Genomic DNA, 72,089 nt, shown 5'->3' on the forward strand with positions numbered 1-72,089 from the left:
CCTATTAAGATCCACTTGCAAAAATCCTGACTTATCCATTCGAATGCCGTTATTATTTTCAACCCACTTGCAACCAAATATAGGAATCTGAAACTTCTCATAATCAAACACCCAAATACGCTCGATAACACCAAAATACGACAGATTTGCAAATTTGGGGTTTAAGTCCTTCACACTTGATATGTGCATTGCTTCAGCTACCACGGTGACACCACTATTCTGCATAGTACTTTTATCATCTTGTTCTTTGGTATAAAATGTGTATCCATTAATCGCGTATGCGCTATAAGAAAAAACATGGAAACTTGGACCATATGCTAAGCGTCTCAACCTTTCTGTTATTGAAGCGGGATCTGAATAATACTTTGAATAAATATGATCCTTAAACCAAGGTATAAAACATCGATTGTGCTCTCGTACTATCCAATTTTCATTTCTATTGGGATTTAAACCTCGGAGAACATCCTTGTGAATTTCAACATACGGCTCAACCTCATTCTCATTGTGCAGAACATACAAATGCACTTGATCCCGTTCGACCCTTGATACTGCCACGATTTTATTTCCAATTAGATTTTTTCCTTCTTTCTTTTCGACAAGCTGAGACTTGGGGAGTCCGATTGACTGAACATTAGACAAATATTCAGTACAAAACTCAATCGCTTCTTCAACAATGTATCTTTCAACCATACAACCTTCTGGTCGACTTCGGTTCTTCACGTACCCTTTTAATATTTTCATATAACGTTCAACAGGGTACATCCATCTCATATAAGCTGGTCCACACAATTGTATCTCTTTCACAAGATGAACAACTAGATGTACCATTATGTCAAAAAATGATGGAGGAAAAAACATTTCAAGCTCACACAAAGTAATAACGATTTCTTTTTGCAACATTGGTAAGATCGCAGGATTGATCACCTTACTGCAAATTGACTTGAAGAAAGAACACAACTTAGTTATAGAGCTTCTTACTTTTTCTGGAAGAATAGAACGTATACCTATTGGGAGAAAATGTTCCATTATAACATGGCAATCATGGGTCTTTAAACTCTTTAACTTGAGGTCTTTCATAGACACAAGTCTTCTAATATCTGAAGAGTACCCTTCTGGAACTTTAACTTCACTTAGAAACTTACACAATGTTTTTTTCTCCTTTCTAGATAGAGTATAAGCAGCAGGCGGTAGATATGTTCGTTTTCCTTTCTTCAAGGATCCTAATTCAGTTCTTATTCCCATCGCTATCAAGTCCTTTCTTGCCTTAAGGCCATCCTTAGACTTTCCTTGTATATTGAGTAACGTGCCAATAACACTTTCAAATACATTTTTTTCAATATGCATAACATCAAGAAAATGTCTCACATACAAGGACTTCCAATACGGCAATTCAAAAAAAACTGACCTCTTCTTCCACCCACTTTTGACAAGTGTGTGGGCAAAAGGCTTGCCAAACTGAGTATCCAAATCTTTCACCTTTTCAAAAATTTGATCACCCGTCAATATAGGTGGAGCTCTGCCTTGTTCTGTCTCTCTATTGAACGCCTTTCTCCATCCACGGTAGTGATGATTTGAATTTAAGAATCTCCGATGACCGAGAAAGACATTCTTCTAACCAAACTCCAAGCTCTTCCAATCTGTTTTATCTTCACAAATAGGACACGCACATTGACCTTTTATGCTATACCCTGATAGATTTCCGTATGCTGGAAAATCATTAATTGTGCCAAACAACATCGCCCTCAAGTTGAAACTTTCTTTCCTATATCCATCATAAACCTCCACACCGGTCTCCCACAAAATCTTTAAATCTTCGATTAAGGGCTTCAAGTACACGTCTATGTCATTCCCTGGTTGTTTAGGTCCAGAAATCAACATAGACAACATCATGTACTTACGCTTCATACATAGCCATGGAGGTAGGTTATAAATCATAATAATCACAGGCCATGTACTGTGTGAGATACTCTGGATACCGTGTGGGTTCATTCCATCAGTAGATAATGCCAAGCGAAGGTTTCTTGATTCTTCTCCAAATTCAGGATAATCATTATCAATTTTCAACCACTGTGGTGAATCTGCCGGATGTCGATACTTTCCATCTATAATTCTTTCATCTGCATGCCAGGTCAAGTGTCTTGAATCGGTTTCACTACGAAACATGCGTCTAAATCTCGGAATAACAGGAAAATACCACAAGACTTTTGCTGGAGACAACTTGTTCTTAAATCGCGAGACACCGCATTTAGGACACTCATTTAACGATGCATACTCATTTCGAAACAAAACGCAATCGTTTGGACATGCATGTATCTTATCATAGCTCATGCCAATAGAGCACAACATCTTTTTGGTCTCATATGTTCGATTGGGAAGAACATTATCCTCAGGAAGCATATCTTTCAAAAGGGCTAATAACTCTGTGAAACTTTTATCCGACCATCCATTGCCCGCCTTTAAGTTGTACAACTTTAATACCGCAGACAATCTTGTGAATTTAGTGCAACCATCATACAAAGGTTTCTCTGAATCACTTACCAACCTCTCAAACATTTCGGGACAATCCTTAAGATCTCCTTCAAGTGCTTCTGCAATCTCTTTAACTCGATCACAATCGTATGTATCTGCGCCACTATAGTTTGAGGCATAGGTCGTACTATCACCCGGTTCAACATTCTCGTTACTTTTCTCACCATGCAAATTCCAACATGTATAACTTCGATCAATTCCATGCCTCATTAGATGCGATGTCAACTGAACTGCGTCAACCCGTTTCCCATAACAACAACCCAAGCAAGGACATATCATTCTACTGGGGTCTTCGGCGTGCGCAACGACAAACTTAACGAATTCTGATACCCCATTCTCATACTCTCTCGACAATCGATTGGAAGACATCCATGTATTATCCATTACTAATTAGAATAAATAAAAAACAATTTCAGAAGAGTTCAAACACATTCGGACCTAGGTTTCTAATGATACTGGTGTTGACACAAAATCAGATGTTCATAGGTCGTATAACCCTAACTACTGGGTAATGTAGTCCCATTGCATGCGCTAAAACAAAGCTAAAACAAAGCAATAGTAAACGCGCAGCTAAAACAAAGCAATAGTAAAACAATAACATAAAACTGAAATTGGGCAAAGCTAAAACAAAGCAATAGTAAAAGTAATAATGTATGCATCGTGTACCTTTGATTGGTAGAAGAAGGAAACGCGCAATAATAATGTAGATCTAACAGAGGTGGAAGGAAAACGCCTTAGAACCCTAACGTGAAAAAGAACGAAAATAACAGAGAGTGAAATAACAAAACGCGCAGTATGTTATAATTTTAATGTTTACTAAAGGGGACCTTAGAGGGCGCTTGTGGAAAAAAAGCGCCCTCTAAAGGGGGCCTAAGAGGGCGCTTATGGAAGCGCTCTCTAAGGCTTTCCAGAAGCGCTTTATAAGTTGGAAATGCACATGGACTTATAACAGCGCTTTATTAAAAGCGCCCTCTAAGGTATCTCCTCCTTATTTTTTCGCTTCACCTTAGAGGGCGCTTTATTAAAAAAGCGTCGTCTAAAGGGGGCCTAAGAGGGCGCTTATGGAAGCGCTCTCTAAGGCTTTCCAGAAGCGCTTTATAAGCTGGAAATGCACATGGACTTATAACAGCGCTTTATTAAAAGCGCCCTCTAAGGGTAACCTTAGAGGGCGCTTTCTAAAAAGCGCCATGTATTGTTGTCCCTCTATCTCCTCCTTATTTTTTCGCTTCACCTTAGAGGGCGCTTTATTACAAAAGCGCCCTCTAAAGTGCGTTGTCTATTGCTCCTTATTTTTTCGCTTCACTTTAGAGAGCGCTTTTGTAATAAAGCGCCCTCTAAGATGCGCTGTCTATTCCAGTTTTTGGCGTAGTGATTCAACCCCGAGCCATCGTATCAGAGATTAGTAGCACCACATCATGAGTCCATCATCTTCAAACAATCACAATTCAATTTTATTTATGCTGAACCAATATTAACTTAGTTCAATTTTATGAGTTATAATAGTAACTACTCTATAATTCTTAATCTCATAATTTATTCAAAGTGTTTTATATTCGAGGAGAATAGGATAAATCAATTCTTTAAATTGATGTAATCGGTTGATTTATGATTTAAAATTTTAACAATATCATTTATTTATATTTATTTATTAATGTAAAAAATGTAAAAGAAAATCTTGGTTATAAAAAATATTTTATATTTAATTATAAAGGAAGTGATTACTAACTTTGCATGACTTTATTCCTCCCCGTGAATATAAATGACCTGGGTCCACTGAATTGAGATGTTACATTGTGGTTATTCTTTAATTTGAATGCTATTGTAAAAAGCATTAGGTCAACTTAAAAAGAATCCAATTGGAGTTAAGACTTTTTATCTTTTTGATCTTTTTGGTGCATGCTTATGCCATAACACGATGTGATTATCTTATTATCACTTTTAACAACATCCCACATGGGGTTGGAAAAGGAAAGGAAGAGTGAGTACTTTCGTGAGTCAAGACTTAGTGATGTTAAACTGTGTCCATACTATTTCTAAAAAGCTTCACTAATGCTATCTATTTTATATAAATTCAGATTATACTTTTTTGACAGTAAATAAAAAAAAGTTAAAAATATATATAAAAACAAATAAATGTAATTATGCACACGTCTAATAAGGACAATACACATAATGAAAGGGAAAAAATGTCACATCCTGCATTAAAAAATTTTGTATATCATTTTCAAATGAACACGCTTTAACAAGGGTAAATTACCTTTTTATTTTTGGGGTTTTAACTTAATAAAAATTTACACATTTATTATAAAATTTATGCATGCATTCAATAATTTATAACTCCACATGCATGTGACGTTAGCCGTATTTTAGATTAATTCATGAAACATATTAAACATTTAATTTTGATGAAAATTTAAAAAAACTCTTATTCTTTTAGATTTAGGATAATAAACATATTTACTGATAATTATTAAAATAATATATATATATATATATATATATATATATATATATATATATATATATATATATATATATATATAAAATTAATGAGTTTACTCTATTGGAATTCTTCATATTGGATTTTATTTGGGGTCGATATCGGGTAGAAACACATGTCTCTCAAGCCTTCTCTGGTGTAGACAGATTGTGATTTTTGAATTTGTATCATTAATGTCTTTCTTTTGAGGTCTCAAAATAAGTTCCTACTTGTCCCTTACCACCCTTCTTCCCTTGTCCTGAAGAGTGGTAGAGATTAGACTTCTTTTGCGTGTATTGCACTTCGATTCAGGGTATCAGTCCTATTTCTTGAGTTATATCTTGAGTTTTGATTGAGTATGCCTTAATCTGAGTTGTTTGTATCCTCTTATCATTTACTATGACACATTTTTTTATCATTTCTTTATTGCATGTAAGTTTGAGGTGCCTTTTTCCCTAGACGTTAGACCTAATTCTTGTGTCATGGTAAAATGTAGTTATCCATTTTTCCTAGGATCAAGTATCAATTAATCTCTCTCTCTCTATATATATATCAATTAATCTCTCTCTCTCTCTCTCTCTCTCTCTATATATATATATATATATATATATATATATATATATATATATATATATATATATATATATATATATATATATATATATATATATATATATATATATTATACTTCTGAAAATTGGAATCTCCCTTAGTTGCATCATATCTAACTCTTTGTTATTTAGGTGATTTCTTTTTTCAGGTGAATTCCTTATGCATTCTATAAATATGAACCTAAACATAAAATTTCTTTCATATTCTTTATAAGAAAGGGTGATTCCTCTAAAAGATTGGATGATCATAATTCTCTAAACATAAAATTAGGATTCTTGTTTTGGGGTGACAAAATTGTATTCTCTAAACTTCCTAGGCTAGATGGATAAGACTGATTGATTTAATATGATTTATTTCATATGTTTTATTTCATATGTTTTATTTGTGAAGGATATTTTAAGAAACTTTCAACATATGTTTTTTTTTGGGGAAAATCTCGCTAAACACACTTTCTTTTTTGGACAGGTGATTACGAGTGATTCTATGTGGTTTTTTCTTGACGAATTCATCAACCAAAATAAATGTCATTTGAGAATTAGTCTGAACAAAATGGAAATAGAGTATCGATCTATTTACTCATGTCTTGATGATTTGTGTCACTTTGACTCTCATATCTCATTTTACGAACTTGAGGAATGACCCATTGATCTTCTAGGTCCAATTGATTAGATTTGTGAAAAGTTTTATTTATGTCAATTTCATGAAATAACTTTTAAGTAGGGTTTGTCTTCTCTTATCTTGTTTAAGTGTCATTTGTTGTCGAGTCTGATGTTGGCTCCTTCAATGAGTTCCCCTTCTTTTTTTAGTTACATTCGATATTTCCAAAATATGTGTGATCATCTTTACATAAGGCTCGGGAACACCGTTTTTTATGTCATATTTCAAATCACAGGGGAATTCTTTAGGAACTGACATGGATTGCGTACCATGATTTTACGTATATAAGTCTCATTATGGTTTAAAAAGATCCATAGTCTTAATTTTAATCATAGTCATTCAAGCTGACAAATGTTAGAATATAATTTGTTCTGTTGAGCTTCTTTATATTAGACTGTGTTTGAAGTCGAGATCGTGTAGGAAAAATAATCAAATTTAATTAATAATTTGATGATTATAATTAATTAAAAGTATACATGTTTTACCTTGATGTTTTATATGAATTAAATTCTAAAATATTACTTAAATTTTTTACAATAAATTTTAATTTGTGCTTTAAAAAATGAACTCATTCATAATTTTAACATGTAATTAATTAAATATTGCATAGTTTACAAAAGAGTGGATGTTAGTGTATCAAAAATATATGCAATTATGCATGTTATATTTTATTGGTGTTGCTTGGCAGCTGGTTTTAAATTTGAAGTGGATGAGAGACAAAAGAGGATGTAATATTGAGCATTTGAATACAACATGCAGCATTAGCTGCAAAAGAAGAACAGTGAAAGGTGTGGAGTACGTAGAAAACAAGTAAAAAGATTGTAACAAAATCTACAACTGATCTTGTATGTCCGAGTTGTGGACAGATGGAGAGCAATGATTTGTTATGTTTCTGAAAATGAAAATGATGACTTATCAAATGAGACAAAACAAGAGTGGTGGATAGTAATATATTTGGATGATAAGATTGATAAGGTTGTTGATGTCCGTTAATATCCTATCTTTTCATCTTTTGTTAAACAACTTAAATCAAAATGTCAAGTTCTTCAACTACTCTTTCCTTCCAAAATAATTTATACAATTCATTTAGACTAATAAAAATGCAAAAATAATAGTGATAAAAAGATCGATATTAAAATACTAGTGTGTATTAATGTATTCAAGTTTATTAGTATAAATATAAAGTATATGCTGTTAAATCTAAAATGAAATATATAGTAATAAATAAATACTACTAATATAATTTGTTAGAGAATTTGAGAAAATGACAATTGCAACAATGAGCCAAGCACAATATTTCTTTTATCCCAACTTCAAAACAAATTCAGCACACATCTAAGGGAAAAAACTAAAAAACAAAAAAAATAAAGCAAATAATATATAATTTTGAATGGTTAAATGATATGTAATTTTGTATGTGTATTGTAAAACTATTTTTATTTTTATTTGTGACCAACAAAATGTGTTTGAATGTTCTACGATTACAAAAAAAAAAAACATCATCAACCCCAATATAAATATATATATATATATATATATATATATATATATATATATATATATATATATATATATATATATATATATATATATATATATATATATATATATATATATATATATAACATAATTATTATATTTGATGCGAGAATAATCACTCATACTTGAACACAATACTTTCTCTTTTACGTATGAGATTCTTACTGGACAAGTGACTCTAAACATCTTTATCGCATCTTATACTTGTATCGTTATGGAACAAGACTCCTAACTATAGATCTACGTAAAATGCACGTATAATTTTCAGTTGATTTTTTATGATGATAATTTATGACAACTGTCAAATAGGAAGTTGATTACAAATGAGCATGTAGTTCCTGATTATAGCATTTGATTGAGAAAATATATCTCAAACATCATCACTAAGATGATTCAAAGTTCTAATTTAAGTGTAAATCAATCGTTGAATCGAGCAGAGGAACTTGAAGTAATAAAGTTATGAAAGTGTGAAAGTTCGTTTAGTCTTACGATTAGCACTTTAGAATGATGTGTTTATTATAAAAAGGGACAATAGTAAGTCTTGAGGTACTAAGAAAATCACATACACACAAAATAATTTGCAAACCTCTTCAATTTTATTAAACTTCTTAAAACCCAATTTAGGAAATAATGGAATCGATTGAGAAGTGTTTCTAATCAATTAAGGAAGCTAAATCACTTTCTAATCAATTAAGACTTTGGTCCAATCGATTATAGCAAATAGATGCCTTCTATTTGATTACAAAAGTCATAAATCGATTAAAGTATATAGTCATTTAAGGGTTTCCTTTTTTAAATTAATATTGTCATTTTTGAGGTAGTTTAGTCTATTAAATCATTTATTGGGGTCATGGATTGTTTTTTTAGGCTAAAACTTTTCTATATAAAGGAGAACTCTCCTCGTTTCATTTGACACTAGATTTTTAAATAGAAACCCCTCGAATATTTTATACTTTCTTCTAAAATTTGATTTTCACTAGAATTATCATTGTGCAAAAAGATAAAAAAGTCTTTTGAGAGTTGAGTTATATTGGTGTTGTGCTTAATCTGTTTTATTCAAGAGTGTAATTTTTTGTGAGATATATTTGTAAAGGATTTGAAGGCTGCAAATTAAAGCTGACAAAATTTGGGTGAAGTTTCTTTAGTTAAGCATGTGTAAAAGCTTTGTTTATTGTTAGAAGATTTGTGGGTTGATCCTATGTAAAATCTCCAAGTGTTGTTAAAGGTTGTTTAGACTAATCTTGTAAAAGCTAATGTTTTAATTTAATGGAAATCTTAAGAGAAAATGAGTAGGATAAATGGTTAGGCCGAACATGTATAAATCTCTAGTACAATCTCTTTATCTCTTCTCTCTTTATTTTCTATTGTTTATTTTATTCCAACGAGTATCTTTCTTCTTTTTCTTCTTCTTTTTATCTTTTCATTTCTATCTCTTTTCTTATTTATATATACTAACATAAACATTTTTAAAAGTAATATTTTCATATTATTCTAGAATTTTAAATATCACATGCCAGACCCCTCCATATTATTGTGTTTGAAGTTATTTGGTTAACAAGTGGAACCATATCCTAATTCTTGTTATAAGACTTATCGTTCCAAGAGGTAGGAAAGACTTTAGATGATTCATTAAACATTTCTTCGTCCTTTAATGGAAAAGTATGCTTTGTGGAAAGAGAAAATGAAAATCTTCATAGAGAAGATAAATTATGATATTTGGAAGACAGTGAAAGATGGTCCATTTGTTTCCACACATCAAGTTAAGGGTGTTATAGAAAATAAAGATAGATAAATTTAAACCAAAGAAGAAAAGGAAAAATGCACCACGGTTTGAAAGAGAAAACTATTATCTCTATTACTCTTGGCACTGATAAGCTTTTGTGTGTTTCTCATTATGAGACTAGAAAAAAACGTGGGACACCCTTTAAGTTACATATGAAAGTACAATTGAGATATAAAAAAAAGGTTAGGATGAATCACACATGAGTACGAGCTCTTCATAATGAAACCTGAAGAAAACATTCGAGATATTAAAATATGATTCATTCACATTGTGAATCATATGAGAACTTTGGGTAAAGTATTTAAAAATAAGGATTTACTTATCACTACAATAAAAAACACATCTTACCTCGGACACAAAGTGGATTGTACATCGGTTACTCAGACGAGATAGCAAAGGGCGACATGAAAGTTTGTCACTTCACCCCTCAGTTTTAGAATAACTTAGGGGAAAAGCGTTGAACCTGTAGTGATTTCGATCCCCAGCAACTGCATATTCATTTTTTAAAAGGCGCCACTTTATCTCTCGATTATTTCTAGAACCGAGGATATATATATATATATATATATATATGTATATATATATATATATATATATATATATATATATATATATATATATATATATATATATATATATATATATATATATATATGGGTTAAACATGTTTCCAGACTTTCTAAATATAGGGATTTTTACTTTTATTCCCTCAAAAAATATTCGTTAAAGAATTATTTTCCTAATATTTTTTGTTCACACTTTTGGTCCATGACGTTATATTTGTCTAAAGGAAGGTGATGTGGTAGTACATGTGGAAATTTATGAGATGACTAGGCATACACATAGGAGTGTCAATGTGGTAAATAAGCTAATGTGGCATGCCATATAAAAATGTGTAGCTAATATGTAGCTAAAGTCGTAGTTAATCATTAGCAAATTCAAGTTTCCATTTTATTGCTACTGTATTTTTTCTCTTCATTTTATTGCAAACTTTCAATTTATATAAAATACTTTAGTGTTTACGGGATCTTGTGTGTTATGTAAACTTTTCAATTAATTGTACCAGGTTTCTTTTAACTTAAAGATAAAATATCATAGTTTCCATTTGATATCTTTATACCAATATTTTCAATACAATAACTAGTAACATTCTTGGAATAATCTGGGATAAAATATGGAGAGGTTGTGTTGTGTTATGTCTCTGTTTCATTTAGTTCATGTCACTTTCTCTCTAATGTTCCTGATGCGTTGGGATTGAATATGACATCCTAGTATTTGTTTTGCCTATGTGTACCTTTAAAATCTTATTACATTTATATATTTTACTTCTAGATATGCATACTTAGAGGGAACATGAGGCATTAATGAGTCTCTCTGACAAGCTGCACTGCAAAGATGACTAGCGATGTGACAACCAATCTTGAGAGTGAAGAATGGAAAGTTTCTAGTGTCACGGATCGAAACAAATCTCGTCACTCTATAATGTCGGATCAAGTTCTCCCCCCACATCCCGAAATCCAACCACTGAAAGAAATTGCAATCGACTACACCCTAGAACTCTGTTCATATTACCCCATTCCCAACACAATAACCCTAACCCATAACTACACGCTCGCACACACACACACACACGCACGCACGCGCACCCCCCTCCACACACACACACACACACACACACACACACATAAACACACACCTACACCCGCACACACAAACACACATACACACACACACGCATGCACATACACGCACACACACACATACACAAAAATACATATACACAGACGTACACATATACACAGACGCACACACACACACACAAAGACGCGCACACATACACAAACGCACGCACACACACACACACACAGACACATAGACGCACACACATACATACAGACATACACGCACATGTATATACATACATACACACAGACGCACACACACGCGCATGCAAGTACACGCACACACAGACGCACACACACACACACACATACATCCATATACACAAACACACCCACCCACCCACAAACGCATGCACACACATAAACACACACACATACGCATGCACAGACACACACACACACACACACACACACACACACACACACCACAGAAGTGGGTGCATTGGATGCCTTGGATGACTGCAAGGCAACACTAGAAGTATCCTTCAGAATCATTGCTTTCTGGGGCTCACTAAGAGGCACATTATCCAGAACCATTTCCATTTTCTTCTTCTTCTTCTTCTTCGGTGGTTCATAATTTCTTTCTCCCTTAGCCACTTTCTTCTTGCTGCTCTTCTTCCTCTTCCCATAAGCATCTAGGTAGTTTTCTAGAAGGTTGAAAGGATCAACCAATGGATCAACTCCTTCCTCAATGCAGCTAACAAGGTAGTATGCAAGAACATCTGGAGGATCAATCTGAGTGAAGATTGGGAAGTTTGCAACAAGAATTCATATTCCACAAATATCTTCCTTGGTAGGAAGGTAATCTGGTTTGACAACTCTGGAAACCGGACCCATGCTCTTCAGATTCTTTCCCTAGAAGACTTTTCTAGAATCTGTGACTAACTTAACAGTTAGTCCATTAACCAGAAGGTCTTCAATAAGAGCATTCTCCATCAGAATGTCTTAGATCAGTCTTCCATTGGAGATAAACTTTTTTTTTTTGGAAGAACTTTCAGTTCTGGTTTCTCTTAATGAATCCCTTAGAAACCTAAAAAGAACAGTTGGAAGCGCCAACTTGATCCCTTTCTCCAGAAAGAATAACATGAACTTCTGAGTTATGTTGATGTAGTCAGAAGAATGGGTGTTGGGTCTATGATGAATGCAACCCAGGATGATTTTAAACCATACCCTCAAAGTATCCGTTAAGTCTTTGGCACTAGGATTCTTTCCATCATGAAACTTTGTTCCTTATTTGAAGATTGTTGATGCTACCTTTGCATCTCTATGTGCCTCAGATTTGACGTTATAAAACTTCTTCCCACAACCATTGTGAGAAATGAAATCTGCGATGGACTTTTCTCTAACCATAATCTTCCTGTTCGTTATATAGGAAATGATTGTGTCTTTGTCCGCAACAACATGAATCTAGAACTATTTAACAAGAACTAGACAAACGGGTCCTTTTAGTGTTCCAAAGAATGTATTCCAGCCTTGAAATGCAAAAGTTCCAGTAAGATCAAAACCATTGTCCTAAAGGTTTTGAAAATCCACAAAAGTTTCACAAAGAACCATCTATTCATTCACCGGTGTGTTGAGGGTGAGTTTAGGAATCCCTTCCATTTGGGGTTGTCTCATTGCAGGATTGTTCTCATCGGTGATAGAGTGGGGAGGAGATTGATGTTATTGTTGTTGATTTTAAGCCATTGTAGGATGAACAGTTGCATATATATATATATATATATATATATATATATATATATATATATATATATATATATATATATAGATAGATAGATAGAGAGAGAGAGAGAGAGAGAGAGAGAGAGAGAGAGAGAGAGAGAGGTTGGCGGTTTGAAAGAGAAAAAAATGTGGGAATATTGTGAGTGTAGTGTGAAATGTGAGTGAAGTGGGTTTATATAATAATTTTATTAGTATTAAAAACAAGAGAGACGCCGTCATAGTGGGAAATGCAATGTGTCACGCCATCATCACGCATGCTCAGAAAGTGGGACAACTGTCACCATTAAGAACCACATGATATCAAACAAAATGACAACCATTAAATGGAATAACTTCACAGTTAAGAAGATAGATCGATAAGATTGCTTCTGATCATAACCTTTCTGATTCATGAAACTTCCCCACTTCATAAAGCTCATGTCTTAGAATCAAACAACACTAAATTCTCAGAACCTAATCAAGAGTTCTGGAAGCTTAACATTCTGATAACATCTTTTCATTATGGAAAAGAGTCCATATATAAATTTTTCATAATGAAAACGAATATATCCTTAGCAAGGGGTTTTATAAATATATCAGCCCATTGATGGTTTGTATCAACAAATTTTAAATGGAAAATACCCTTCTGAATATAGTCACGTGAAAAATGATGTTTAATCTCAATAAGTTTAGCTCTAGAATGCAAGATAGGATTCCTGGATAAACAAATAGCATAAGTATTATCATAGAGAATAAGAATGTTACTTTAAAAAATATGATAATCTTCCAGTTGACTATTCATCCAGAGTATCCGAGTGCGGCATCCAGAAGTTGAGATATACTCAACTTCAGCTGTTGAAAGCGTAATTGTTGACTGCCTCTTGCTAGACCACGAGATCAGACTGTCTCCCAGAAATTTACAACTTCCAAAAGTACTTTTCCTCTATATTTTGTCTCCAGCATAATCAGTGTCATAATAACCTACTAACTTGTACTCACTTGATTTTCTATAAAAAAAATCAAGGTTAGTAATACCTTTTAGATACCTAAAGATTCTCTTAACAACAGTTAAGTGAGTCCTCCTAGGGTCTGATTGGAAGCGAGCACACAAACAAACACTGAATAAAATATCAGGTCTAGAAGTAGTTAGATAAAGGAGATATCCTATCATACCTCTAAATAGCTTATGATTTACCTTATTGCTTACCTCTTTCTTACTCAAAATTCATGTAGGATGCATTGGAGTTTTTGCTTGCTTGCATTCTGACAAGTTAAACTTCTTCAGAAGTTCTCTTGTATACTTGCTTTGGTGGATGTATATTCCTTCTGTATGTTGATAAATTTGAATCCCCATAAAGAACCTAAGTTCTCCCATCAGACTCATTTCAAATTCAGCCTACATTAACTCAGAAAAATCCTTGCACAACGAAGCATTAGCAGAACCCAATATAATATCAACAACATAAATTTTCACAACCAGAATATCATTCTTAAAGGTTTTGCAAAAAAGCGTTCTGTTCACTTTTCCTTTGGTAAAATAATTTTCCAAAAGGAAGTTACTTAATCTTTCATACTAAGCTCTAGGAGCTTGTTTCAGGCCATATAACGACTTTTTAAGTTTGAAAACAAAATTTGAGTTTTGAGAACTTTCAAAACCAGAGGGTTGGTGCACATACACTTCTTCAGAAATGTACCTATTCAAGAATGCACTCTTAACATCCATCTGATATAGAATGATGTTATGATATACTACAAATGAACCTAAAAGACGAATAGACTCTAATCTAGCAACTGGTGCAAAGGTTTATGTATAATATAGACCTTCTTGCTTACTATAACATTGTGCTACTAGTCGATCCTTGTTTCTGACTACTTCACCTTTCTCATTGAGCTTGTTTCTGAACACCACCCTTTTCCAATGACATGGACATCCTTTGGTTTTTGAACAAGATCCTAAACGTTGTTTCTGGTGAATTAATCCAATTCCTCTTGCATATCTAGAATCCATTCATTATCTAAAAGAGCTTAATCAATAGATGTGGGCTCTATTAAAGATACCAAACCCAAAAAAGTTTCTTCAGAAGGTTTGAACGAAGATTGAGTTCTGACTGGTGCATATTTATCTCCCATAATGAGTTCTTTATAATGAGAAGTTCTTGGTGTACTCTTCTTCTGATGAGTTAGACCAACGATAACTTCTGGTTGAGTCGCTTTTGATTCTTTTGCTTTAACATCCTTAGCTTTTCCTTTTGAGTATTTATCTCCAAAATCTTTATCCTTGGATTCTGAAAATTTGATCTTCATATCTAGCTTTGACTTTTTAGGTCCACGCTTATCATTGAATCTAACATGAATTGATTCCTCGATAATTCGTGTCTAAGTGTTAAAGACTTTGTATCCTTTTGAGCGTTCAAAATATCCTAATAATAAGCACATGTGTGCCTCAGAATCAAATTTGCCAAGATTTTCTTTAGTGTTCAACATAAAGCAATCACACCCAAAAGGATGAAAATAAGAAATGTTTCGCTTTCTGTTCTTCCATAATTCATAAGGAGTCTTACCTAGAATAAGTCTAATAGAAATTTTATTATGAATATAACATGTTGTGTTAATTTCCTCTACCTAGAAATGATTAGCCATATCAGTTTCTTGGATCATGGTGCGAGCCATTTCTTGCAAAGTCATATTCTTCCTTTCTACAACCTCGTTTTGATGTGGAGTTCTAGGATAGAGAAATAATGGGAAATTCCATTTGTATCAAAAATATTTCAAAGTTCTTATTTTCAAATTCGCCACAATGATCACTTCTAACTTTGACTATTTCGCAATCTATCTCTGTTGGCACTTGTGAGCAGAAGGTAGAGAACACAAAATGTGGCTCATCCTTGTGTTTCAAGAACTTTACCCATGTCCAACGACTATAGTCATCAACAATGACCAATCTATACTTCTTACCACTGATAGAGGCAGTTTTCACTGGCCCAAACAAACCAATCTGCAGAAGCTCTAACGATCTAGAGGGAGAAACAACAGTTTTTGCTTTGAAAGAAGTTTTAGAAAACTTGCCTTTCTAACATGCTTCACAAAGAGCATTTGAAGCAAACTTCAGGTTGGGTAATCCTCTGACTAATCCAAGCCTATTTATATGAGAAATCCTTCTCATGCTAACATGGCCCAAACGTCTATACAGTACCTATTACTCCTCATTAACAAACATTAAGCATTTTACGTTTTGATCCTTAAGATCAAAAAGTATGATTTTATAAATGTTGTTCTTCCTCTTTCCATTAAAAAGAACCGTACCATCTTTCTGACTGACAATCTTATAGGACCTTTGATTAAAAATGATATCATAATCATTATCACTAAGCTGTCTGATAGACAATAAGTTATGCATCAATCCATCAACCAAAATAACTTTAGTAATAGAAGGGAAATTACCATTACCAATAGTTCCAGAGCCAATGATCTTCCGTTTTAGATTTCCTCAAAAACCAACGAAGCCTTCAGGCTAAAGTTCCAAATCTTGGAACATATTCCTTCTGTTCGTCATGTGTCGCAAGCATCCATTGTCCAAATACCATGACTGGTGTCTCAACTGAGCCGCTAAGGATGTCTATAACATAAATGATCTTATTGTAAGAACAAAAATAGTTCTACAACAGATTCCAGGATTTTGATGATAACAAAGGATGAAACCAAAAATGGCACTCTAACGAAAAATTTCTAAGTGTGCAGGACTCTGAACAAGAACAAAGGAAACTGATCGCTTTATCTGATACAGAATCAAATCAGATACAAAGTACCAGAAGATCAGAAGCATCTGAAGAGGAAACGCGCTCTAGAAGTTCTGACTCTGAGCAAAACAGCATAGCAGAATATCAGAAGCTCTCAACTTCCTCTTGAATCAACGCTGAGGATCTAATAGAACAGGACTATCAGAAACTCTAATGTCACATCTCAAAGATCTCAGATTAACAGAGTAACGCAGACTCTGACGAAACATTTCCTTATCCAGAAAGAGTAACAGAAACTACAACTTCAAATGGAAAGAAATTATATTTGGAAAGAAGTTATTCAGGGAGACAAACTTGTTTTGGCAAGAAACACAGAAGTTATGGCATTAAACTTTCATCAAAGACAAAATATCTGCCATCACCACAACGGTCCCTTCACCTCTATATAAAGGACGGCAAACTTCATTGAGAGATACACCTGAACACACAGAAATATTCCACTCTCTCTCTCTCTCAGTCCCTCACAAGCTTTTGCTCATAACGTGAAACCTTTTACTTGCTAAATTGCTGTAATATTTGCTTTATCCTAGAAGCACTCTAAATTACAAACTCTGTTTTGCCTAAATTGTTTTTGATTGTTCCTCAAGTGACTCTGCGCAGTCTGTATACTTGGGAGGACTAAGAGATCTTTCTCTTAGACGTTGGTTGTAATAATCTTTCAAGATTAGTGGATTAAGTCCTTTTTGAAGGCGAAATCACCTTGGCCGGGTGGACTGGAGTAACTTTGTGTTATAAGCGAACAAGTATAAAATCCTGTGTGTTCTTATTCTGAAAAAGCGTTTATTTTTCAAAACAATTCAAACCCCCCCCCTTTCTTGTTTTTCTCACCTTCAATTGGTATCAGAGCTTCGACTCTGTTATTGATTTTCTAATCAAACACTTAACAGTGTAGAGAGATCCAGAACGAGAAAAACTATGGCCCACACAAATGAAAGAGACAGTTACAATGCTAAGCCTCCTGTCTTTGATGGAGAGAAATTCGGTTACTGGAAAGATAGAATTGAAAGCTTCTTTCTAGGCTATGACGTTGATCTCTGGGACATTGTCACAGATGGATACAAACCTCCTGTAACAGATGCTGGAGTTGAAGTTCCCAGAAGTCAGATGTCAGACGATCAAAAGCGAGAATTCAAGAATCATCACAAAGCCAGAACGATACTCCTCAATGCCATATCTTACAACGAGTATGAAAAAATTACCAACAGGGGAACAACTAAAGACATACTCGACTCCCTGAGGATGACTCATGAAGGAAACTCTCAGGTCAAAGAAACAAAGGCTCTGGCTCTAATCCAGAAATATGAAGCCTTCAAAATGGAGGATGACGAAGCCATAGAGGTAATGTTCTCTAGATTCCAAACTCTTATTGCAGGTATCAAAGTTCTAGACAAAGGATACACAACTGCAGACCATGTCAAAAAGATAGTCAGAAGTTTGCCAAAGAAGTGGAGACCCATGGTCACTGCCTTAAAGCTTTCAAAGGATCTGAACATCATCAGTCTTGAAGAGCTTGTCAGTTCACTCAGAAGTCATGAGATAGAACTAGAGGAAGATGAGCCTCAGAAGAAGAACAAGTCTATAGCATTAAAGTCCAGACCTGAAAAGCGCAAATCTGACAGAAACAAAGCCTTCCAGGCCGAAACAGAAGATGCTGATGACTCTGAACAGGAAGATTCTGATGATGAAGAAGAATTGTCCCTTTTAACCAGAAGAGTTAAACAACTCTGGAAAAAGAGGAACAATAACTTCAGAAGACCAAGACCCAGAGGGGATCGATCAGAATCAACCTCAAAAGGTAAAACTAATAAAGATGTTACTTGTTATGAATGTAAAAAAACAGGTCACTACAGAAATGAATGTCCCAAGTTAAAGAAAGACAGTTCCAGAAAGGAGAGCTTCAAGAAGAATTCCCTTAGAACCAAGAAGGGATTTATGGCTACCTGGGATGATAGTGAATCTGACTCATCAGAATCGGACTCTGATGAATAGGCAAATATGACGTTCATGGCGACCACATCCAGGAACACTTTAGATGAAGAATCTGAATCAGAAGAGGTATTTTCTGAACTCTCTCGATCTGACCTAGAATCATGCTTGTCTTAAACTCTTAGCTCATATCAGAAACTAAAACAAAAATTTAAAGCAATAAAAGGCTGCCTTGAAGAAAAATTTGAAGAATGTGGCAAGCTTGAGATAACAATTCTAGAACTAAAAGATGAAAACAAAGTTTTGACATCACTAAGAGATGCAACAAAGAAAAATTGTTTAAAACTGGAAGAAGCGCTATCTCAAGCTCCACAAACGTCAAACACGATAATTTATAAATACGAAAAAGCCTTTCAAAAGTTTCTGAAAAATGGGATAGGAAGGAGTGTAATGGCATCCATGATTTATGGAGTCAGTCAGAACAATAGAAAAGGAATTGGGTATGATCCTAAGGAAGATAAAACTTCTACTAGTGATCAACCTAAATCTCCATTTTCATATCACTATTCACACACACAAGAGCAAAAATTTGATAATGCTAGAAAACCCAAAGTGATAAGAAACTCTGGGAAAACTAATCACAAAGGACCCAAGAGACTCTGGGTACCAAAAGATAAGATTGTTTATGTTGCAGATATCTTATACAGCAAAGTTCAAACACCAGTCATGGTACCTGGACTCTGGATGCTCGCGACACATGACGGGAAGAAAGTCTATGTTCCAAAGCCTGGAACTTAAAGATGCTGGATTCGTAGGCTTCGAAGGAGATCAGAAAGGAAGGATCAGAGGCTCCAGAACTATTGGTAATGGTACTCTTCCCTCTATATCTGATGTCTTTTACGTAGAAGGATTAATACATAATCTGTTATCCATAAGTCAATTAAGTGATAACGGTTATGATGTAATCTTTAATCAAAAAACCTGTAAAGCCATAAATCAAAACAATGGTTCTGTCCTATTCACAGGCAAGAGGAAAAACAATATTTATAAAATAAATCTTTCTGATTTAAAAGAACAAAATGTGAAGTGTCTGATGTCTGTTCACGAAGAGCAACGGGTATGGCATAGACGCTTGGGCCACATTAGCATGAGGAAATCATCCCAGCTAAATAAACTTGAGTTAGTCAGAGGCCTACCTAAGCTGAAGTTCTCTTCAGATGCTCTATGTGAAGCATGTCAGAAAGGAAAATTTTCAAAAACATCTTTCAAAAAGAAAACTATTGTTACTACCTCTAAGCCTCTGGAACTTCTTCACATTGATCTATTTGGTCCTGTGAAAACATCATCAGTCAATGGAAAGAAGTATAGACTAGTCATTGTTGATGATTTCAGTCGCTGGACATGGGTGAAATTCCTAAAGCACAAGAGTGAGTCTCACTCTGTATTCACTAGCTTCTGTTCCAAAGTGCAAAAAGAATTTGACTCTAAAATCATAAGAGTCAGAAGTGATCATGGTGGGGAATTTGAAAACAAATTTTTTGAGGAATTATTTGACTCTAATGGAATATCCCATGATTTCTCCTGCCCTAGAACTCCACAACAAAATGGAGTTGTAGAGAGGAAGAATAGGACACTCCAAGAGATGGTCAGAACCATGGTCAATGAAACCAATGTGGCTAAGCACTTTTGGGCCGAAGCTGTAAATACAGTGTGTTATATTCAGAATAGAATCTCCATAAGACCTATTCTGGAAAAGACTCCCTATGAACTGTGTAAAGGAAGAAAACCAAACATTTCATATTTTCATCCTTTTGGATGTTCCTGCTTTATTTTAAACACGAAAGAACATCTGAACAAGTTTGATTCCAAAGCACAGAAAGGTATTATGTTAGGATACTCAGAACGCTCTAAAGGCTACAGAGTATACAATACAGAAACCAAAATTGTGGAAGAATCAATTCATGTCAGATTTGACGATAAGCTTGACCCTGAAAAGTCAAAGCTAGTTGAGAATTTTGTAGATTTGGAAATCACTCTTGCAGGATCTGACAAAGCTCCAGAAGCAACTACCATTCAAAATCCTGAAGAAATTAACCTTCCATTAATCCCAAAGAAAGCTAAAAGTCGCCTCAACGTATCTGAAGAGTTGATTCTGGGTAACAAGGACGAACTTGTCAGAACCAGGTCTACCTTCAAGACCTCTGAAGAAACTCCTCTGGGACTAGTATCTCTGATCGAGCCTACGTCCTGTGATGAGGCACTTCAAGATAACGACTGGGTTCTAGCCATGCAAGAAGAGCTAGATCAATTCACAAAGAACGATGTCTGGGATCTTATTCCTAAGCCCAGAGGCACTCACGTTATCAGAACTAGATGGGTATTCAGAAACAAGCTGAATGAGAAAGGAGAAGTCGTCAAAAACAAAGCTCGACTGGTGGCTCAAGGTTACAGTCAACAAGAAGGTATTGACTACAATGAAACCTTTGCTCCAGTCGCCAGGTTAGAATCTATTCGTCTTCTTGTATCATTCGCTATAAATCATTCTATAAAATTGTATCAAATGGATGTCAAGAGCGCATTCCTTAATGGTTATATATCAGAAGAAGTGTATGTCAACCAACCTCCAGGTTTTGAAAATCCAAATTATCCAGAACATGTTTTTAAACTTAAAAAATCCTTATATGGACTTAAACAAGCTCCCAGAGCTTGGTATGAACGCTTAAGTAACTTTCTTATGGAACATAATTTTATCAGAGGGAAAGTTGACTCCACACTCTTCTGTAAAAACCTTAACAATGATCTCATGATATGTCAGATATATGTTGACGATATCATTTTTGGTTCAGCTAACGCCTCTGTTTGTCAAGAATTCTCTGAGTTAATGCAGGCAGAATTTGAAATGAGCTTAATGCAAGAACTAAAGTTCTTTCTGGGAATTCAAATTAACCAAACTTCAGAAGTCACGTACGTTCATCAAAGCAAATACATAAAAGATGTTCTGAAGAAATTTGACATGGCAGAATGTAACTCTGCAAAGACTCCCATGCATCCAACATGCATTCTTGAAAAGGAAGAAGTCAGTAAAAAGGTTTGTCAAAAGCTCTATCGTGGTATGATAGGCTCCCTTCTCTATCTGACTGCTACTCGACCTGATATTCTCTTCAGCGTTTGTCTCTATGCTAGATTCCAATCAGATCCTAGAGAAACTCACTTAACTGCAGTTAAGAGAATTTTTAAATATCTGAAAGGAACTCCTAACCTGGGCCTGATGTATGAGAAAACATCAGAGTATAGACTTTCTGGTTATTGTGATGCAGATTATGCAGGAGATAGACTGGAACGAAAAAGCACATATGGAAATTGTCAGCTCTTGGGAAACAATCTGATATCCTGGGCAAGCAAAAGGCAATCAACTACCGCCCTGTCCACGGCAGAAGCAGAATACATCTCAGCATCACTGTGCACTACTCAGATGCTCTGGATGAAGAATCAGTTAGAAGATCTGCAAATCTTCGAGAGTAACATTCCTATCTTTTGTGATAATACTGCTGCCATTTGCTTAAGTAAGAATCCCATTTTGCACTCCAGAGCTAAGCACATTGAAATAAAACATCATTTTATCAGAGACTATGTTCAGAAAGGGATAGTAACATTGAAGTTCATTGATACAGATCATCAATGGGCAGATATCTTCACTAAACCCTTAGCTGAAGATAGATTCCTCTTTATCTTAGAAAATCTGAACATTCAAAACTGCCCTGAATAAAATGTGCCTCTGAGGTGGTTAAATGAGACTCTGACATAAAACAAATGGATTCTGCCTCTGACTCTGATACTTCTACCCAGTTCGAAGTTATCTGAGTTGGAAATCTCCAAGAACCAATCGTTTGGTATTCCTGAAGATCAGATAAATCAAAACACGTGGAGTGACTTGCGTCTAACTTTGGAACTTCTAGACAGCTGTCCAGCAGTAATCAAAGAACAGACTCTTGAGATCTCCTCGAGCAGTGTGCAAACTGTTGGGATTAGACATCATTAATGAGCTATAATCATTTCTCCCTCTAAACGTGCTAACTTGGTTTTTGTGCTAAAACTCTGTTTTTTGTGTCGTTTTGCATGCGCCCAATTTGGGTATTTAAACACTCTTTTCTCACTTTGCACACATTTCACTCTCACTCACTCTTTAAACCCCAGTTCTCTCAAGGCATTTCTGCAAGCAGTTCATCTTCATCTCAGTTTTTTCATCAACACTATGGATACTCAACAACAATCTGTGTTCAACTACTCTCAACAAATGGATTCTAGCAACCCAGCCCACAGCACAAGCAACCCTACTCCAACGGTTACAGGCGTAGTTACAACACCAGTCTACAAGGAGCCTCACATTCTTGATCGTGAGCCCCATATTCATCTTGCAACGCCTTTTGACAAACTGAAAGTGCTGTGTGAATCCCTGGTGGATTTTGATAACATGAGAAGAAATGGCGTAGACCTCACTGAAGAACTTCGCAAACAAGGTTGGGGAAACTATTTTCAACGCCTCTACGGTCTAGTTTACCCAAATCTCATTAAAGAATTCTGGAGATTTGCTGATGCTGACGATCACTTCATCGTCTCCTATGTTCTGGGAGTAAAGATGGTGATAACTGAAAAGTCCATCGCTGCTCTTCTAAACATGGAGAAAGATGGAGGCAGAAGAATTTACAACATCAACCCCAGGGCAAAATACATATCTTAAGAAATCAACCCAACTATCTTCAAACAAAATGCAGAAGGCAACCCCTCAAAGAACAAGGAACTATTTCAGAACCTCCGGGTTTGGCTGAAAATCATTCTGGGTACAATCCATCATCGCCCAACGTCAAATTCATCAGATTACATCAATACAGATCAGAAATGTATTTTGTACTGCATTCATAAAGGTCTGAAGCTATGCCTCCCAACACTTCTCTTCAAATACCTCAGAGATTCTGTACGAGAAACCAGAAATCACATGAAGCCCAAAACTTACATTCCTCTGGGGAGACTCATCTCAGATGTACTGATAGAAAGTGGTCTCGTGGACCATCTGGTAAAGCTCAGGCTAATGGACGACATGGCAATAGACACTGGAAAGCCTCTGAACTCCAGGAATCTGAAGAGCATGGGGATTCTGGAGAAGGTCAACGTTAGACCTACTCTGGACACCTCTTGGGAAGCCTTAAAAGATCAGAGGAAAATTCCCCATGGTCTATATCTGTTCTCCAAGGAAGAACCCAAAGAAGCAATCCTGCACTATCTCCAACATCTGAAGGATGAAGGAGTGGATATCTCAGAATTCAGGTTGAGCGAACTACCAGATAAAGCTCCCAACTTCGTAAGACATAAAAGAGGTCCCTCTGAGAAGACATCACAGGCGAAGAAAGCCAAGCTAGGAGAAACCTCTGGATCAAGACCTCTAGCACCTCTGCTTGAGTCCTCTGGTAAGTCTGCCTCTCCTGCTCCTTCTGTACAGCAACTTGCTTCTTCTATTCCTCTACCAACACCTCTATACACCCCATCTGAAACCCCTCCTTCAACGATCAGAACATCTCAACCACTCCCAAAATTTAACCTCGACAATACCTCCCTACCCCTATCTGAAGCTGAACAAATGAATGAAACCACCTCCTCATCTTCAGCCCCAGAATCACCTCCTTACTGTATCATCTCATCTGACACAGAATTCTCTGACCCCGCTTCTCCCGCTCTTTCCCAACTTCAGACTCAAAACCTTGCCTCACAACAACCACAACAACCTCCACCGGAACCTGAAGTAACCTCACCATCACCCACAGAACAACCAACCATCACTCCATCTGACGTTCAACCCTCTGCCCCCAACACCTCTGACCTTACCCCTCCAAACACTTCCGCTGAACCTCAAACTCTCAACCTAAGCCCTCCCACTTCCTCACCTCTACCATCTGAACCTGAACACTCCCTGCCAACCCTAGAAGAGGCAATTATGCTGTTTGCAGGAGCATCAGTGGAAAAGGTTAAGTCTCTGACCACAAACTCTGGCATCAGTGATGATCCTTCCTCTGTTAGGACACACTAGAACAAAGTCATTGGCTGGATGACCTCTGAGGCCTTTAAGCTGAAGAACCTCTCTGAGCAAGTCAGAAACGACTTTATCAGAGACGCTGAGGCAAGACTATAGGAGCGCTTAGCCAGAGAAGCTGAGGAACAGGCCAGAAGGGAAGGAGAATAAAGAGCAAGACAAGAAGAACTTCAAAGGGTAAGGGAAGCTGAAGCCAAAGCTCTAGCCGATGCTGCTGCTGCTGAAGCTGAAGCTAAAGCCGCTGCTGAAGCTGAAGCTCTCTGTACTGCAGAACAGAATGCTCTGACTCAGGGGGAGTCCTCTACTTTTGCCCCTCTGGTTCTCAAGACCCTTGAGGAGCTTCAGAAAGAGCAGAAGGAAGTCCGAGCCAGATTGGATCAACAAGACACAGTCAACGCCAACATCCAGAATCTGCTGACCCAACTGCTTCAGAGGATGCCTCCTCCTCCCAACCCTTAGGCACCTAGGATTTTTTTCTTGCTTGTTGCTTTTTTTTTGTTTTGTCTCTGATGTTTTTGCTCTTATCTGGAATTATATATATATATATATTCTCTTCCTGCTTATTATTTGTTTAAGTCTTTTTGATTCTGACAAAAAGGGGGAGAAATCAAACAACTCTGATGAAAAATTGTCTAAATCCTTAAGTACTCTGCAAACATACTATTCAATAAAAATCTATCTGACACTCTTTGACTTAGAAAGTTGCAGAAAGGTATCTAGAAACTTCATTGCTTGGAAGCTCTGGTAAGAACTTCTGAACTCCCTAGCCTATCTCATGGGGAGCTCACTTCTATCTGATCTGATAAACTCTTATATCTGAATGTTTCATCTGTCATTTAAGTTTGTTTTGCCATCATCAAAAAGGGGGAGATTGTAAGAACAAATATAGTTCTACAACAGATTCCAGGATTTTGATGATAACAAAGGATGAAACCAAAAATGGCACTCTAACGAAAAATTTCTAAGTGTGCAGGACTCTGAATAAGAACAAAGGAAACTGATTGCTTTATCAGATACAGAATCAAATCAGATACAAAGTACCAGAAGATCAGAAGCATCTGAAGAGGAAACGCGCTCTAGAAGTTCTGACTCTGAGCAAAACAACATAGCAGAATATCAGAAGCTCTCAACTTCCTCTTGAATCAACACTGAGGATCTAATAGAGCAAGACTATCAGAAACTCTAATGTCACATCTCAAAGATCTCAGATTAACAGAGTAACGCAGACTCTGACGAAACATTTCCTTATCCAGAAAGAGTAACGGAAACTACAACTTCAAATGGAAAGAAATTATATTTGGAAAGAAGTTATTCAGGGAGACAAACTTGTTTTGGCAAGAAACACAAAAGTTATGGCATTAAACTTTCATCAAAGACAAAATATCTGCCATCACCACAACGGTCCCTTCACCTCTATATAAAGGACGGCAAACTTCATTGAGAGATACACCTGAACACACAGAAATATTCCACTCTCTCTCTCTCAGTCCCTCACAAGCTTTTGCTCATAACGTGAAACCTTTTACTTGCTAAATTGTTGTAATATTTGCTTTATCCTAGAAGCACTCTAGATTACAAACTCTGTTTTGCCTAAATTATTTTTGATTGTTCCTCAAGTGACTCTGCGCAGTTTGTATACTTGGGAGGACTAAGAGATCTTTCTCTTAGACGTTGGTTGTAATAATCTTTCAAGATTAGTGGATTAAGTCCTTTTTGAAGGCGAAATCACCTTGGCCGGGTGGACTGGAGTAGCTTTGTGTTATAAGCGAACCAGTATAAAATCCTGTGTGTTCTTATTCTGAAAAAGTGCTTATTTTTCAAAACAATTCAAACCCCCCCTTTCTTATTTTTCTCACCTTCACTTATACTTAGGCACCCACTATAAGACCCTAATTTTTCGCATTGGCTTTGGGATCACACCTTGGTATCCTCCTTACCCCTCATTCATTGGGTTTGTATTGGGAGAGATCACAAAGCACTTTTGATTGTATCATACTTTGTTTTTCTTTGTTTACTAACTAAAATACCAAAAACATGTCTAGTATAGTTTCATTTCTTTTGTAGGTAGTGTGTGTATCCACCTGTGCCTCATCAAGCTCATATATAGGGTTTGAGATCCTCAGTGCAAGAGATCAATCAAGGAAAGGTTCACATTGGGTCTAAGCATCATATATTGATCCCCATGTTCTTTATTTGTCATTTTCATCAAAGAATCATCAAGAGTTTGAAGCTTGTTTTCCTTGGAAGCCCTAATTCATCTAGGTATCTTGTGTGACTTCCTTAACAAGTTTCTTCAACAATTAGTCAAATATCTAAAGGGATACTTAATTATACTTCATATCAAGCATATATGATTCTTCATGATCCCCAAAGAGTAAAATAACTTCAAGTTTGCAAGTTGGTTCAAAGAGGTTCACAAGAGAAAGTCAACTAGTCAAATCTAGGGTTCCCTAGACCCTATCTCCTACAATTTTTGTTATATGAAAATTATTCCAAGAGAAACTTTACTCTTTATGACATTCCAAACAACTTTCATGTTGGTGTCAAGAGCTAATTTTGCATGAAAAGTCAATTTTTATGGTGAAATATTATAGGTCATTTTGTTTGTTCCCTAGATAGAAGGTCAACTTCCAAGAAACATAACTTGCTCAATTTTTATGATATGAAGACCATCTAAGTTTCACAATCAATTTCAATATCTCTTCTCCAACTTTTCTTCTTTGAGAAATTTCAAATTCTACATTCAAGAGCATGTTCTAAGAGTAAACATTATAGGTCATTTTGGGCCATCATCATTGAACAAGCAATTTTCCTCAACTTCTAAAATCCATAACTCCCTCATGCAAGATTCAAATTGTGTCAAATTTGTGACCAAATTGAAGAGGATTGAAGGAAATACAACTTTAAAGAAGGAACCATTTTCATTTGAATCTCATAGCAAAAGTTATTCATGGTGGAAAAAGTGGTCGTTTGACTTTTAACTTAGAAAACTTTCAACTATGTTTGATTCTTCCAACTTCCACCTTAATTTTTCATCATTATCCAACTCCAAATGGAAAAAGTTCCAATAGCAAAGTTGCTCCGCTTCATGCTAGATTTACAAAGAGTCCAAGATCATGGCATTTGGAGTATTTTTGTGTGACTTGCACATGGGTGTAATGCATGACCCTAATTGGAAAGTTTCATGATCATTTTTCATTTCACTAATACATGGTTTCATGTTATTGTGGCAGCATCATTAGCACACAAATTTGGACCTGCTTGCATCATTTCATGGGCCTTGTGCACGTCCATGCAACCATGCAACCTCATATTACTAGTTTTGGAATTTGTTTGAAAGTGTGTGAAAAGTAATTGAATTGGCTATAAATACATTGCCATTGTTCTCAGAATGAGAAACCCTTCGCCCCAACTTTGATCTGCAACTCTCCCACCCCCAATTGATAGGATAACCTTGAAGATTTCATTTGAAATCGAGCTTCAATTCCATTTCTATTTGGGGATTGAAACTCCAAGGATCCAAGCCATTTGATCATCCATTTCACTTCCTGCAAGTTGGTAGAAGCAAGCCAAGCCAAATTGGAAGAGAGATCGAGCTCAATTGCATCAAACCGAAGGTGATTTTTTAGAATTTTCTCTTCTTCGATTCTCCTTAAATTCTCCATTATTTTGCTTGATCTTTGGTTGTCTGAAGACTTGTCAATGTAGGTAACAAGATTGAGTTGCTTTGAGGTCAAATCGAAGTAACTCAGTTCATACTCCTCAACTTTCAAATATTTAACCAAAAATCTTTAAATATTTTCCTCTTCCATAAAATATTTTTTGGATTATTTTTTTATTTTTTGTGAATTAAATGATTTTTGACTTCTTTTTAAATATTTTTAAATACTTCTGACTTTCCAAAAATTCTCAAACTTTTTTATCTAAGCTCCTTTGACCTTGCTTGACCTAGGATAAATCCCTTGGCCATTTATTTGGTGATTTGAAGGGATTTGAGATTTTGTCATTTTTAAAATGCATTTTATTCCATTTTTAATTTGAATTTTTAATTGTTTAATTGTTTAAAAATGTTTTTGAGCCATTTGTTTGACCTTGTGATGTTTGATTTTCTGTTTGGCCTTGATCATGGTTGATTTGAACTTCCATTTGATCAAAACTATTGGATTTAGGGGGTTGATGAAATGTACATTTCATCCCTCAAAATGAATGGATAATATTGATCAGATGAAATTCCTCCTATGATCAATTTGGGTTTCTATTTCCCATTCCCTCTTCATCTTAATCCCTTATTCTTCCCCAATCCATCATTGACCAATGATTTCTTTATAATCCAAATTGCTAGTTGATTCATCAATGACCTTGTGTCAGATGAATCAACATGAGCTTGGTTGAGATATGCCCCTATCATTTTATCTTTGTGTGTGGTATGTTTTAGGAACTTGGTTCTTTGTACCATGTCTCTAACATGCATTAACACTAATATCTTTATTGTCCGACCTCAGATAGTTGTGACTTCTACATAAGTCCTATTACGATTGCTTAACATAGAGCTAAATTTGTCCCAAAAGGAATAAAAATCTTGTAAGTGAGATTGTAAGTCTCCCATTTTTCATGGCATTGTGTGAAGACTTGACATTTTTTCCATTTTGTGAGAGCTAGTGGCATACTTGTTGATTTATCCAAGTTGGATCCCTTCTCATGGATGATGTCTTGGTTCATGTCTTCATACTTGTGAATGAATGATTGAGTGTTCTCCAAAGAATGACTTAAACAAATTGAACTCCTCACTAACATTTGACTAACTTACTTTATTATTTGCTTTACTTTTATGTCATTTATTTAATGCAATTTAAATTTCAGTATCTTTATCATTCATTTCCATTTACATTTCATGCAAGATGTTTATGTTTTAGTCATTTTCACTTTGCTCACTTTAGCCATATCATTTGTGCTTATTGTGTGCTTTTGACTTTGTTCTGTTTGTGGTCTTAGGACCTTAAAATACTTAATAACAACAAAAACCTTAAAAAATATCTTGGTGGACTGATGTACTTGATCTGTACTTTTGGACTTAGAATGGGCAACTTCCCTATGCTTTGAGGACTTGGCCAATGCCACTATTTGAGACTGAGTTATCCTTGATTGTGCCTTTCATCTGACGCAAACCTTGAGTGCCTTTGGTTTATCTGTTATTTTGTCTCTGTGCTTAAATTGTTATACTATTATTATTGTTGATGTCTGATGATTGTTTCTATGAGTTTACCACAAGGAATATTTCATCTGATGCATTTTGAAGACTGCTTGCTATTGGAGTGCTTGCTTGGATGTTATGGCTATCTTTATTTGATGCCTTGGTCTTCATATTGATTGCTTGGATATCACTTATGCTTGTTGCTTGCTTAAAAGTCCAATGGAAATGGGTTTCTATATGAAATTCTTGTCTTGTGGATTGCTTCCCATTGGTCAGATCTTTTCAACTCTTAACTTTTAATTTTTGTCTAGGGTAGTCCCTTCATCTCCTCTCACTTCTTTAATTTCAAAATCTCTCCCTCATTTTAAAACCTTCTTTGTTTGTATTTTCAACTTAGACTTGTTTTAATGAGTAGAAACTTTGGCCTTATGCCATTGAATTTTCAAAACTTTTTCTTAAATCAAACTTGTAAATAAACTTAACCATATTAACTATAATTTCAAAAGACAAAAAGAACTAAAAATCTCATTCAAGTCTTTGGCCTTTTGTGCCCCTTTCTTTTAAACTTTTGATAAAACCAATTCACCAACATCTTTGAAATTTTTACCAGGAACTACAGGGTTTTGATCCCTCATTTTTATGTTGATAAGTAGGCATAAGACCAAAGGTCTTGTCAAACACAAAATATAATTAATGAAATCTTTTTCTCATCCCCTCACTCTTTTTTTTATCAAACATATTTTCAGCTAAAACACTTGCACGCAAAAAAGAGCTCCCTAGGAGTACCTAGGACACTTTGGGTGCTAATACCTTCCCGTTGTGTAAACAACCCGTTTACCTATAATCTATGACATTTTATTAGTTTTGATTTGAAAACTTCTTATCTTTGGGTTTTGTTCGTACTTTTCCCTTTTCCTTTGGAAACAATAAAAGCGCGGTGGCGACTCTGGTTTTATTGACGGCGAAGTTTATCCAGAACTCGATGGTCACGAATTTACCGCTACAGAAAAAAAATGGCGACTCTGATTGGGAGTAGTCCTCAGTGGGTTTAGCCTACTTTTTTGTGTGTAATATTTTGTTAATATTTGATGTTTATTTGTATATAGTGTTTGTGTGATACTCTGTCTGTTGTGCTTGGTGATATCTGTATGTTGAGATAAGTTCTAACCCAAACTTGAATGAAATATAATATAGGAGGGTGGTATAGTCATGTTGGATTTGAAGGAGTAGTCTTGAAAGAGTTTACATGAGATCCTACACTAGTCCTCAGTGGGTTTAGCCTACTTTTTTGTGTGTAATATTTTGTTAATATTTGATGTTTATTTGTATATAGTGTTTGTGTGATACTCTGTCTGTTGTGCTTGGTGATATCTGTATGTTGAGATAAGTTCTAACCCAAACTTGAATGAAATATAATATAGGAGGGTGGTATAGTCATGTTGGATTTGAAGGAGTAGTCTTGAAAGAGTTTACATGAGATCCTACACTCAGTGGATACCTCTTTGGAGTTACTGATGTCACACGAGTAAGTCATGGATAGACATTACTTTCTCTAGTTTGGGGGTCCGAGAAGCTGAGGATCGTAGAACATTTAAGCCAATTTGGCCTATTTTAGGACATAGTGTGAAGACTGTTCAAATGTAGACTTGATAACAGTTGTTACGTGATACTACCCTCAGACGAGTTTCTCTTGAGAATACTATGGATTGATGAGTTTGTCATCCTAACCTATAGTATCCGATAGTTGGGATTACGACTCTGGGAACTTTTTAGAACATAATCTACATGTTTTTTATTCTTATTACACTCCTTTGGGATGGTTCTTAACCCGACTCCATGCTCGTGACTCACAACAAATTCTTTGATTCTTGGTTGATCCGATCAATCTCGTCAATATCAATGGAACTTGGGTGTTGATAAGGTGAAAACCATAATCCACCAAAATGGATGATTGATCTTGATGATGACTTGATCCATCCCTTGACCTTTGTTTCTGTATGCCTTGTTTATGATCCCTTATGTGTGGTTGTTGCATTCATGCACACATGCGTATCATAACATTCATCATAGAAAATAAATTTCAAGGAAACTAAGGTCGTATTTGCAAATATTTTCAGACCATAGATTATGGACGAAGGAACACTAAAAAGTATAGTTTCAGATGTCCCGACTTGAAAGAGCTAAGGAAGCTGTCATCCTTTGTATTAGATCCCTTGGATTTCAAACAATGTTATGGGAAGCTTTTATCCGTATTGTCTACTGATATGGTTGAAGGATTTTTTAGTGTCTTGGTGCAGTTCTATGATCCTCTTTACCGATGCTTCACTTTTCCTGATTATCAGCTTATGCCCATGTTAGAAGAGTATGCCCATCTCTTGGGTATGCTTGTATCTAACAAGGTGCCTTTCAGTGGATTGGAGGAGATCCTGAGATCTGAAGTCATAGTCGAAGCTCTTCATTTGAAGAAATTTGAGATTGATGCTAATTTGGTGAAGAAAAGAGGGATTCTAGGGTTGACTTATGAGTTTCTCATTAGTAGAGCTATTGCTTTTGCTCAAGCCGGTAGCATGGAAGCTTTTGAAGCCATCTTTGTCTTGCTCATCTATGGTTGGGAATCTTCTTGATGTTAACATTGACAGTTTCATTGATGTTAACGCCATTAGAATATTCTTGATTGGGAATCTTGTTCCAACTCTGTTGGGTGACACATATTTCTCTTTTCATTTAAGGAATTATAAGGGTGGTGGAACCAAAGTGTGATGTGTTCCTCTTCTGTACAAGTGGTTTATTTCGCACTTGCCTCAGACGCCTGCTTTCTTGGAGAACCGACAATGTCTACGATGATCTCAGAGACTTATGTCTCTCACTAATGATGATATTGTTTAATATGATTCTGCTTTTGATAGCTTGGATATTATTGATAGTTGTGGTGAGTTCTCTAATGTGGCTCTCATTGGTACATAAGGAGGTATCAACTACAACCCTGCTTTGCCCCGTCATCAGCTTGGGTTCCCCTTGAGAGATAAACCTTATAACGTTCAGTTAGAGGGTCTATTATATCAAGAGGGTAAAGATCCCCAAAATCTGAAGAGTATGATGGTGCATGCTTTGCCTAATGTTCATAGGAAGGGTATAGTCGAGTTTGGTCCATGCAATTATGTAGCTTTGAAAGCTTACACTATTTGGGTGAAGAAGAGAGCTTTGGAGCTCAAGATGTCGTATGCCTGTGAGAGACCCATGTCTGTGGTTATGGTTGAGCCATCAATTCTCCCTAACCAAGATGTAGAGGAGTTAGAAGATGCACTTGCTAAGATGAAGCAAGAGAGATACCTATGGGAGAGTGATTCCCTTCCTTGAACCACAAGCATGTGGAGTTGCAACTTGAATCAAGAGACAAGGATGCACTCATTGAGGATTTTAAAGAGCATACAGTGAAGAGACAGAAAGAGCCAGGGAATTTTTTCCCTCTAGTATTCCTCATCCTTCCGGTGCTTGGAAGAAGATTGTTAATCGGCACGTCCTCGAGAAGGCTCAGATGCAGACAACCTTTGAGTCAAAGATTCGGCGCATCCGAAGGAAGTACACCCCTTGGCTAGTTCAGTTGCTAGGGATCCTTAGGATGATAGTTTCCTTTTCTCTTGTATTTATATTTTGGTTTCTGAAATTGTACTCAGTGTAATCCTTCCATGTTTTATGAATAAAAGAGATTTTATGGTCAATTGAATTGTTATTATTGATTACTATTATTAATTGAAAATATTTGCAAATAAGACTTTGTATGTTCCTTGGAATTAAAAATAATAAAAAAACATTACATTTCATGCATCATTTTGCATAATAGGTTTCTTCAGCCAAATGTCTTATTGGTTCTTCTTTTGTGTATCAGTCAAGCTGACTCATCACTATAACACTCGAGCTAATCGCCAGAGAATAATGAAGTATGTTGAACAAGAGAATACAGAGCTTAAGGATGAGATTTCCAGACTCACTGCTTTGATGGAGTATATGATTGCTGCTCAGAATCAACCATATTTGCCTCCTGCAACTCCTCGTCCTCACAGGACTATTATTTCAGAAATTGCTTCGACGTCTGTGCTTGTTGTTGCTGCTAGCCAGTCTGTGCCAACCATGCCTGCCGGGTTCCCGTGGGGAATGCCGCCAAACTTTGTGCCTTAGGGTTATGCTCCGACGTTTGCTTCTATGCCGACATCTAGCCCGATCCTGTCTGTTCCTCCTCCCACTGTGCATACTTTGCCCCGTGTTTAGGAAACCATCTATCACTCTGAGCCATCTGGAGGCCCCGATGTTTATGAGTTGAGAAAGGAATTAAAAACCTTAAGAGGGAAATAATTGTTTGGTAAAAGTGTTTATGAGTTTTGTTTGGTGCCCAACGTCAAGATCCCAGTCAAGTTCAAGGTCCCAGACTTTGAAAAGTATAAGGGGAATACCTGTCCTCTGATCCATCTTGTCATGTATGCTCGCAAGATGTCTACTTAGACAAACAACGATCAGCTACTCATCCATTACTTCTAGGACAGTCGAACTGGTGCTGCACTCAGATGGTATATGGGCTTGGACAATGCTAATGTTCGTACTTTTAATGACTTGGGCGAGGCTTTCGTCAAGCAATATAAGTATAATGTTGATATGGCTCTAGATCGGGATCAGTTGAGATCAATATCCCAGAAAGATAAAGAGACATTCAAGGAGTACGCCCAAAGATGGAGAGAGCTTGCTGCTCAAATTAGCCCACCCTTGGAGGAGAAAGAGATGACCAATACCTTTTTGAAAATCCTGAGTTCATTTATTATGAACGCATGATTGCTAGTGCTCCTACTGATTTCACCGAAATGGTGAACATGGGGATGCGGTTGGAAGAAGGTGTCCGAGAGGGACGGTTATCCAAAGATGAAACATCTTCAAGCAAGAAATATGGTGGTAGTTTCTCCAAAAGGAAGGAAGGGGAAGCCAATGCAGTGTCTGTGGGGAAGCAAAGAAGACCTCTTATGAGGAAGAATTCCCAGTCTCGTCAACATCATTATCAGGTATCATCAGTAATTCTGGTATTTACTAATAACTTAACAAATCAATCAGTTCCTATTCAGTAACAACATCAGCAATAGCCACAATAACGTACCAACTGTAAGACCAAAATTTTGACCCTAAGATCCCTCATGCTATCTCATCATATGCATTGGCATTGGGATCATACCTTGGCATCCTCCTTACCCCTTACTCATTGGGTTTGTTATGGGAGAGATCAACAAGTACCATGTGATTGTATCATACTTGTTATTTTATCATTTACTAACCAAAATATCAAAAATATGTCTTTGCATTTGTCTAACCTTTTTGTAGGTGAGGCACATGATCACCTTTGATCCATCAAGTTCACATTTAGGGTTTAAGACCCTCATTTCTAAGAGCTCAACCAAGGAATGATCCACAATGGCTCTAGGAATCATATATGAATCCCCATGATCTTTACATGTTATTTTGATCAAGATTTCTTCAAGAATTTGGATTTGGTTTGCCTTGGAAACCCTAGTTCATCTAGGTATCTTGTGTAACTTCTTCAACAAGCTTCTTCACCAATTGATCAAATATTTCAAGGGCATCTCAAATTTCATCATCTTATGCATATCTGATCTCCCATGAGTCCAAAAAGTCAATATAATTGCAAGTTTGCAAGGTGGTTGATGGTGGTTGACCAGAGGAATTCATCTAATCAAAATTGGGTTCCCCTAGACCCTATCTCCTACAAATTTCATCATATGAAAATGATTCCAAGAGAAACGTTACTCTAAATGGCATTCCAAACAACTTTTATGTTGAGGTATAGAGCTAGTTTTGCTTGTAAAGTCATTTTTTATGTTGAAAGATTATAGGTCATTTTGTCTAAACCCTAATTTGAAAGTCAACTTCCCAAGGCCATAACTTGCTCAATTTTTATGAGATGATATATTTCCAAGTTGAACAATCAAATTCAAGGTGTCTACTTCAACTTTGATGTTTGTAGTAAGAGCTAATTCAACTTTTATGAGCATGTGATATGAGGATACATTATAGGTCATTTTAGACCAATACCATTGAACAAGTGATTTTCCTCAACTTCAAAAATGCATACCTCATTCATCCCAAATCCAAATGAGGTCAAATTTGTGAACATTTTTATGTTTTTTGAAGGAGCTACAACTTTGATGAAGACACTTTTCTTATTTGGAGCTCACATAAAAAGTTAGCCAAGATGGAATAATTGAACATATGGTTTTTACACTTAGAAATTTTTTTGACATGTTGAAATTTCCAAACTTCCACCTCAAAATTCATCATGATACAAGCTTCAAATGGAAAAGTGTTCAACATAGGAATTGTTCCTCTTGATCTAACCTTTCCAAAGAGTCCAAATTCATTCATTTTGGACAATGTTTGATGGGTTTGCGCATGGTCTAAACATGGCTGTCTCAATTAGAAAGGATCAATCTTCAAACATCAATACACTTTTGCCTTGCATCACAATCCACATTCAGACTCAATTACACTTGCATATGGATTGAATTGAGTAGCTTCATGGGCCTGTACACGCCCATGCAAGCATGCATTTCATTTTGCCAAATTTGGAAACATTTTGAAAGGTGCAAATAGCATTTGGAATTGATGTAAATAAGAGGCCCTTGGCATCAGAAATTGGACCCTTGCGCACCATATTTGCCTCCCACATTTGAAACCCTCAGATTTGAAAGGAAATTCTGAGAAATTTCATTTGAAATTTGAGTTTGAATCTCACTGTTTGGAGATTCAAAAACTCTAGGATCCAAAGCCTTGTACCAATCCTAATCTACTTCTGCAAGCTTCTTGAGCAAGATCAAACACGAATTGAAGCAAGAGAGATCAAGTTCTACACAATATTGAAGGTATTTTTCTAGATTTTTCTTCTCTTCGTGTCTCTCTTAATTCTCATCAATTCTCCTGGACCCTTGGTTGTCTGAAGTCCTACCAATGTAGGCAAGAAGATTAAGTTGCTTTGAGGTCAAATCGAAGCAACTCAGTTCATACACCTCAAAATTCAACTCCATGTATCTCTCAATATACTTGGAGTTAGTTTGAATTGAGGTCAGATTCATGATCAGTGCCATTTTTTCTTTAAGATCATGTCATTCTTTTTCATTTTTGTGATGGTGATGAGAGAACAAGTTCGACCAAGGTCATCAGAGAAGATGACCGGTGGTTTGCTCCGGCGATGTGTTGGACACGTTATGAGCCATTTGATCATTTCAATTTGTTTTAATCCTGAGCAGTCTTTGTGATTACCATTGGTGTAGCGCGCTGACTCGTATGTTTGATGGAACACGCGTTTCAGACCACTTGATCTTCCACCTCAATTAATGAGGAAGATCAATTGGTCCACATTTTTCCAGATTAATTGATTTTAATTTTATTTCCTTTATTTTCGTTAATTCATATTGAATTTAATATTGATCCAAAAAATATGAGAGTTTCACCAAAATTTTTAAAATAAAATCCTCTTTCATTTTCTGAATTAAAATTATTTTTTGGATCATTATTAATATTTTTCATGATTTAATTGATTTTGTGAATATTTTTAATTGTTTAAAAATACTTTTAAGTTTCCAAAAATTCTGAAATTTTTCCTCCAAGGTCCTTTGACTTTGTTTGACCTATGATAAATCTAATGGCCATTTCTTTGGTGTTTTGATGAGGTTTTAGGAAATTGACCAACCATAATTTATTTTAATGCATATTATTATTATTTTTAATTGTTTAAATGCCAAATTAATTGTGTAGAGCCATTTTAATTGACTTTGTGAGTTTGACTTGTGTTGTTGAGCCTTGGTCAAGGTTGATTTGACTTTGCTAGATTAAGATCATTGGATTTAGGGGATTGATGGATTGTACATTCCATCTCCCAAAATGAATGAATGATCTTAATTTGGTAAAAGCCCTCTTTTGACCAATTTGTGTTTGATCCATTCCCCCCTCCCTCTTCATCTCATTCCCCTTCTTTATCCATTCATGACATGGACCTATAATATCTCTATATCCTAAGGTTAGTTGATTGCAAAATCAACATAAGTATGGATGAGATTAGGTCCCCCACTTTGCATATTCTTTTTGTGTGTGGTATACTTCATGAGCATAGTCCATTATACTATGTCTCTAACATGCATTAACACCAAAATTCCATTGCCCGACCTGAAATAGTTGTGACTTCTACGTAAGTCCAATTACGATAGCTTAACATAGCGCTAAATTTTGACACAAAAGGTATAACATTCTAGTTAGTGAGATTGTAAGTCTCGCCTCTTTCAAGGTATTATATGGAAACTTGGCCTTTTTTCCTTCCTTTGGAAGATGTCTTGGTTCAAGGATCCATGCTTGTGATAAGTGGGTTGAGTATTCTCCAAAGAATAACTTAAACAAAAGCAAAGCAAAAGCAATACTAAACTCTAATCAACTAACAACTAACAACTAACATTTAATTTCAAGTCATTTACTTTTAATGCACTTTAATTTTCAAGCCTTATTCATTTGCCATTATTCATACCATTCAAGTTGTTTACTTTTATGTCATTTTCATTTTGTCCACTTGGACCATATTTTGTGATATATTGTGTTTTGTATATACTTGTTTGATTGTGTGGTCTTTTGACCTTAATGTACCTAATAAAGAACAAAAACCTTAAAAAACATTTTGTGTGGACTGTTGGTTTGATCTGAGACTATTGGACTTAGAATTTAGGCAACACTCCCTATGCAAAGGACTTGGACAATGCCAACTTTCATGAAACTAAGTACTTGTGAAGTGAACATTCATCTGATACAACTTTGAAGATCCATTTGAGTTCATCTACAACATGATCATTGTGAAGCTGTGACTTATGCCATCTTTGAAGTCATCTGACACATGGGAAATTATGAAGAAGATCATGGAATTGCTAAGCTTGGATGTGGCTATATTTATTTTATTCCTTGCTCTGCAACTTTCTATTTGTATATTATTTGTTGCTTGATTCAAATATCCAAGGGAAATTTGGGTTTCTATATGACATTCTTGTCTATTGGATTGCAGTCCATTGGTCAAATCTTTTGAACTCTCAAATTTTAAATTTATGCTTAGGATTAGTCTCTTCATCTCCTCCCCACTTATTTAATTTCAAAATCTATCCCTCCTTTTAAAATCTTCTTTGATTGTATCTGTTTTCTAAACTTTGACCATATTGCAAATTAGAAACTTTGGCCTTACGCCATTGCATTTTCAAACTCCCTTTCTTAATCAAACTTGTGAATAAACTTAGCTATACTTGACTTAAAAATTTCAAAAGCCAAAAAGAAATAACACTCATTCAAACCTTTTTTAGGCCCTTGTGCCTTTTGAACTTAAAATTTTGTTAAAAGTAATGCACTCACTTTGAAATTGATACCACAAACTACGAGGTTTTGATCCCTCATTTTTATGTTGGTACGTAGGCATAAGTCCGAAGGCCTTGTCAAACACAAAAATATAATTAATGAATTCGTTTCTCATCCTCACACTCTTTTTATTTGCAAACATCATTTGTACAAAAACACATACGCACACAAAAAAGGTCTCCCTAGGAGTATCTAGGACACTTTGGGTGCTAACAACTTCCCTTTATGTAACCAACCCCGTTACCTGTAATCTCTGGCATTTTATTAGTTTTGATTTGAAAACTTCTTATTTTTGGATTTTGTTCTTACTTTTCCCTTTTCCCTTGGAAACAATAAAAGCGCGGTGGCGACTCTGGTTTTATTGACGTCTAGCTTATCTATAGCTTGATGGTCCTGAATTTACCTCTACAGAAATTAAGTGGCGACTCTGCTGGGGAGTAGTCTCCAGTGGGTTTAGCCTACTTTTTTACGTGTATATAATTGTAGATTTGATTTATGTATATTTGTTTCTGTGATATAATCTGCTTGTTGTGCTTGGTGATCTCTGAGTGGTGAGATAAGTTCTAACCCGAACTTGAGTGCAATTAAGATAGGAGGATGGTATAGTCATGTTCGACTTGTGTGGAGTAGTCCTTAACAAGTTGGCTTGAGACCCATCTACTCAGTGGAGACCCTTTTGGAGTTGGGAATGTCACACAAGTTATTTGTGGTTAGGCATTACTATCTCTAATTTGGGGCCCGAGAAGCTGAGGATCGTAGAAAATTTAACCCCTCTTAGCCTATTTAGGACGTAGTGCGGAGACTGTTCAAGTGTAAACTTGATAACAGTTGTTACACGATACTACACTCAGACGAGTTTCTCTTGAGAATATTATGGGTTGATGAGTCAGTCATCCTAACCTGTAATATCTAATAGATGGAATTAAGACTCTGGGAACTTTTAAGAACATGATCTACAGGTTTTTATCCTTAGTTCACTCCCTTGGGATGGTTCTTACCCAAACTCCATGCTCGTGACTCAGAACAAACCCTTGATTCTTGGTTGATCCAATCAAGTCTTGTGAATATTAATGGAACTTGGGTGTTGATAAGGTGTAAACCCTAATCCACCAAAATGGATGATTGATCTTAATAATAGCTTGATTCATCCCTTGACCTTTGTTTGTTTGCCTTGTGTGTGATCCCTTATTTGTGATTGTTGCATTCATGCATTCATGCGCATCATAACATTCATCACACGAAAATTTCAAGGAACTGAGGTGTTATTTGCAAATATTTTCAGACCATGGATTATGGACGAAGAAACACTAAGAAGTACAGTTTTAGATGTCTCGACTTGAAAGAGTTAAGGAAGCTAGCATCTTTTGTATTAAATCCCTTGGACTTCAAACAATGCCATGGAAGCTTTTGTCTATCTTGTCTGCTAATGTGGTTGAAGGACTTCTGAGTGTTTTGGTTCAATTTTATGACCCTCTCTACCATTGCTTCACTTTTCCGGATTATCAGCTTGTGCCTACGTTGGAGGAGTATGCCCATCTCTTGGGAATACCTGTTTCTAGCAAAGTGCCTTTTAGTGGATTGGAAGAGATTCTTAGATCTCATCTTATAGCTGAAGCTCTTCATCTGAAGAAGTCTGAGATAGAGGCTCATTGAGTGAAGAAAGGAGGATTATTTGGGTTGACTTCTGAGTTCCTCATCAAGGTAGCTACTGCTTTTGCTCAAGCCGGTAGTATGGATGCTTTCGAGGATATCTTTGTGCTACTCATCTATGGTTTGGCTTTGTTCCCTAACATTGACAGTTTTGTTGATGTTAACACCATTAGAATTTTCTTGATTGGGAATCTTGTGCCTACTCTGTTAGGAGATATGTATTTCTCTTTGCATCTAAGGATTTCTAAGGGTGGTGGAACTATTGTCTATTGCATTCCTTTTCTGTACAAGTGGTTTATTTCGCACTTGCCTCAGACGCCTACTTTTGTGGAGAACAAACAATGTCTACGATGGTCTCAGAGACTTATGTCTCTCACTAATGATGATATAGTTTGGTATGATTCTTCATTGAGTGGTTTGGAGATTATTGATTGTTGCGGTGAATTCTCTAATGTTCTCTTATTGGTACATAACGAGGAATTAACTATAACCCTGCTTTTGCTCGTCGTCAACTTGGGTTCCCCTTGAGAGACAAACCTAATAACACTTTGTTAGAAGGTCTTTTCTATAAAGAGGGTAAAGATCCCCAACATTTGAAGCAGAAGATGGTGCATGCTTGGCATAATGTGCATAGGAAATGAAGATCTAAGCTTGGTTTGTGCAATTGTGTAGCTTTGGAAGCTTACACTCTTTGGGTGAAGAAGAGAGCTATGGAGTTCAAGATGTCGTATGCTTGTGAAAGACCTATGTATATGGTTGTAGTTGAGCCATTAACTCTCCCTAACCAAGATGTAGAGGAGTTGGAAGACGCACTCGCCAAGATGAAGCGAGAGAAGGATATGTGGGAAGAGCGTTTCCATGCTTTAAGCCGAAAGCATGAGGAGTTGCAGCTTGAGTCTAAGGACAAAGATGCACTTATTGAGCTACTTGAAGATCGAGTGACAAAGAGACAGAGAGAGCCAGAGGTTTCATCTTCCTCTAGTATGCCTCATCTTTCCGTTGCTTGGAAGAAGATTGTTGACCAGCTTGTCCTCGAGAAGACTCAGATGAAAGATTCTTTTGAGACCGAGATCCGACACATTCAAAGGATGTATGCGCCTACATCCAGATATTCTGACATTGTTGTTAGGGATCCTTAGAATGACTAGTTTCCTTTTCTCTTGTATTTTCATTTGGTTTCTGAAGTTGTACTCAGTGTAATCCTTCCAATTATATATATAAAAGAGGTTTTTTTTTATGGTCATATCAAATTGTTACAATTATTGTTAAATATACATGTATTTGAAAATAATATAGTAAGTTCCTTGAAAATAAAAATAACAATCAAACATTGCATTTCATGCATCATTCGCATAAGCAGGTTTCTCTTTCGCCAGATGTCTCATTGGTGTTTCTTCTGTGCTTCAGCCAAGCTGACTCATCGATACAATACCCGTGCCAATCACTCAAGGATTATGAAGCATCTTGAACAAGAGAACAGAGACCTGAAGGATGAGATTGCCCGTCTGACTGCCATGATGGAGTCAGTCCTAGCTGCTCAGAGCCAGTCTTCCCCAACACCTTCAACTCCTCCTCCTCAGAGGACTGTCATTTCAGAGGTGGCTACCTCTACCATTCCTGCAACCGATGCTCACTTTGCACCCAACATGCCTGCCGGATTCCCGTGGGGAATGCCTCTGAATTTTATGCCTGAAGGCTTTGCGCCTACCTTTGTTCCATGCCGGTATCTAGCCCGGTCATGTCTGTGCCACCGCCTATTGTGCATACTCTACCCCGTCTAGAAGACATTATCTATCATTCTGAGCCGTTTGAGGGCCCTGATGTGTCCGAGAAGATGGACAAGATGAAGGACCAATTCCTTGAGCTGTGCAAGGAGTTGAAAACTTTGAGGGGTAAAGATCTGTTTGGGAAAAGTGCTGCGAAACTTTGTTTGGTTCCAAATGTGAAGATCCCGATGAAGTTCAAAGTGTCTGACTTTGAAAAATATAAGGGGAATACCTGTCCACTTAGTCATTTGGTGATGTACGCCAGAAAGATGTCTACTCAAACCGATAATGATCAATTCTTGATCCATTATTTTCAAGACAGTTTGACCGGTGCCGCTCTGAGGTGGTACATGGGATTGGATAGTGCGAGCATCCGCACGTTCAATGATTTGGGCGAAGCATTCGTGAAGCAGTACAAGTATAATGTTGATATAGCTCCAAATAGAGACCATTTGAGATTATTGTCTCAGAAGGATAAGGAGACATTCAAGGAGTATGTGCAAAGATGGAGAGAGCTTGCTGCTCAGATTACCCCTCCTTTGGAAGAAAAGGAGATGACCAAAAATGTTATCAAGACCCTGAGCTCATTTTACTATGAGAGGATGATCGCTAGTGCTCCCAGTGATTTTACCGAGATGGTGAACATGGGGATGAGACTCAAAGAAGGTGTCCAAGAGGGACGATTATCTAGAGAGGAAGTGTCATCCAACAAGAGATATGGTAATATTTTCAGTAAGAAGAAGGAGAGTGAAGCTAATGCAGTTTCAGTTGGGAGGCAAAAGAGGCCTCACGTAAGAAGAAATCCACCATCCTGTCAACATCATAATCAAGTATCATCAGTAATCCCGATATTTTTAGCTAATCAATCAGCACCAATTCAACAACAACGTCAATAACAACAACCACCATAACAAACAAACACCCACAACAACAACAATACCAACAATCATCAGCAACCAAATTTTGAGAGGAATAAGGTCTCTTTCGACCCAATTTTGATGACATATACAGATTTGTATCTGTCTTTGGTTCTCAAGAACCAGTTGCAACCAAGAAATCCTCCTCAAATTCCTGAACCACTTCTATGGTGGTACAAACCCGATCTCCGTTGTGCTTTTCATCAAGGAGCTCCCAGTCACGATATTGAGAATTGCTACCCCCTCAAGTATGAAGTCCAGAAGCTGGTTAAGAGTGGAATGATGTCTTTTGAAGACCATGCGCTGAATGTCATAGCTAACCCACTACCTGCCCATGGGAATTCATTTGTTAATATGGTGGACGGTTGTCCTGGCGAGTTCAAGGTATTTGATGTATGCTTCGTAAGAAGGTCCTTGGTGACAATGCATAAGGATATTTGTTTGGTTAGAGATTGTGAGCATGATCATGATGGTTGTGCTATTTGCAGTGTCAATCCCAGAGGTTGTATGATTGTGAAGAGAGACATCCAGAGGTTGATGGATGAAGGCTTGATTCAAATTGTTCAATCCCGTCATGTAGATGACGATGTGAATGTTATTGTTCCCATTTTCAAAACTCCTGAGAGAGTAGTTATTCAGTATGATAGCAGCAGCAGTAATAGCATTAACAACAAATCGGTATCGTCGTTAGTTATACGGTTAGCGGGCCCCGTCTCATATGCATTCGATAAGGCTGTCCCATATCAGTATAATGCTACTATGTTGGAAAATGGTCAAGAGGTCCTTTTGCCTACGACCAGTTCTGTTGTAAGCATAACTGATGTTACCAAGGTGACCCGCAGTGGTTGTGTGTTTGGGCCTGTGTTCCCAAAGAATGTGGAGGATGTATCTATTAATAAGAAGGTTGATGTAGCAGTGGTAGAATTTGTTAGTGCTCCAAGGTGTCAGGCTGGTGAATCCAGCGGCTTGAAGTCTAATGATGATGATGAGGTATTCAGACTGATCAAGAAGACCACTTGATCTGCCACCTCAATTAATGAGGGAGATCAAGTGGTCCATGTTTTTCAGATTAATTGATTTTCATTTTATTTCCTTTATTTTCATTAATTCATATTGAATTTAATATTGATCCAAAAAATATGAGAGTTTCACCAATTTTTTTTAAATAAAATCCTCTTTTATTTTCTGAATTAAAATTATTTTTAGGATCGTTATTAATATTTTTCATGATTTAATTGATTTTCTGAATATTTTTAATTATTTAAAAATACTTTTAAGTTTCCAAAAATTCTGAATTTTTTTCTCCAAGGTCCTTTGACTTTGTTTGACCTATGATAAATCTCATGGCCATTTCTTTGGTGTTTTGATGAGGTTTTAGGAAATTGACCAACCATAATTTATTTTAATGCATATTATTATTATTTTAATTATTTAAATGCCTAATTAATTGTGTAGAGCCATTTTAATTGACTTTGTGAGTTTGACTTGTGTTGTTAGGCCTTGGTCAAGGTTGATTTGACTTTGCTAGATTAAGATCATTGGATTTAGGGGATTGATGGAATGTACATTCCATCTCCCAAAATGAATGAATGATCTTAATTTGGTAAAATTCTTCCTTTGACCAATTTGTGTTTGATCCATTCCCCCCTCCCTCTTCATCTTATTCCCCTTCTTTATCCATTCATGTCATGGACCTATGATATCTCTATATCCTAAGGCTAGTTGATTGCAAAATCAACATAAGTATGGATGAGATTAGGTCCCCCACTTTGCATATTCTTTTTGTGTGTGGTATGTTTCATGAGCATAGTCCATTATACTATGTCTCTAACATGCATTAACACCAAAATTACATTGCCCCGTCTCAAATAGTTGTGACTTCTACATAAGTGCAATTACGATTGCTTAAAACAACACTAAATTTTGACACAAAAGGCATAGCATTCTAGTTAGTGATATTGTAAGTCTCCCCTCTTTCATGGTATTGTATGGAAACTTGGTCTTTTTCCTTCCTTTGGAAGATGTCTTGGTTCAAGGATCCATGCTTGTGATAAGTGGGTTGAGTGTTCTCCAAAGAATGACTTAAACAAAAGCAATCCTAACCTCTAATCAACTAACAACTAACAACTAACATTTAATTTCAAGTCATTTACTTTTGATGCACTTTAATTTTGAAGCCTTATTCATTTGCCATTATTCAGACCATTCAAGTTGTTTACTTTTATGTCATTTTCACTTTGTCCACTTGGACCAAATTTTGTGATATATTGTGTTTTGTATATACTTGTTTGATTGTGTGGTCTTTTGACCTTAATGTACCTAATAAAGAACAAAAACCTTAAAAAACATTTTATGTGGACTGTTGGTTTAATCTGAGACTATTGGACTTATAATTTAGGTAACACTACCTATGCAAAGGACTTGTCCAATGCCAACTTTCATGAAACCAAGTACTTGTGAAGTGAACATTCATCTGATACAACTTTGAAGATCCATTTGAGTTCATCTGCAACATGATCATTGTAAAGCTGTTATTTTGAACCTGTGACTTATGCCATCTTTGAAGTCATATGACACATGGGAAATTATGAAGAAGATCATGGAGTTGCTAATCTTGGATGTGGGTATCTTTATTTGATGTCTTTCTCTTCATCTTTCTATTTGTGTATTATTTGTTGCTTGATTCAAAAATCCAAGGGAAATTTGGGTTTCTATATGACATTCTTGTGTATTGGATTGTAGCCCATTGGTCAGATGTTTTCAACTCTCAAATTTTAAATTTATGCTTAGGATTAGTCTCTTCATCTCCTCCCCACTTATTTAATTCCAAAATCTCTCCCTCCTTTTAAAATCTTCTTTGATTGTATATGTTTTCTAAACTTCGACCATTTTGCAAATTAGAAACTTTGGCCTTATGCCATTGCATTTTCAAACTCCTTTACTTAATCAAACTTGTGAATAAACTTAACTATACTTGACTTAAAAATTTCAAAAGCCAAAAAAAACTAACACTCATTCAAACCATTTTTAGGCCCTTGTGCCTTTTGAACTTAAATTTTTGTGAAAAGTAATACACTCACTTTTAAATTGATACCATGAACAACGAGGTTTTGATCCCTCATTTTTATGTTGGTACGTAGGCACAAGTCCGAAGGCCTTGTCAAACATAAAAATATAATTAATGAATTCTTTTCTCATCCCCACACTCTTTTTATTTGCAAACATCATTTCTACAAAAACACATATGCACACATAAAAGGGCTCCCTAGGCGTACCTAGGACACTTTGGGTGCTAACACCTTCCCTCTGTGTAACCAACCCCTTACCTGTAATCTCTGGCATTTTACTAGTTTTGATTTGAAAACTTCTTATTTTTGGGTTTTGTTCGTACTTTTCCATTTTCCCTTGGAAACAATAAAAGCGCGGTGACAACTCTGGTTTTATTGACGTCTAGCTTATCTATAGCTTGATGGTGATGAATTTACCGCTACATCAACTACAACAACAACAACAATCATCATCATAATTTTGAGAGGAAGAAGGTCTCTTTGACCGTATTCCAATGACTTATGCTGAATTATATCCTTCTTTGGTTGTCAAGAATCTGATTCAACCAAGAAATCATCCACATACTCCTGAACCTTTGCCATGGCGGTTCAAGCCTGATCCGCACTGTGCTTTTCATCAGGGAGCTCTCGACCATGACATTGAAAACTATTATCCATTGAAGTATGAGGTTCAAAAGCTGATTAAGAGAGGTATAGTGTCCTTTAAGGACCAAGCACTTAATGTCAAAGCCAATTTGTTGCTTGCTCATGGCAATGCTTCTGTGAACATGGTAGATGGTTGTCCTTGGAATTTCAGGGTTTGTGATGTTTGTCATATTTGTCAATCGTTGGTGGAGACTCATAGGGATCCGTGCTTGGTTAGTGATTGTGAACACGACCATGATGGTTGTGTTAACTGTAGTGTCAATCCTAGAGGATGTGTAATTATCAAGAGGGATATTCAGAAACTGATAGATAAAGGTGTTATTCAAATTCACCAATCCAGGTATATGGGGAATGATGTAAATGTTATCGTGCCAGTATTCAAGACCCCCGAGCGGGTAGGTATTCAGTTCGTCAGCAATAAGATTATTAATAGATCGGTATCGCCGTTGGTTATACGGTTAGTGGGCTCCATCCCCTATTCATCTGATAAAGTTGTACCTTATAAGTACTATACTACCATGATTGAGAATGGGCAAGAGGTTCCTCTTCCCACTGCAAATTCAGTGGTAAGCATTGCAGATATCATTAAGGTGACTCGTAGTAGTCATGTTTTTGGTCTTGTATCTCCTAGTGTGGAAGATGTTGCAGTGGGTAAGAAAGCAAATGTTCCTGTAGTTGATCTAGTTAATGCTCTAACTTGTCAGTTTGGTGAATCCAATGAGTTGAAGATTAATGATGATGATGAGGTTCTACGTCTGATTAAGAAGAGTGACTTCAACATTAAGCAGCCGCTCCAAACGCCATCAAAGATTTCTATGTTATTATTATTGATGAACTCCGAAGCGCATAGAGAGGCTTTGCAGAAAGTGTTGGAGCAAGCCTACGTAGAGAACGATGTTACTGTGGATCAGTTTGACCATATTTTAGCCAACATTACTTCATGTAATAACCTGAGCTTGAGATGGATATTTTTTCCCTAAATGAAAAAATATTTTCTTTAGAAAGTAATAGCTCTGCTTTGAAAAACAAAACTTTAAAACTAGAGGAAGATATAATCTTAGAAGCTTCTGGTACTGATTGCATCATCAAATATGGCAAATCATTTTAGTACTTTCTGGCTAAAAGCATAAATAGAAGCAAAATGACTTCATGATCTATGGAGTTCGCATAAATTGTAAGAAAGGTCTAGGTTGTACATAAATTGGAAAACCTAACGAAAGTCAGAAGGTAAAACCGAAACCTCTTTATGAGAATTTCGTGTCGGTTGACACTGAGCTTGATTATTATGCACAAACATAGAAACTTGCATAGACACATAAGATCAGGCATAAATTCCCCTTTATTATCTTGCTGCATAAAAACCTAAGGTTGTAAAAAACTCTTGGAGAACTAACAAAGCAGGACCCAAAAAGTGGGTGTAGCGGTAAATTCACGACCATCGAGTTATGGATAAACTTCGACATCAATAAAACCAGAGTCGCCACCGCGCTTTTATTGTTTCCAAAGGAAAAGGGAAAAGTACGAACAAAACCCAAAGATAAGAAGTTTTCAAATAAAAACTAATAAAATGTCAGAGATTACATGTAAGGGGGTTGGTTACATAGAGGGAAGGTGTTAGCACCCAAAGTGTCCTAGGTACTCCTAGGGAGCCCTTTTTTATGTGTGCATATGTGTTTGGTATAAAATGATGTTTGAGAAAAATAGAGTGTGAGGATGAGAAAATAATTCATTGATTATATTTTTGTGTTTGACAAGTCCTTCGTACTTGTGCATACGTACCAACATAAAAATGAGGGATCAAAACCTCGTAGTTCGTGGTAACAATTTCAAAGAGTGAGTTGCTTTTAACAAAAGGTTAATGAGAAAGGCACAAAAGGCCAAAAAGTTTGGATTTGGTTATTAGTTCTTTTTGTGTTTTTATATTTTAAGTCAATATGATTAGATTTATTTACAAGTTTGATTTAAGAAGAAGAAGTTCAAAAATTAAATGGCATAAGGCCAAAGTTTCTATTTGAAATAAGGTCTAAGTTCGAAATTACAAGCAAATAAATTTTTTGAAAAGGGGGAGAGATTTTGAAATTTAAGAAGTGGGAGGATATGAAGAGACTAATCCTAAGCATAAAATTAAAAGTTTAGAGTTGAAAAGATCTGACCAATGGGATGCAATCCAACAAACAACAATGTCATATAGAAAACCCATTTTCCCTTTGGACTTTGGATCAAGCAATAATCAATCAGGCATTTAGAAATATCAGACATCATGAAGATCAAGGTATCAAATAAAGATAGCCACATCCAAGCAAGAAAATCCCATAGCTAGCAGTCTTCTTTGTCTTCTCATGTATCAGATGAAATACTCCTTGAATCAATTCAGAATAAAACATTAGACACAAGATCAAAATAACAGTTTGCATCAAGACAATGTAGCAAATGAACTCAAACACATCCCAAGACTTGCATCAGATGAAGGCTTAGTTCATAATAACTTGATTTCAGAATGTTGGCATTAGCCAAGTCCTTTTTGCACAGGGAAAGTTGTCTAGTTCTAAGTCCAGAAGTTCAGATCAAGGTTAACAGTCCACCAAACATTTTTTAAGGTTTTTGTTGTTTATTAAGTGTTTTAAGGTCCTAAGACCACAAACAAAATCAAAAGGCGCAAACAAAATATAATCACAAGATATGGCTCAAATGAACAAAGTGAAAATGACATAAACATAAACAAGTTAAATAAAATGTAAATGACAATGAATGATAAATGACTAAAAATTAAATTGCATAAAGTAAATGACTTGAAAGTAAAGCAATATTAATAAAAGTTAGTCAAGATTAATGGAATGTCAGTGGTGTTTTTGCTTTTAATTGATTAAGTCATTCTTTGGAGAACACTTAACCATCTATTCACAAGCATGGATCCTTGAACCAAGACATCTTCCATAGGAAGGAAAAAAGGCTAAGTTTCCACACAATACCATGAAAGATGGGAGACTTGCAATCTCACTTTCTAGAATGCTATTCCTTTAGGGTCAAATTTAGCTCTATGTTAAGCAATCATAATTGGACTTATGTAGAAGTCACAACTATCTGAGGCCGGGCAATAAAAATTTAGGTGTTAATGCATGTTAGAGATTTGGTATAATGAACCAAACTCCTAAAACATACCACACACTAAAAGAAAAGATCAAAAGGGATGGACCTATCTCATCCATACTTGTATTGGTTCATCTGACACAAGGTCATTGATGAACCAATTAGCCTTAGGACATTTGAGATTTCATTGGTCAATGAAAGGAATGTGGAAGAATAGGGACGAGGATGAAGGGGGAGGGGAAAGAGAGAAATACAAATTGGTCATGGGAGGAGTTTTATCAAATTATAATCATTCATTCATTTTGGGAGATGAAATGTACATTTCATCAATCCCCTAAATCCAATGATTTTAATCCAACAAAAGTTAAATCAACCTTGACCAAGGCCCAAACAAATAGTCAAACATCACAAGACCATAAAAATGACTTAACATATTTTTTTACACATTTAATCAATTAAAAATAAAATTAAAAATGCATTAAAATACAAATTAATTTGGTCAAAACCTAAAACCTCTACAAAACACTAAATAAATGGCCAAGAGATTTATCCTAGGTTAAACAAGGTCAAAGGACCTTAGACAAAAAAATTTATGATTTTTGAAAAGTCAGAAGTATTTTTAAACAATTAAAAATATGCACAAAAACATTTAATTCATGAAAAATATAAAAATTAATCCAAAAAATAAGTTTAATTCATAAAATGAAAGGGAAAAATATTTAAAGATTTTTGGTGAAAGTCCCATATTTTTTGGATTAAAAATGAAATTATTATGAATTAAACAAAATAAAGCAATTAAATGAAAAATTAGAAAATACAAAAAAACAAGGGCCATCAGATCTCCCTCATTAATTGAGGTGGCAGATCTGATGGCCACGCGCGCGCTATCCACCAAAAACCTGAGTCAAAGCGCCACACGCGTGGTAATCACAACCAAGAGCCAAGATTAAAATGTTTGGTCCAGATCAGATGGCTTGGGACTTACCGACGCACCACGGGGCCCTAGCTCCGGTCATCTTCTCCGGTGATCACCACCAGATTGGTCCAACCTCAACTCCATGAAAAATAAAAAACAAGGACACTATTTCAAATAGAAAATGCTCAAGAGCTCGAATTTGGCCTCAATTTTCTCCAATTCCAAGTATATGAATAGACACAAGGATTTGAATGTTGAGGATCATGAACTACGTTGCTTCGATTTGACCTCAAAACAAAAAGTCACAGAATAATAAAGAATTGAGAGAGAATCGAAGAGATGAAGTTTCTGAAATTTCACCTTCGAGTAGCTTCAATTCAGCTTGATCTTGATCTGGATTTGCTTGATTCCTCCTCCTCTTCCTTGTTGTGATCAATTGAGATGGAAAGGGCAATGAATTCTTGGAGTTTGAACTTCAAAACAGAAGGTGAAATTCAAACTCGATTTCAATGAAATCCTCAAGAAATTCTATGGTGTGAGGGTATGATTTCTCTTGGCAAAGCTTGGGCAAGGTGTTGTTCTCATTTCTGAAGCCATGGGCTTGTTTAAATAGGCAAGGGAATTGATTTTTGCACCACTTGAAATTTTACCAAAATTGGAAACCAAGTTGCATAGATGCATGGGCAATGATTTGGGCCTAAGTAATGATTCAATCCATCTACAATTCGTGTGCAATTGATGATGAAGTCATTACATGGAAGTATGCAAAGAGGAATGATCACTTGAATTCAAAACTTACCAAAACAAATCCCACAATGGAGCCATGCGCAAGTCCCTCTATTTTGAACCAAATGAGATGATCTTTGACTTTTTGGAAAGGTGAGATTAAGGGGAACAACTTTTATGTTGAACACTTTTCCATTTGGCGCTTGGATCATGATGAATTTTGACGTGGAAGTTTGGGAAACCAAACATATTTGAAAATTTTCTAAGTACTAAGCCAAATGTTCACTTCTTCCACCTTGAATAACTTTTGTTATGGACTTCAAATGGAATAAGTTCCTTCATAAAAGTTGTATATCTTTCAAACCTCTTCATTTTGGTAACAAATTTAACCTCATTTGGATTTGGCATGAAGGAGTGATGCATTTTAGAAATTCAGGAAAATCACTTGTTCAATAGTAATGGCCCAAAGTGACCTATAACGTTTCCTCTTGGGACATGCATTTGAAAATTTATTTTGAACTTATTAAAAACATCAAAGTTGAAAAGAACATCTTGAATTTTATCATGTAACTTTAATGGCTTTAATCTTATAAAAATTGAGCAAGTTATGGTCCTTGGAAGTTGACCTCATAACAAGGGTTCAAACAAAATGGCCTATAATCTTTCACCATAAAAAATGAATTTCCAAGCACAAATATCTCTTGACTTCAACATGAAAGTTGTTTGGAATGTCATAAGAAGTAACGTATATCTTGGAATAATTTTCATATGACAAAAATTGTAGGAGATATGGTCTAGGGAGCCCCAGTTTTGACTAGTTGACTTTCTCTGGTTAACTACCATGAACCATCTTGCAAACTTGACATTATCTTGATATTTGGGACTCATGTATGATCATGTATATCTAGGATGATGTAATATGAAGTATACCTTGAAGTATGAAGAAACTTACTGAGGAAGTCACATAAGATACCTAGATGAATTAGGGCTTCCAAGGCAAACAAGCTTCAAACTCTTGATGATTTCTTGATCAAAATGATATGTGAAGACCATAGGGATATATATATATATATATATATATATATATATATATATATATATATATATATATATATATATATATATATATATAATGTCTAGAGACAATGTAAATCATATCTTGATTGATCTCATTGCATTGAGGGTCTTAAATCCTAGATATGAGCTTGATGGAGCATGGGTGATCACACACACTACCTGCAAAAGGAACAAACTATACATTGACATATTTTTGGTATTTTGGTTAGTAAATAATGAAAAACAAAGTATGATACAATCAAAATGTGCTTGGTGACCTCTCCCAATGCAAATCCAATGAATATGGAATAAGGAGGATGCTAAGGTGTGATCCTTAAGCCAATGCATATTATGAGATAGCATGAGGGATCTTAGGATCAAAATTGGGTTCTTACAGCTGCCCCTATTTAAGGACATTCTAACTGAGGATGTGAAGGTTAAAATCTTCGTATCAACTCAGTAGAATGGACTTAAATAACAACATCTAGAAACGAATTTTGGCCCCTAAGAGACCTCATGATGCATATGATATGAATGTTAAAATAATCTTTGTGGGGAAAATATTTCCACAAAGGAAAAGAATACAGAGAGACTGAAAGTCCACAGGAGCAAAATGCATTCCGTAAGGAACACTCACTGGGGGGACATAGACTTTGGGGGATAAAAGTGTTATGCGTAGGCCAGGTTATGACTTAAAAACTATCGGAGATACGAGAAGAATTCCATGAAAATAGATCAACGGAAGGAATCAATTAGGGATAAGGGAAAATCTTCACGAGAGACGGGTAAATAAGAACAAAACTGCAATACTCGAACCAAATAGGGGTTTGACGACTTCACTAAGGAAATATGCACCAAACTCAACTGGGGAAGAATGAACTTCAACGCAAGAGTACCAGAAGTATATTATCTATTACCGGTTTGTAAGACCCTAATTTTGACCCTAAGTTCCCTCATGGCATCATGTCATTACACAAGTGCATTGCCTCAAGGATCATAGCATGTTTCGCTCCTTAACCCTAGGATTGGGACTAGTGTGAGTGGTTTGAGACCACCAAGCATGATTGTATTGTATATTATTTCTTTTCTTATTTGATTGCTAACCAAAAGCACAAAAATATATCACTAACTCTTTTTGTTTTGAAGCTCAAGTGATCATGTGCTCCAATGCTCCTAAGCTCAATGAAATGGCTAGATCAAGATGAGAAAAAGCATGACAATGGTCCACAAAGCTCCTAATCATCATATATGTCTCCCAAGTATCTCAATTTACCAATTTGATCAAGATAACCCAAGGGGCTTGAGGATTGTTTCCCAAGGAAACCCTAATTTCAATGTGCTTTGACTATGCCTTGCCCATGAAGCAATCTCAACCTCTGATCAAATTTAATCAACGGAAGTTCTTTCATTCATCATTTTATGCATATATGAGCCTATTTTAGAATCCTCAATCATTTATTCATCAAGATTGGAAGTTTGGCCTTGAGAAGTTGACCAGTCAAGTCATCTGACTAAGCTGAGTACCATTGAGATATAACTTTTGATGTGTTTGTCAAATGAAGATGACCCCTAGAGAAAAAAATGTTCTTAAGAACCATATGAACAACTTTCATGTTCATCATAAATCCATTTGAAACTTGGAAGGTCATCATTCATTTCAAAACATTATAGGTCATTTTGACTGAAACCCTAATTTTGGGTCAACTTACCAAGGGCATAACTTCCTTAATTTTTAATGATTTTGAGGTGAGACCAAATGCATTGTAAAGTTTGAGATGTCTACTTCAAATGTTATGTTGGACAAAATTTCATAATCATAAAATAAATACATGTGATAATACAAAACATTATAGGTCATATTGGACCTAATTCATTGAATTCGAAAAAAGTACCCAACTTCAAATGCCCATAACTTTGTCATAGAAAATCCAAATTATGCAAAATTTTAGTCTAAATTGATCATCTTGAAAAGATATATAATTTTGATGTTGGAGGTTTTTCATTTGAAGCTTGCATCATGAAAATAAAGGGGTTTGATTAAGCTTGCTTTTGGTGAAATTTTTCAAATGTGACTTAAACATGTTTTGTACTTGGATCATCCATGCCAGTTTTCATTAATTTCCAAATGCCAAATGAATTTTTTCCCAACATGACTTTTGTTCCTTATATCAAGGGCTTTGCAACCATTACTCACAATGCTCATTTGGACTTACCATTTGGGATTTTCGAAGACCTTTCCATTTATGTGCATTTTGGTATTCCATGTTATAACTTGGTATGCAAGCTGATTCCATTTCAAATGCACGTCCAAATGATTAAATGTGATCTCAGCAAGATATTTCATCCATCATTGGGCCTGCTACACGCTTGCACAGGCCCATGCAAGCAAATTTCAAATGCCATGCACATGAAAGAAGCGTGGGATTCAGCTACCTTGAGCTATAAATAAAGGTTCCCTCTCATTCGTTTGAAAACCTTTTGGAGATCTGAATTGCTGCAGCATTGAAACCATAGCCATACCAAAGGAATTTGTTCAAATTTTTTCTCACTTTCGAGCTTGAAATTCAGCATCATTAGCTGATCTTCAAAGCTTAATTCCTTAGCCTTTCACTTCCACTGCATCCCTAGAGCAAAGAGGAGCCAAGATCTTGAAGGTTTCATGGGCAGAGGTGCTTTAATTCAGAGGTATACATTCAAATTTTTTGGATCTAGAACTTTCAATTCAATGTAGTATCCTTGTGTTTGTGTGGTTTTCTGAAGTCCTCACACTTGAGGCAAGCTTGTGATGCTTTCAATTTTCCATTTCATGAACTTTTAGTTTGAATACCATGATCTTCCACTTCACATTTCTCTCAATATAAGAAGAGTGAGGAAGATCCATGTTTACAATGGTGATCTCCATCACACGAGCTTTATTTCCATGACTTTGTTTTTAATTTTTATTAAGTTTCATTTTCCTGCAACTGGTGGCCGGAGGTTGTTGTTTCACCGGAGAAGATGATGGTTTCCACCACCATCACCATGTGTGCACCTTCACATCCCTTGGATTTGGTTCTCACATTTTAATCGTGTGCATCCATTATGTTTACTTTATTTAATTCATGTTGTCACGCGTTTGACTTGGATGCACGCTGTGCCCTCATATCTGAGCCATTAATCCTTGCCACGTCAATTAATGAGTTGTATCACGCGGCTGTGGTTTTTTCCATTTATTCTATTTTCTTTTATTTTCAGTTAATTCAATTGATTTTCAAAAATTCATAAAAAAATTCATTTGAAGTCATAAAAATATGAGACCAATTCCAAAAAAATTCTTGAAAAATCTAGTTTCATATTTTGATTTTTAATTATTTTTGTGACTTCATTTGATATTTTTATGGATTATTTGATTTTTAATAGTTTTAATTCATTTTAAAATACTTTCTGACTTTTGTAAAATCAAAAATATTTTCATAGCATTTATGGATCATGATAAGTCAATGAAAAATAGTCTCATCAATTTTTTATTTGATTTGAGATTTATTTGAGATTTTAATTCATATTGTGCTATTTTTTATTGTTTTAATTGTTTTTAATTACTTTCTGATTTCAAAAAATTGTTGAGAAAATCAGTCAAAGTTTGTTTGACTATGTTGAACCTATGAGAATTTAATTGGACTATTTGAAGTTGATTTGAATTGAATTTGAGGTTTGAACTTATTTGTTAATTTTTTTTCCCTTTTTTTTTAATTCAAAAAATACCAAAAAAATATTGTTGACTTGTCGACTTGTTATCTTTATTTCTCTTCTGTTTGGTGTTAGTTGATGTTGATTTGATTCACATTTGATCAATTGGATTTGGTTGTGGTCTTATTTTCCCCTCCCTTTCATCTTCATCCCATTCTTTCCATCAATGGCCAATGAGTTAAGTTCTTATGGTTGGTCTTGACAAATGAGAGGTTTAACCTTCTTTGATCCAAACCAAACTCAACTTGATCCATGATCAAGTGAGTTGTTTTGTGTCCAAGATAGGTTGCTTCTTGGTCAAGCAAATAACCTAAAGACAATACAAGGCCCTTCCCCTTTTGTTTTGGCATGACAAGTTTATGGAGCTTGGCTTACTAGTCATGATCTCTAACTTGTGTTCTTTGCCTATGTTTTTATTGGCCGACCTCAGATAGGTGTGACTACTACATTAGTCCACTTACGATTACTTAACATAGTGCTACATTGTCTTATGACAAGCTAACATAACTTTGCTAACTACTAACTTTAATTTGAGAATTTAATTTCTGTCATTTACTTTTAATGTCATTTATTTCTTGCTCATTATTCTTATTGATTTTCACTTTGCTCACTTTAGCACATATTTTATGTTTGTGTCATTTTTCTTTTGCTCATTTGAGCCTATTTATTGTATATAAATATATTGCTATCTTGTGTTTGCTTTGTGCTTGTTTGGTGTGAACCAAATGCAAAAGGAGAAAGGACTTAGAATTAGGACTTACCTATGCTTAAAGGAGTCCAAGAGCAATTAGGCCTCATGCCTTTAGAATGCTAAATTTATTGGAGAGCAACTAGGCCTCATGCCTTTAGAATGCTAAAACTCAATGTTGATCTCAAAGGACTTCTCCTTCAAATTATTCTTTGTCCATTCCCCTTATTGTGTTGTGAACCTTTTGATGTTTGCTCTTGTGTGATAGGGATCCCATCTTGAGATTGTGAAAAGAGGACCATTGTCATGAGTAACCAAGTTAAGAGACAAGCCAAATGGAGATCCTAGGAGCTTGAATTCAATTGTGTGATTGCTCTTTATTTGCTAAGTCCAAAGGAAAGGAGCATCTTGAATCATCTCTATGATTTCAAAAAAAGGAACTCCAAGGGTTTTTTTCTTTCCCCTCTTATCTTTGTATGCTTTAGGACTAGCCCTTCTCTTCTTCTCCCCACTCTAACCAAGCCAAAAATCATTTTCTAAACATTGAATTTGTTTCAAATTAGAAACCTAGGCCTTAAGCCTTTGACTTTTCAAAACCATTTTCACCAATACTTATTGTGCATAAATCTTAATCCAACTTTGACTTCATTTTGTAAATAAATCTAACTTGTAAATATAACTTACTTCAAGTTGTTTTTGTGGTTCTAATGGCCACTTGTTAAAAAAAATTCATAAACATTAGTCATAGGTTTGAGTTATCATAGTGGTTGATGTAAATCTCACCTCATCCTTAGTGATTGGATTATAAGTCTTTCATGCTTATTATAGGGTTAACCCCTCACTAGCATGTTGAAGCCTTCCTCACATGGTGGATCGTTGGTTTAGGTTGAGTTTTCTCCCTTTGATAACAAAAGACCTTAAGGCTTTTGATCAAATCAATTCACCAATCTTTAAGATTTTTACCCCGAATTACGAGGTTTTGATCCTCCTTTGTGATGGTACGTAGGCAATGGGTTCATCCATTCAAACAACAAAATTTGTAAATATAATCTATTCTTTTCTCATCCCTCCAATCTTTTGTACAAATATTTTCACAAATACCAACCTACAACACATATTTGCAAAAAGGGTTCCCTTAGAGTACTAAGGATGTTTTGGGTGCGTAAAACCTTCCCATTTCATAACCAACCCCCTTACCTAGATCTCTGACATTTTTATTAGTTTTTGATTTGAAAAACTTCTTACTTGGATTTTGTTCGCTTTTTAGTCTTTCCTTTGGATAAATAAAAGTGCGGTGGCGACTCGAATTGTATGTTTACTTTTGGACTCTGCTGGGGATATAAATTCTCTAGTGGGTTTTGCCTACTTTTTGCTTATGTGTGTTGTATGTTTATATTTATTTATGGCATATTTTTTGTGCAAATTTGGGATGAATGTATTGTTTGTAATGTATGAATTGCTTGATATATTAATTGCTTGTATGCTTGGTGGTTTCTTGTGAGATGAGTTTTATACCCGAACTCGAGTGCATTTATGATAGGAGAACGACATAGTCTTGTTGACTTGTATGGAGTTATTCCTTAATTTGCAAGCCCATTCACTTGGTGGAGGTCTTGTTGGGATCAATAATGTCACACGAGTAGTCGTGGTTAGGCATTACTCTTTTCAATAGGAACCTTAGAAACCAAGGACCTTAGATACCTAGCCCATCTTGGCCTATTTTAGGACGTAGTGTGAAGGTCGTTCAAGTGTAAGATTTGAGGAGATTGTTACGCGATACTACACTCATAAGAGTTCCTCTTGAGAATATTTTTGGAGGACGAGTAGTCGTTTTATCCGATAATATCCGAAAGATGGGATGATGACTATGGGAACCTTTTTAGAACATGATTGTCAGGTTTAACCATAGTATACTCCCGTTGGGTGGTTCTTAACCGAGACTCCATGCTCGTGAATCTCAACAAACCCTTGATTCGCGGTTGATCCGTTCTCGTATATCCTCAATATCAATGGAACGTGGGTGTTGATAAGGTATAAACCATAATCCACCAAAATGGATGATTGATATTGACGATGACTTGAGCCATCCCGTGACCTTTGTGTGGTGTGACTTGCTTGATCCTTGAGTGTGTTTGTTGCATCCATGCATTCATGCATTCATTCGCATCCATGTCATCAACAATAAAGATTTTACAAGGAACTTAAGAGGCCTATTTGCAAATTTTCAAACATGGATAAGCAAAGAAGGAATACGAAGAAGTACAGTTTTAGACAACCCGACTTGAAAGAGTTAAGGAGTTTGGCATCTTATGTATTAGAGCCTTTGGAGTTCAAAGCTCGCCATGGGAAGCTTCTGTCTATTCTTTCTACCAAGGTGGATGAAGGTCTGATGAGTGTGTTGGTGCAGTTGTACGATCCTCTATATCGGTGCTTCACTTTTTCGGATTTCCAACTTTTGCCTACACTAGAGGAGTATTCCTATCATGTGGGTATACCTATTCTTGATCAGTTGCCGTTTAGTGGTTTAGAGAAGATTCCGTCTTCTCAAGAGATTGCTGACATGCTTCATATGGATGTATCCGACATTGTTGCCAATATGACTACCAAAGGTGGAATTCAAGGTCTCCCGTCTGATTTCCTGATTGCCAAAGCTACCTTGTTTGGGAAGGCCATGAATAAGGAAGCTTTTGAAGCCATATTTGTACTCCTCATCTATGGGCTAGTGTTATTTCCTAACATCGACAATTTCATGGATGTGAACGCTATTAGGATTTTCTCTTCTCTTAATCCCATTCCAACTCTGTTGGGTGACACTTATTTCTCTTTGCATATGAGGAATGCAAAGGGTGGTGGTTCCATTGTGTGTTGTCTGTCTCTGTTATACAAGTGGTTTATTTCGCACTTGCCTCAGACGCTTGCCTTCAAGAAGAACAAGGGATGTCTACGGTGGTCCACGAGACTTATGTCTCTCACTAATGATGATATCTCTAGGTACAATCGTGTTTGTGATGGCGTTCAGATTATTGATTCTTGTGGTGAGTTTTCCAATGTGCCTCTTCTTGGTACATGTGGTGGAATTAACTACAACCCTATTTTGGCTCGTCGTCAGCTTGGGTTCCCCTTAAAGGATAAACCTAACAACATTTCGTTGGAAAGCTTGTTCTTTCAAGAGGGTAAAGATCCCCAAAACTTGAAGGATGGGATGGTCCACGCCTGGCGCAAGGTTCATAGGAAAGGGAGGAATGAGCTTGGTCCGAAGAATTGTGTTGCTTTGGAGCCTTACACCTCTTGGGTAAGGAAGAGAGCTCTTGAGTACCGCATTCCGTACGAATATCCGAGACCAACCCCTATGGTTATGGTTGGGCCTTCAACCCTCCCTAACCAAGGAGTAGAAGAGTTGAGAGACGAGGACCGTTCGCGTGCTTGGGTTCGTGAGCGTGAGGAACTCCTTCAGCAGCTCAAGGATACGGATGCAGTGATAGAGTTTCTGGAACACCAGGTTATTGATGAGCCTGATGATGTGGTTACTTCTCTCCTTCCTCACTCGTCTAGGTTTTGGAAGAGGAAGTATGATCAGCTTTCTAAGGAGAAGGCAGACATGGAAGCAGCTTATGGGAGAGAGGTGAAGAGGCTTCGTGCGACTTATCTTCCGAACTCGAAGGCTTTGGACGATTGCTTCCAGGGCTCCATAGGATGTTTATTCTCCTTTTTTCTTGTATTGTGTTTGGTTACCAAGACTTTACTACTTCTTTGGTGTAAAAACTTTCCAAATATTATTGCTATGAGTATTCCATATGTGTCTTAAAAAAGTTCAATATTTTTTAAACATTTGCAAATAAATCTTTATAAAGTTCCTTTGGTAAAAAACAAATCATGTGCACAAGCATTGCATGCATCATATGCATAAGCAGGTTTTGGTTCCGAGCTCTTGATCAGTGGTTTAACTCTTTGCTCTTCATTTATTTTGAAGACAAGCTGACGCACTGGTATAACACCCGAGCAAATCATCAGAAGATCATGGAACACCTCGAACAAGAGAATAGGGACCTGAAGGAAGAGATTTCCAGACTGTCTGCCATGATGGAGTCAGTCCTTGCAGCGCAAAGTCAAGCTTCACCAACTCCTGCAACTCCTCCCGCAAGGACTGTCGTCTCCGAAGTGGTAACCTCAACAGTGCCTGCTGCCACCGCCCACTTCGCTCCTAGTATGCCTGCTGGATTCCCTTGGGGAATGCCATTTTACCAGAGGGTTTCGCTCCCACCTTTGCCTCTATGCCGACATCTAGCCCGGTCCTGTCTGTGCCACCTCCCGTTGTGCACACTCTCCCTCGTGTAGAAGACACCATTTATCATTCCGAGCCATCTGAGGGGCCGGACGTATATGAGAAAATGGATGAAATAAAAGATCAATTCCTTGAGCTGCGCAAGGAACTAAAGACTTTGAGAGGTAAAAACCTTTTTGGGAAGAGTGCTGCTGATTTGTGCTTGGTGCCCAACGTAAAGATCCCAGTTAAATTCAAAGTGCCTGACTTTGAGAAGTACAAGGGAAATACATGTCCACTCAGCCATCTTGTGATGTATGCTCGCAATATGTTGACCCAAACCGACCACGATCAACTGTTGATCCACTACTTTCAAGATAGCCTGACAGGTGCTGCGCTCTGGTGGTATATGGAGCTGGAAAGTGCAAGCGTCTGCACCTTCAACGATCTAGGAGAGGCCTTTGTGAAGAAATATAAATACAATATGGACATGGCTCCAGACAAGGACCAGTTGAGAGCAATGTCCCAGAAGGACAAGGAGACCTTCAAGGAATACGCCCAGAGGTGGCGAGAATTGGCAGCCCAGATAGTGCCACCCTTGGAGGAGAAGAAGATGACAAAGATCTTCTTGAAGACTTTGAGCTCTTTCTATTACGAGCGCATGATTGCTAGTGCTCCCTCGGACTTCACCGAAATGGTGAATATGAGGATGAGGCTAGAAGAGGGGGTCCGTGAAGGACGTTTGTCTCGTGATGATGGTTCCTCGGCAAAGAAATATGGAGGATTTGCTAGGAAGAAAGAAGGGGAGGCTCATGTTGTTTCTTCCCATGTCAAGAGAAGACCCTCTTTGAAGAGGAGAGATGTCCGACCAACTGTTAATCAACACCAGGTGGCTCATATAGCACCTGCTTTCAGAGAAGTTCAACAATAACCACAACAACAACATCTTCAACAACAACAGGCTTACCAGCCTCGCAATAATAACAACACCAACACCAATAACTATGAGAGGAAGAGGGTAACCTTTGACCCGATTCCTATGACCTATGCTGAACTTTATCCTTCTTTAATCGATAGGAAGATGATAACTCCTCGTGATCCTTCTGCTGTGCCAGTCAATCCCCAATGGTGGTAGAAGGCCGAACTTCACTGTGTATATCATTCCGGTGCTCTCGGCCATGATGTGGAGAATTGTTTTCCTTTGAAGACCAAGGTACAAGACCTTGTGAGGAGTGGGATACTGTTCTTTGAGGATGTAGGCCCAAATGTGAAAAAGAACCCATTGCCCGAGCATGGGAAGGCAGCTGTTAATATTGTTCAGGGGTGCCCTGGCAAATATAAAGTCCTTTATGTGAATGACATAAGGCAATCCTTGGTAGAGATGCATAAGTTGTTATGTGAACACAATCATTATGAGCATGATCATGATAGGTGTTAGGTGTGCAATATCAATGAGAGATGATGTCGTCAAGTAAGAAGGGACATCCAAGAGATGCTAGATCAAGGGATGATTGAGTTATTCAGAATCTTAATGAGGATGAAGTCGATGTTATTACTCCCATATTCAAAATTCCTGATCCTGTTGTCATCAAGTACGATGGCAGCAAGAAGAAAGTATCGCTAGCTCTTGTGATTAAGCCAGCGGGTCCTGTCCCGTATGTATCAGACAAAGCGGTTCCCTACCGTTGTAACACTGTTATGCTAGAAGATGGGAAGGAGGTTCCGTTTCCCATAACCTCTGTGGTAAGCATTTCTGACGTTAGTGGAGTGACCCGTAGTGGTCGTGTTTTCTCGGCTAAGCCGAAATCCCACGAAGACGTTGTGAAGAAAGACGTTGTTGGTCCTGCTGGTCCCGTGGGGACTTCTTCTTTAAATCAGTCTGTTCCTGTTGTGAAGGGTTTTGAACCTGTTGTTGTTAAATCCAATAATACTCCTATCCTGGTTGGCCAGTCTGGCATGTTGAGAGAGGATGGTGATGAGATGTTGAGGCTCATCAAGAGGAGTGAAAATAATGTTGTAGATCAGTTGCTTCAAACTCCATCAAAGATATTTGTCTTATCTTTGTTGATGAATCCAGAGCCACACCGTGAGGCGTTGCAAAGGGTGTTGGACGTGGCATACGTGGATAACGATGTCACAATTGAGCAGTTTGATAGCATTGTTGCAAATATAACCGCCTGCAACAATTTGAGCTTCTGTGACGATGATCTTCCCGAGGAGGGAAAAGACCATAATTTGGCTTTACATATCTCCATGAACTATAAATATGATGCCCTGTCCAATGTGCTGGTGGATACAGGGTCGTCGCTCAATGTATTGCCAAAATCCATGCTTGCCAAACTTTCATATCAGAGGCCTCCCATGAGGCAGAGTGGAGTGGTAGTGAAAGCTTTTGATGGATCGCGTAAAACTGTGATTGGTGAATTAGACCTCCCAATCAAGATTGGACCTAGTGATTTCCAGATCACTTTCCAGGTCATGGATATTCATCCGTCATATAGCTGTTTGCTTGGTAGACCATGGATTCACGAGGCAGGCGCCGTGACATCCACCCTACACCAAAAGTTGAAGTTCGTTAAGAACAAAAAGTTGGTGGTGATAGGGGGAGAGAAGGATCTCTTGGTCAGTCATTTATCTCCCTTTTCCTATATTGATGCTGAGGATGAGGTTGAAACTCCGTTCCAAGATTTGTCTATTATTGAGCCTTCTAGAAAAGGACTTTCTTCATTTATCTCCTATAATGACGTGAAATTGGCCACCAGGCATGGTGCAGTTGCTGGTTTGGGGAAAATGATCAAGTTAGAAGATAACAAGTCCCTAGCTAGTATAGGGTACTCTTTTGGTGTTTCCAATGATCTTGGGTTGTTCCAGAGTGGAGGTTTCATCCACACCGTTGAAGACCAGGAAACTGCTGCCATCGTTGAAGAAGATGAAGAGGAAGACCTTGGCAACTTTGTCATACCCGGAGGAATCTGCAATAATTGGGTCGCTGTTGATGTTCCAACAGTTATCCATAAGTCAACGTAATGTGTTCATTTTGTTTAAAAACTCTTCTCCCATGCCAAAAGGAGAAGTGAAGACATTGTTGGCATAATTGATTAATACAATGATATTCATTCAAAAATTGCATGTTAAATGTTTGTTTTCTCAAATTATTTTTCATTTTTGCATCTGTAGAAATGCTTTAGGGGCTGTTTTGATTTTTAATTCGAGTTTTCTGAAACAAGCTTGGTTAATTTTAACTACTCAAGGAGTGCGAAAGCACCCTGGCTTAGTTAATTAAGAATTTTTATCACTTTAAGAAAATATGATTTTTGAAACTGTTTTCGGACGCGTTGATAGATTTAAAATCAGGAAACTCTTTGGGTAAATTTCCGAATCAAAATCACTTTTGAACTACGCTTACGAGTCTTATTTCTTTAAAATAGGTTTACTACTTTAGTGTTCTACGCACCTTTTATAAGTGACAATAAAAGACCTTAATTTAAAGGTAAACTCGGATCTGAATACGCGAAAGCGACAGTTCCTTCAAGAGTAGAAAATATTGCCCCATAAGTAGTTCTATTTAGACAATCGAAGCATCGTTTAACTAACGTGAAATACATTCAAGCTATCTTATTCTGCACTGTGTCTATCATTTTCTTTATTAACTGTTATTTTGCAACATCAATATCTCATTTGTACCGCCTTAGATAAACACCGTAATAATAATAATCGATAGATTGATGATTTGGTCTCTGTGGGATCAATATTCTTTTATATTACTCTGATGCGATTCGTGCACTTGCGAGTAGAGCGATCAAGCTCATAATAAGGCATTAGACATAGGTCCAAAGCACATCAGAACCATGTAACAGATGAATTCATGTAGATCCCAAGACTTGCATCAGATGAAAGCTCAAATCACAATAACTTAGTCTCAGAAATGTTGGCATTGACCAAGTCCTTTTGCATATGGAAGGTTTCCTAATTCTAAGTCCAAAAGCTCAGATCAAACCAACAGTCCACACAAACAGTTTTTAGGGTTTTTTGTTGTTTATTAATTATTTTAAGGTCCTAAGACCACAAACACAAATAAAATACACAAACAAATATATACAATCACAATATATGGCTCAAATGAGCAAAGTGAAAATGACATAAACATAAACAATTTAAATGATATGTAAATAATAAGTGAAATGGTAAATCACTTGAACTTAAATAGCATAAAGTAAATGGCTTGGAAATAAAAGCAAGAATACTAAAAGTTAGTCAAATGTTAGTTGATTAGAAGTTAGTGGAGTTTGCTTTTCAATTGATTAAGTCATTCTTTGGAGAACACTCAACCCTCTATTCACAAGCATGGATCCTTGAACCAAGATATTTTTCATAGGAAGAAAAAAAGGCCAAGTTTCCATACAATACCATGAAAGGGGGGGGGGGGGGGGGGGGAGGGGGCTTACAATCTCAATTAGTAGAATGATATGCCTTTAGGGTCAAAATCTAGCTCTATGTTAAGCAATCGTAATTGGACTTATGTAGAAGTCACAACTATCTGAGGCCGGGAAATAGAAATTTTTATGTTAATGCATGTTAGAAAAAAGATACTAGCAATCGTAATGAACCATACTCATAAAACATACCACACACAAAAAGAAAAAAGATTATTGGATAGACCTATCTCTTCCATACTTGTATTGGTTCATCTAACACAAAGTTATTGGTGAACCAATTAGCCTTAGGATATTGAGAATTCATTGGTCAATGGAAAGGATGGGATAGAATGAGATTGAAGATGAAAAGGGAAGGGAAATGAGAGAAAACACAAATCGGTCATGGGAGGAATTTTATCAAATTAAAATCATTCATTCATTTTGAGATTTGAAATGTACATTTCATCAATCCCCTAAATCCAATGGTTTTAATCCAACAAAAGTCAAATCAACCTTGACCAAGGCCCAAACACATAGTCAAACTTCACAAGTCAATAAAAATGGCTCAACATAATTTCTACACAATTAATCAATTAAAAATCAAATTAAAAAATGAATTTAAATTAAATTTGGTTTGGTCAAAACCTAAAACCTCTTCAAAACACCAAATAAATGGCCAAGATATTTATCCTAGGTCAAACAAAGTCAAAGGATCTTAGACAAAAAAATTCACAATTTTTGAAAAGTCAAAAGTATTTTTAAACAATTAAAAATATGCACAAAAACAATTAATTCATGAAAAATGTCAAAATTAATCCAAATAATAATTTTAATTCAGAAAGTGAAAGAGGAAAGTATTTAATTTTTTTTGGTGAAAGTCCCATATTTTTTGGATTAAAAATGAAATTAATATGAATTAATCAAAATAAATGGATTAAATGAAAAATCAGAAAAGAAAATATAAATAAAAAAAACAAGGGCCATTAGATCTCCCTCATTAATTGAGGTGGCATATCTGATGGCCACACGCACGCGTTCCACCATGCACTCAAGTCAACTTAATGTACGTGTGGTATGCAAAAGAAATGGTTGAGATTATAACGTGAGATCATGATCCAATTGTTTCGGACACGCCAACACATTACCAGAGCCCTAGCTCCGGTCTTCTTCTCCAGTGAAAGCCACCAGACTGTTCCAATCAAAACCTCATGAAAAATGGGAAATGAATACACTAATTTGAAGGAAAAATGCTCAGGAGCACGAATCTGGCCTAAATTTTCTCCAATTTCAAGTATATAAAAAGATACAGGGATTTGAATTTTGAGGATCATGAACAGAGTTGCTTCGATTTGACCTCAAAGCAACTCAATCTTCTTGCCTACATTGATAGGACTTCAGACAACCAATAATCACAAAGAATGGTGAAGAATTGAGGGAGAATCGAAGAGAAGAAAATTCTGAAAATTCACCTTCAATTGGGCTTCAGAACGGCACGATCTTGATTTCAATTGTGCTTGGCCTTGCTTCAGATGCTTGTTGGAAGTGATTAGGATCAATAAAAGGTCTGGACTCTTGGAGTTTCAATCTCAAAACAAATGGAGATTTGAAACTCGACTTTCAAAGAAAACCTTCAAGATTATCCTCAATGATGAGGGTTTGGGGTTGCAGGTTTAAAGCTTGGGCATGAGGTCCTTAATTCTGAGCAATGAGGGTCTTATTTATAGGCCATGAGATTCATTTCCACACACTTCCAAATTTGGAAAATTTTGAGAAATTTCTTTGCATGCTTACATGGGCGTGTGATAGGCCTATCAAGTGATGCAATCAGGTCCAAAAATGAGTGAGGATTATGCTGAAATCACGTTACAAAGCCATGCAATCATGTACGAAAAGTGGAAGTGGATATCATCCAAATGGTTCTTCATGTTGCACCCATGCGTAAGTCCTTCATCCTTTGGCCAAATGAGATGATCTTGGACTTTTTAGAAAGGTGAGATCAAGGTGAACAACTTTCATGTTGAACACGTTTTCATTTCAAGCTTCAATCATGATTAAGTTTTAGGTGGAAGTTTGAGAAATCAAACATATTTGAAAATTTTCTATGTCCCAAGTCACATGTTCACTTTTTCCACCTTGAATAACTTTTTCTATGGGCTTCAAGTGAGAAACATTCCTTCATCAAAGTTGTAGATATTTCAAACATATTCAATTTGGTCACAAATTTGACCTCATTTGGATTTGGCATGAAGGATTTGTGTATTTTAGAAGTTGAGGAATATCACTTGTTCAATGGTATTAGCCCAAAATGACCTATAATGTTTCCTCTTGGCACATGCATTTTAAAGTTGAATTTTAACTTCCTCCAAACATCAAAATTGAAGTAGATATCTTGAACTGGATCATGGAGTTTTAATGGATTTCATCTCATAAATATTGAGAAAGTTATGGTCTTGAGAAGTTGACCTCCAAACTAGGGTCAAGACAAAATGACCTATAATATTTCACCATAAAAAATGACTTTCCAAGCAAAACTAGCTCTTGACTTCAACATGAAAGTTGTTTGTAATGTCATTTTGAGTAACGTTTTACTTGGAATAATTTTCATATGACACAAAGTGTAGTAGATAGGGTCTAGGGAACCTTAGTTTTGACCAGTTGACTTTCTCTGGTCAACCACCATGAACCATCTTGCTAGCTTGGTATTCGCTTGACTTTTGGGACTAATGGAGGATAATATATGCATAATATTATGTAAGGTGAAGTATACCTTGAAATATTTGATCAATTGTTGAAGAAACTTGTTGAAGAAGTCACACAAGATACGCCGATGAATTAGGGTTTCCAAGGCAAACAAAGTCCAAACTCTTGATGATTTCTTAATCAAAATAACATGTGAAGACCACGGGGATCCATATATAATGCTTAGAACCAATGTAAACCAATTCTTGATTGAACTCCTTGCATTTAGGGTCTTAAACCCTAGATGTGAGCTTGATGGACCATAGGTGAGCATACACACAACCTACAAAAACAACAAACTATACATTGACATATTTTTGGTATTTTGATTAGTAAATAATGAAAAACAGAGTATGATATAATCAAAATATGCTTGGTGATCTCTCCCAAAGTAAACCCAGTGAATGAAGGGTAAGGAGGATGCCAAGGTGTGATCCTAATGCTAATGCATATGATGAGATGTCATGAGGGATCTTAGGGTCAAAATTGGGGTCTTACAGCTGCCCCTATTTAAGGATGTTCTAGCTGAGGAGGTGAAGGTTAAAATCTTCGTATCGACTCAGTAGAATGGACTTAAATAACAACATATAGAAACAAATTTTGGTCCCTAAGAAACCTCATGATGCATATGATATGAATGTCAAAAATAATCTCTCTGGGAAAATTTTGCCACAAAGGAAAAGAATTCGGAGAGAGTAAAAGTCCACGGGAGCATAATGTATTCCGTAAGGAAAACTCACTAGGGAGACAAAGACTTTGGGGGTAAAAAGTTGTGCGTAGGCCAGGTTGTGGCTAAAAACTGCTGGAGACACAAGAGGATTCCATGAAAATAAATCGATGGAAGGACTCGATTGGGAATAAAGGGAAAACCTGCAGGGGAAACGGGTAAATCAAAACAAAGTTGAAATACTCTGACCAAACAGGAAATGGCGATTTTACTAAGGAAAAACGCACTTAAGCTCAATTGGGGAAGAATGAACTTCAACACAGGAGTACCAGAAGTACATTATTTATTACCGATTAATGGGTATGAAGATAAAGTAATTTGTCAGAGAGGACATCCGTTACCGGTTAAGGTAAACATATCAAGGATGACTCGCTGAGGGACATATGAGGTATATTCATTACCAATTACTGAGTAAGAATAACCTGATGGGGAAAAGCCAAATAGGATTTACAACTACCGGTTACTGGGCAGAAGACTAAAGAAAGAGAATATCCGTCACTGGTTAAAGTGAACAAATCAAGGATAAACTCGAAACGAAGAATATCCGTCATTGGTTAAGATGAACATATCAAGGATATACCGCTGGGGAAAAGTAGGAATTATATCTATCAGTTACTGGATAGAATACTGAAAATATAATATTTATCACCGGTTAGGATGAACATATCGAGGATAGACTCAGTAGGGGAAAGCAGGATTTACAACAACCGGTTACTGGGCAGAAGACCGCAAAGAAGAGAAAACCCGTCATCGGTTAGGCTGAACATATCAAGGATTAACTCTCTAGGGAATGAAATAGGGATTACGACTACCTTTTTACTGGGTAGAAAACTAGCAGAGGAGAATATCCATCACCAGTTAGGATGAACATATCAAGGATAGACTACCTGGGGAAACGTGAAACGAACCCGCTGGAGAAAATAAGATGGAATAAATTACTATTACCGGGTATTGAGCAAGAGTAAGGTACTCGAAAATTGAGAAGAATATTACCAGTTACTGGGTAATAGACTCTCAGGGGACCAAAGCATCTATCTAGGTAAGAGCTAGAAAGAAACGGTCAAACAAAGACTCGACCCAGTGAGGATTTAACTCGGCGGAGTGGTTCCATCCAGATAATCCACTAGGGAGGAAGCTGAAATAATAATCATCCACGAGGAAACAACTCAGTGGGGAATGAGGAAGGTTAAATTCTTTCTGCTTAAGGGGCTGACACTCTATAATTGAGGGAGGACAAACACACCAAAACTGCGTGGGGAAAAGATATCACCATAGCAGAGGATCGGAAAAAAGAAAGAATCAAAAAGTGCAATAATGATGTATAATGAAATATATGATGTATGAATGTATATGTATATGTATATATGATGATTATGATGACAAAACGATCACTAACGATACATAATGTTCCCCAGGGTTTATGAATATGGTCTTCTCCATATCTTCAGGTGCCATCTTGATCTGATTATAACCGGAAAATCCATCCATTAACGAAAAGACTTTGAATATAGATATACTTTCTACCAACATATCAATGTGAGGCAGAGGAAAGCCATCTGTCGGACTAGCTTTGTTAAAATCTCTATAATCAACACACATGCAGACTTTTCCATCTTTCTTTGGAATAGGCACAATATTGGCCACCCACTACGGATATTCGGAGGTCACGAGAAAACCGACATCAATATGTTTCTGTACTTCCTCTTTGATCTTTACTTCCATATCAGGATGAGTTCTCCTCAACTTCTGCTTGATCGGCGGGCATTCTGGCATCAACAACAATCTATGCTCCACAATCTCAGAGTCTAAACCAGGCATGTCTTGATATGACCAAGCAAACACATGAATATTCTCGAAGAAGATCAATCAACCCCTTCTTAGCCTCTGGACACGGTTGAGACACAATCTTTACTTCCTTCACATCGTCTTCGGAACCCAAGTTGACTAATTCAATTTGCTCTTCAAATGGCTGAATGGATTTTTCCTCATGCTCAAGTAAACGAGATAATTCATCAGATACCTCTTCATCATCAGTCTCTTCCTCAGCCTCAAACACAAGGAAATCAAAGTTTGGAGAGGGAGTAGGATCATTGTATTCAACGGGTTTGAGAACCCACCCGCATAATGATTTGATATTTTGATTTTAGAGAAGTGAATTGTGACCAAATATTATGCAGATGGAAGATTATTATTTATTTATGTTTTTTGTGATTACCATTTTTAGAAAAGCAAAAAGTAAAAAAATAAAACATCATAGATGTGGATGAATAAAATTGTATTTTATTGATGATA

This window comes from Lathyrus oleraceus, chromosome 2, assembly GCF_024323335.1.
Source record: "Lathyrus oleraceus cultivar Zhongwan6 chromosome 2, CAAS_Psat_ZW6_1.0, whole genome shotgun sequence".
Taxonomy (NCBI): Eukaryota; Viridiplantae; Streptophyta; class Magnoliopsida; order Fabales; family Fabaceae; genus Lathyrus; species Lathyrus oleraceus.